This window comes from Schistosoma haematobium, chromosome 4, assembly GCF_000699445.3.
Source record: "Schistosoma haematobium chromosome 4, whole genome shotgun sequence".
NCBI lineage: Eukaryota > Metazoa > Platyhelminthes > Trematoda > Strigeidida > Schistosomatidae > Schistosoma > Schistosoma haematobium.
This window is the reverse complement of record NC_067199.1, coordinates 3,919,161-3,991,249: the sequence shown is the minus strand read 5'-3', so window position 1 is coordinate 3,991,249 and position 72,089 is coordinate 3,919,161. Positions and strand designations below refer to the sequence as shown.

Here is a 72,089-nt window from a genome sequence, read left to right as displayed (position 1 = left end):
AATCTGAGCAAAAGGATTTGAAGTAATTCCAACGTTTCATGGAGAAAATATAGTTGTCCTCGAGTGGAAGCCTTCCTTTTGGCGAAATTCTCCCATTTTCGAACAACGAGAAGCGTATTACGTTTCGCCTGACAATCTGGTCTAAGCTTTTCCAAAGGAAAATATAATCAAACATCAAAATTCTTGAATATAAATTAGTACATGGTTCTCTGATTTACTGTATACTGAATAAGTCATCCAATCAACGTTAACAATGTTTAAAGTAGGAATTTACATTAGTGTGTAAGAAACATGTGGCATGAAACGATAAGTGTTAAGATAACAAATTGTATGTATGCGTAAATGAGAAGATGTTTCATTCAACTATATATTGTCTTCGGTCACTGCTGAGGAGTCCCACAATAGGACGAAACGGCCATCCAGTGTTTCCAGGTTTTCCATGGTGGTCTAGCTTCAACTGACTCATGATCTTAACCATTGAAAAAACATATAAGTTTTATATATGATATGAATAAAAAATGTCACAGCATGCATGAGATGAAGATAAATAAACAAGATAAAGGAATGAATTCAAAGAGGAAGAATTGAAAGTTTGTGTTATTTTAATTGTTCCCATCACTTATGAGAAGAGGTTTTGTGGAGATTTTAGTCATTTCAATAGTTGAAATCATGAGTTAATTGAAACTAGACAACCATGGAAAACCTGAAAGCACTAGACGGCCGTTTCGTTCTAGTATGGGACTCCTCAGCAGTGCGCATCCACGATCCCGCTCCCTGCGAGATTTGAACTCAGGACCTATAAGCCTCGCGCGCAACCGCTCAACCAATGTAATCAGATAAGATAACTGATTTGAACCGTTGAATGTAATATATGTTAATTAGTTAATACGATATAGATAGAATGGAATAAGGTGCTCAAGTTTACTTATTTATTACTAATCGCTATGGTACAGTAAGTTGTATTCCGTCTCTCATATTAATACTGTTTGGATTAGCCCATATATGTAGGGCTTCGGCTGTTAGTCTTTCTTTGTAAGAATTAAAGCATTTTTCGAAGGATTCTTGTACCATTGAAATCAACTGTATATAATAATAATAATGATAATAATAATAATAATAATGAACGAACTGATGTCAAGTGAATAATCGTTAAAGTTCAAGGAACACCGAATAGATAATTTGTTTTAGTTTAGAACTCTTGAGCAATGTATACCAATTGTTTCATTAGATATTGAAGTCAGGAGATTCGGCTTTCAAGGAAGACTATATATATACATTCGCAGTTTTAGTCAGTTTTTAAAGTAACAGAAGACAAAATCTTTGTGAGTATGGAAATAAAAAGAATTTTAAATCCAACTTTTAAAATTTTCATATGTCAATTAACGAAAATCATTTGAATGGTTGAATTCATGAGTCAGTTAAAGCTAGAACAATATAGAAACCTGGAAGCACTGGACGGTCGTTTCGTCTTAGTACGGAAATCTTCAGCAGTGCGCATACACTATCCCGCCTTGTGAGATTCAAACCCAGGACCCATCGGTCTTGGGCTCGAACGCTAACCTCTAAACCACAAAGCTGGCATCCAACCGTGGTAATGTCTGACTTCAACTAATCGACGAAAATCATTTTACTGAACTCAACAAACTTTGGTTAATACGAATGATCATAGGAAAAAATTTCATCCAATATACAACTAATTATCAATTTTTCATTGATAATTTTTGATAGATTAATTGACATTTTTAACTGTTTTTGTACTGGGAAAATTTAGACAAATACTGTTCCTTAGTTTTAATCATAAACTGATTTTAGTTAAACATCTAATATAAACCTAGAGGCATGGGATCAATATTCGGTCCTAGTACGGAACTCGACTACTACATTTTTATTTAAGAATAATTTCTTATTATTTAAATCAAGTACCTGAATCTAGAATATTCTATAATGCAAATGACTTACTTACTTACTTACGCCTGTTACTCCTCGTGAAGGAGCATAGGCTGCTCACCAGCACACTCCATCCAACACTGTCCCTGGCAATCCTCTCCAGCTCCTTCCAGTTGTTATTCATCCTTTTCATATCTGATTCTATTTCCCGACGTAATGTGTTCTTTGGTCTTCCACTTTTCCGCTTCCCCTCAGGGCTTGCCTAGTGATGCAGTTTGATGATTTCCATAATGTATGTCCTATTCATTTCCATTGTCTCTTCTTAATTTTCTCTTCAGCCGAAACCTGGTTTGTGCTCTCTCACAGTAGGCTGTTGCTGATGATATCCAACCAATGAATGTTGAGTATCCGGCGTAGATAACTATTTACAAACATTTGTACCTTCTTGATAATGGTTGTATTAGTTCTCTGAGTTTTAGCTCCGTACAGTAGAACTAACTGTCTTGACGTTCGTAATGAAGATTATGACTTTGATATTGGTTGAAAGTTGTTTTCAGTTTCATATGTCCTTCAATTGTAGGAATGCAGCCCTTGCTTTGCCAATCCTCGACTTTACGTCTGCATCTGAACCTCCTTGTTCATCGATGATGCTTCCCAGGTACGTAAAGGATTACACATTTTCCAGAGTTTCGCCATCAAGTATAATTGGGTTGATGTTCTCCAAGTTGTGTTTGATGACATTGGCATTACCCTTTTTTATGTTAAGGGCTACTTATGCAGAGGCTGTTGCTTCACTTTTCCATGATGGGCTAGCTTCAATTGACTCATGAATTCAACTATTACATTATATTTAAGTGATTATATATATGATGATGATGATTTCGTACTTAGTAATCTGTTCGTTAAGGATGACAACTTCATTTTGTTTTCTCTCTCCTTAGCGCGCGCGCGCTCTTTCTCTCCAGTGAAATAGATACATGTATTTTTACATGATTATTAGTAAGACATGTTTCTAAGAGAATTACAAAATAAACTGATAATAATATTAATAACAATGTTATGCAAGTTATGTCTATTACTTCACTTCATATTTATCTATATTAGTAAGTAGACAAATGACATTTTCATACAATGACATTTATACATAACACTTTAACATTGAATCAGATTAGAAACAAACAATCAAAAGACGAAAAAAAATGTATTCTGTTCATCTTATCCATTCTTTTTGTTCTTTCTAGATATATGAAATACATTTGTTGTAACTTACTTTATTACAAGCTTATAAATGACTCATATATGTATATATATACTGAAGTAAAAAGTTAGATTAGTTCCTATGGTCTTCTTAAAAATGAATCTCAAGAATTGGAGAAAAAATTTTTGCCTCAGAAACTCAAGTTAACACCTATTGGGACGAAGGAGGTGGGGGTGGGGTGGGGAAGTAGGATTTCCTTCTTCTTCAACTTCATTTTATTTAACTTTATAATTTAAAAAAGAATCTAATTGATATAAGTATTTATTGAAGATGATGAACTATTCTTAAGAATGTTTACAATTTGTCATATTCAGTGTTTTATAAGGATACTTATATATGTTGAAGCTTTTAGACATTTTTATAATGGTTATAAGAGAAAGTATTGAGTAGTGTAGTAGTGTAGTCAACTGTTTAATATTTACTATTTAGACTAATAAAATTATATTAGAAGGGGTATTATAGTAATTTCAATCGTTGAGATGATGGGTGGATAAGTACTACTGAGGAGTCCCATACTAGGACGAAACAACTGTCCAGTGCTACAAGGTTTTTCATGCTGATCTAGCTTCAATTGACTCATGAATTTAATTACTGAAATTAATAAAATTGTACAAAATTTCATAGAGATATAATTTTAATTTTAGAATTCAAAGATGAACATATATTATGTCTTATTTAATACTAATTAGCTTGTTGTATATGAACCATAGTGTTGATATTCATACTGAAACTCGAATACAGTAATCACTATTTCCAATGTCATTGAATGATCCACTAAGATATTGAGTCCAGGTATCCAACAAGTAGTATAATGAGTATGATATTAGTTCTATTTGTAAGGGTTCACTTTTCTCATTTATTAATATCTAGGACTAACTTTGAGTGGCATTTTAAAACATAAGCTTGCCCCAGTTAAAGAGATAGTCCATCGTGAAATATCATGGAAATAGTCATATTCAGTATAAATCTCAACCCTTCTTGTAAAATAATAACAACAAAATCGTCAAAATTTTCATAGTTGAGATCATGAATTAATGGAAGCTAGAACACCATGGAAAACACGGAAAACATGACCAAATCGCCCTATTGTGGAACTCCTCAGCAGTGCGTATTTACGATACCACCTCGCGAGATTCAAACCCAGCACCTGTCAGTCTCACGAACGAGCACTAAATCTCTAGACCATTGAGCCGGCCGGTATCCAATAGTTTTGATGTCTAGAGAGAATTCAGTAAGGATGATTTTTTCTTCTTGATGAAATCATTTACTTATGCTGTACATTTGTATTTATAGTTATTGTGGAAAAATATATGAGTCTATAGAATGATAGAAAAGATTAGATCATAAATTGATTCGAGATTCTTATTACCAAATGAAGCTATACAATAATTAATGGGTAAGAGAAGAATATAAGGATGAAAATAATATACGAGTCAGTGTAGTTCTATAAGGGTAAAAGGAAAGAAGTTACAAGTTCCGTACATAAATATCTAATCGACTGTAATCATTCTATTGATTCACAGGTTAATTTTAAGGTTGTGTATACGATTTGTCCATTTCCTCGTATCCAACTCGTAAAAATAGATGAAACGCTTAACATCTATGAACTCAAGCTAGAACTAGGGGTACAAAAGAACTACGTTCTATCGTTATCGTTAACTTATATCGTTACACTTATATCTCATGTTCTCATTAGTTTATTCATAATTACTCATGATATCACTTCATTTATTTCACATATCTATCACCTCGAATCGCCTAAAGTTATTGTAACAAAAACACTTTACAGGTTGAAATCATGAGTCAATTGAACCTAGACCACCATGGGAAACGTGGAAGCACTGGACGGCTGTTTCGTCCTAGTGTGGGACTCCTCATCGGTGCGCACCCACGATCCCGCACCCCACGGGATTCGAACCCGGGACCTACTGGTTTCGCGCGCGAGCACTTAACCACTAAACCACTGAGCCGGGATACAACGGTGTTAATGTCTAATACTAGGACAAAACGGCCGTCCAGTGCTTCCAGGTTTTTCATGGTGGTCTAGCTTCGATTGACTCATGAATTCAACTATTAAAATTATCTTTATTTTTATTCAGTGGTACAATTGGTTATTTTAATTATCTGAAAAGCGCATTAAATTTTAATATATATATATATATATGTATATCAGTGAACTGAGAATTATTGTTTGAACTATATTTAATTAGACTAAGGCAAATAAAGATCCTAATTATACTTACTTACTTACGCCTGTTACTCCTAATGGAGAATAGGCCGCCAATCAGCATTCTCTAGCCCACTCTGTCCTGGGCCTTCTTTTCTAATTCCATTCAATTCTTGTTCATTTTTCTCATGTCTATCTCCATTTCCCGGCGTAATGTGTTCTTTGGTCTTCCTCTTTTCCTTTGACCTTCAGGATTCCATGTGAGGGCTAGTCTTGTGATCTAGATATAAATTAAAGTATGCAATTTATGAAATATTTGAAAGTCGACTAACAAAACTGAATGGTTTTGATAGAGTTTTGTTCTTTTAGCTGGATGGTCTTGATCATGGAGCTTTTATTTATTCTTCTGAACGACATCATCAGCATAAGCTTCAGGTAGAAGTTTACCTTATCTACTACATCAAAATCATCCACATGAACTACAAATCTTCTACATCCTCTCAAAAACTCAGTGGCTATTACATTTCATCATATATATTTTAATTGATGTTAAACTGGATATGAACTAATTATATGAACTGATCAAGTTTCAAATCAACATACATCTTTATGGTTTATGTCAAAGGTTGAATTAGACTGCAACATATTGGACAGTATTTTGTGAAGTTTGTGTATTTCAATAAAAAAAACTATTCTTTTATAGAACACTATTGGTAGTAATGTAAAACAAATAGGTGAAAGTTATGGTAGATTGTTAGGCTAAAGAATACCATATACAAATTGATAGGACAGTGGAAGAATCCTTTGATTGTTTGCTCATTGAAGATAATGAAATAGACACTGAAGAATATTTGTTGAGTGAAAGGGATTCATTACATACCGACATAATCTTTGACCATTTATTTAATTAAGCCAATGATCAGAGTAGAATGAAGTCGTTGAAACTGATTTTAAATTGTATGTACTAAGCTTAACTTTGTGCTTAATTTTAACTTGACGTACAAAAATGTAGCCTCTAATTGTTCCAATACTCTAGTCATGAATGATACTTAGAAATAAGATGATGAGTGTGTTTATTTATTTATTTATTTGAACATATAAATATTGGTACAAAGAGGAACCGAATGAATATGAGCTTACACAACTCATATGATTTGTGTGTGGGCTGTGATACTGCTCGGGTGTTCAGACAGACGCACGTTGTTTTCTTAGTGGGCCTCACTAGGAACCTTCGAGTAAAACCTCTGATTCACAAGATAATGGAGCGACGTCATATGTAGTCCCATGTTAGCCGGTGACCAACAATAGGTTCATACGCTTTTTATTCTTTTAGAATACTGGAGCCCATGAGCACCATTAGTTTGAAATCAGAATTTTTCAACTCCCCCAGGTGAACTCTATGTTCACCAACCCGGTTAAAGTGTCGGACATTCGCTTTTCATCTTCTCAATTTCGTAAACAACACTCGTTTTGCGAGAACGCAGTGAGTAGAACTTCCCTGGTAGTGGCAAGGCCAATGTGAGAGGATTTGGAGAGGGGGAGTTGACTCTCTCCACCATTGATCGTACGATGGCATTTTGGGACTGATTATTTATGTGTTTAATTTGAAGTGCTTTTACAGAAGTCTAAGTAAAATAAATTTTGTTTTGATTGTAAAGTGATAGCAAAATTTTCCATCTTTAGTTAATTTATAAAATGATATCACCTTCTTCAAGCTAGTGTCTAACTTGATTTATAGATAATTGTTTTAGACTTAAAGATGTCACAAGTATTTAGAGTTGGACAAAACCGTAACCATTAAGACCTTCTATAATCGAAACATGCCAACCCAGTGAAATCAGAAGTCAGAAGCAAAGAGGTTTAAAGATATATTTGATAAGTTATCGATATATCCAGAACTGACTGGTCTAGGTTGGCTAGCAGTTGTAAGAAAACTTGAGAACAACCTACCGATTCGTGATCTGATGCGGATGCATGAACAAGCGCCTTTAGCTACATGAGTCCATTAAAACAAATTCGGTCAACATCATTTGTCCAAGACTTACAGAGCTATTGATTTTGAGGATTTATGTACCGCTACAAATTAAATCGACAATCAATAAAAGTTATCATGTACTAATTATTAAAGTACAAAATCATACAGATTGATTATTAATTTCAATTAAGTTATGATCATGAACTGATATATTGAAAGAAGCAAAAGAAAAATAAGTAGATTGTAATTATAAAAGGCATTAAAACACATACTTATCCTCAGAGAGGGGTTTTGTGGAGATTGTAGTAATTTAATGGTTGATTTCATGAATTAATTGGAGATAGATCACCATAAAAAACACAGAAGCACTGGACAACCACTTCGTTCTGTCGTGGAACTTCTCAGCAGTGCACATCCACAATCCCGCCTCCCGTCCAGGACTTATCAGTTTCGCGCGTGAATGCCTAACCTCTAGACCACTGAGCCAGCCTGTATCCAACAGTGTTAATGTTTAAATTCAACTAATCCACGAAATCGCATTACCATTCATTACTGTTTTGAGTGAGTTACTATCTCACAACAGACCTGGTAGAACTCCATTGGACACTGCTTGTCATTAGTACTCCAGGAAATACCTCTTGGAGACCGTCACTCGTGAGCGTATGATGATTATTATCAGAGATGAAACAGCCGTCTAGTGCTTCTAGATTTTCCATGGTAGTCTGGCTTCAATTGAAACACGAATTCAATTATTAAAATATACTTATCTATTTAAGATTATTAATTCTAAGGACTTTATTTTTTTTGAAAGTACAGATAATGTTTTTAACCTTTAAAATATTATCAGAGAAGAAATTTTATGGATATTATAGTAATTTAATAGTTGAATTCGTGAGTCAATTAAAGTTAGACTACCATAGTCCAGTGCTTAAGCACTCGCGCATGAAACTGATAAGTCCTAGGTACGAATCTCGCAAGGCAGGATAGTGAATACACATTGATGAGAAGTTCTATACTAAGATGAATTGGCTGTCCATTACTTCTATATTTTCTGTGATGATCTAGCTTCAAGTAACTCATGAATTCAACTTTAAAATATTATGACAAATAGTAGTTCATGAATGTGATTATTTAACTTTGAATTTTTCAATTTACATAAAAATAAGAATCATATCAACAATAAGAAAATTTCACCGGTTAAAATCATGAGTCAATTGAAGCTAGACCATCATGGAAAACCTGGAAGTACTGGATGGCCGTTTCGTCCTAGAATGGGACTCCTCAGCAGTGCGCATCCACGGCCGTTCAGTGCTTCCAGGTTTTCCATGATGGTCTAGCTTCAATTGACTCATGATTTCAATCAGTGAAATTTCTAAAATCTCCACAAGAAACCCCTTCTGATAATAATCATCTGCTCACTAGTGACTGACTTGAAGAGATACTCCTGGAGTTCTAGTGTGAAGCTGTTACCAGTGGAGTTCAACCACGTCTGTTGTGAGATATCAACTCACTGAAGACAATGGTGTATGGTGGCATAACTTCGTGGATTGGTTGAAGATAGACATTAACACCATTGGATGCCGGCCGGCTCAGTGATCTAGTTGGTTAAGCGCTTAGTGCGAGACTGATAAGTTCTGAGTACGAATCTCACAAGGTAGGACAGTGGATACACATCGATGAGGAGTCCTATACTAAGATGAATTAGCCATCCATTACTTCTATATTTTCTGTGATGATTTAGCTTGACAATTAACTCATGAATTCAACTATTATAGATCATAGTTCATGGATCGGATTATGTAACTTTGAATTTAAATAAAAATTATCATCATATCAACAATAACAAAATTGACATGTTAACTAATATTGAACATGAAAACCGTTACTTTCTAATAATCAATATAAGAAATGTTGAATCTTTTTTTGGTTTTGTTTGTTTGCTTTATTTTTGTAATCAATGAGAAGATTTTATATTTGGTCATTGAAAATGCAAACGTTTTGAGTGAAAAAGTGGTATGTATGTGTATGTTGTCATGTCAACATTTTGTGTGGGGGAGGGGGAGGAGGGGGAGGGGTATATATGTAATGATGGCTTTTTAACAACTGTGATCATGTTGTTAAATTCATTTAGCTAAATTTTCTTCCGTAAAATAGTTTACATTATTATTATTATTCATTGATATTGTACAAATTTAAATAAGACAATTGAACTTCTACCATAAGAATGATTGGTATGGGGTAGTTAGAAAACATAAAACATGACTAATACATGGAAACATAATTCAAATGATCAATGAATTAGTTTCTGAGATAAACAAACTGTAAATTATATATTTATATTGATTTCTGAATGGATTTGTGAAGGCACGGATCGGCAAAGTAAGAGCAGGATATCGATAATTGAATAACATCTGGAACTCAAATGAATTGGCAACCAACACCAAAGTCAGAATTTTCAATACAAATGTTAACACAGTTCTATTGTATGAGATAGAAACCTGGAGAACTACGAAAGTAATCATTCAGAAAATACAAGTGTTTATTAACAGTTGTATACACATAATACTTCGGATCCGTTGACCAGACACTATCAGCATTAACGTAGTGTAGGAGAGAACAAACCAAATTTGAGCGGAGGAAGAGATGAGGAAGAAGTGCTGGAAGTGGATAGGACACCTATTGAGTAATGCATCCAAATGTGTCACAAGGAAAGCCCTCACTTGAAGTTCTCTAGTCTGAAGGAGAAGAGGAAGACCGAAGAACCCATTACTCCAAGAAATGGAGACAGACATGAGAAGAATGAACAACAGTTGGAAAGGAGTAGAAAGGAAGGCCGAGGACGTAGTTTGTTGGAGAATACTTGTCAGTAGCCTATGCTCCATTTGGAGTACCAGGCGTAAGTAAGTAAGTGATGGATGGTAATATGCATTGAGATGAATGAACATGATTCATGAACTGCTAACATCTAACTGGCGATCACTCAATATTTATATTGACGATCGATCAAGAAATAGGAAACGGAAATTTGTACCATAAACTATAGTATTACATAAAGCCATCAATAATAATAATAATAATAATAATAATAATAATATTTCAGAGTCGATTAGTTGAAGTTAGACATTAACACCGTTGGACGCCGGCTCAGTGGTCTAGTGGTTAAGTGCTCGGGCGCGGAACCAGCAGGTCCTGGGTTCGAATCTCACAGGGGGCGTGGTCGTGGATGCGCGCTGCTGAGGAGTCCCATAATAGGACGAAACGGCCGACCAGTGCTTCCAGGTTTTCCGTGGTGGTCTAGCTTCAACTGACTCATGATCTTAACCATTGAAATTGTAACATTATATGTTTTGAAAATTTATATTAATCAGAAGGTAAGTTTCACACAAATTGTCACTCGTCAGTACGGTGTGCCTGTGACATTGAGAGAGAGGTAATGGTTCTTCTATGATTTGAATCAGTAACATTTAGTTTCACAACTTGATAATCAACCACTGAATTATTAGGGCTTTAAGATTGAGATGTATATAAATACAAGTACATATAAACCAACCATCTAATAATTTTCTACAATCACAATGAGCTTTATCATCAGTAAGTACACAGCGCCCTTCGCTAGCGACGTCGTTGGATTGATGTCATTGTAGTGTCTTTGCCGTTTGATTGATGCTGAGATGAACTAAATTGACTATTTAGAGGAAGTAAAAGCCGTAACAAGGTTTTTTTAAGTGAATTTGTGCAAAAATCATTATTATAACCCAAAAATATATAATGAAGCATGCACCTGGTTTCGTGCTGGACTGCATGTACCCTGACTTAATGGTATTTATCCTAGGTTTCAGCCGTTATTATTTTCTTGATCGGGGTACCTAGCCTGTCATATTCACTGATAGTGTTCTTGTGACTTTCGAGTTGCCTGATAGAACAGTGCATGATGCTATTCTTTTATGCTGCTAGGTTCAAAGAGAATTGTATACTATATGTATGCAAATCCGACCCATTATTACTCATTATTATCATTAAGTTACTAGGTATGTTTCAGTACGAATTTTTCCTCTTCTAAATTAAGAACTTTCGAATAGAAGCTTTTTAGGTGTGGAAAATAATGATTTAAAAAACAATAGATTCCTCAGTATTACTCATTGTGGTACATATCAACATATATACTACATACTACTCTATATACATATCCCCATTTGAACAGAGATTCGAAACAGAAAAGACAAATGATTTCATGTTTTAAAGATATTCATTATACTACTGAAATATAAAATGATACAAACATTTAAACAATTCAAAAAAAAGAAACAAATGTGAACGTATTGTCTGATTCTCACTTTCTTTCATTAGAAACGAAGGCAATAATAATTATTATAGATAATTTGGTCAGTGAAAATTTTGTTTTTGTTTGCTTATTGAAACATGGGATAAACGTTTACTGTTTTATTTTGTTTGTTTTTTTTTAAAGAAAAAAGGGTTTTAATAAAGGGATAATTAGCCATATAATTATTGGAGTTATATATATATATATATATATATATATATATATATATATATATATATATATATGATTGAAAGCACGAACCGATTGATGTTAGACTACCATTGAAAACCTGGAAGCACTGGAAGGCCAACTCGTCCTATTGTGGGACTCCTCAGCAGTGCGCATCCACGATCCCGGCATCCAATGATGTTAATGTTTAACCTCAACCAATCCACCAAATTGCGCAACCGTCTTCCATTGTACTGGGGTAGACACCTGTCTCTACCCGACACGGATTAGCTCCACTGGTTACGGCGTCTCACCAGAACTCCGAGCTCAATGGTCCAGTAGGTTAAGCGTTCGCACGCGAGACCGAAGGCCCTGGATTCGAATCCCGCTAGCGAGATCGTGGATGCGCACTGCTGAGGCGTGTAGTGTCAGTTATGCCAAGCCCATATACCTTATTCTAGCTTCCGGACATCCCATTTCATTCATTCTACTCGAGCCATACTTTGACCTTGTTATTTATTCGCTTATCAATCTAGACTGTTTTTATATGAGCGTATATGTGTGTGCCCTTCTTATCCTATTAATCACATGTCTGTAGCTTTATTTTGTCTGACTATAAATATTGAGTAACGCTTGACTAAAATGGAGTTGGCTTCCCAGCCATCCTCCCTACGTGTCATTGTGCTCTGCTCTGTTTCATATACGAAATATATGTATTCTCAAGTCAATTCTCGTTATTCGACTTATTTAATTCCGTTATTGGATAACGCGATTTAAGTCGACGATGATATACGAGAAAAGACGATAACAAACATCCATACAATCTAAAATGGAGTCAGAACCACGGGCCACAAAAGTGGATCACGTCGGGCTCACCAATTATGTGGTGGTCGGTATTCTATATATCCCTTAAACTTCGTATACAATTCGTCTTGATAACCGTCCGATTTAACCTCAACGGTATATTATTCAGAAGGCGAATACGAAGCGTTGATTACGTTTATTTCGAGACCACACACACAGATGTCCAAAATTACAGATTCATTAAACGAGCATTAAGAGTTGTGTCGAACGGCAAACAGGCAAGCGAGCGACTGAGCGAATGTAAGTAATCGAGTACAATCAAGCGAGCGAGAAAGCAGAGTCAGCCATATGAATAACATGGACATATATATAGCATGTGAAATTAATGAGTAATCGAATCAAATAAGCGGTTAGTAGTGAGACTAGCAGAGTGACATAAATGCGTAGGCCGTAAGCAATATTCAAGCATGCGTATTTCATACAAGCACAAAATAATAATAAGGGTACAATAAATTGTTATAGTGCGGATGGCTTTGTCCGCTAAATAAGTTAGCAAAAGGGCTTAACTGAGTTAAATGAGAATAAACCCATTTGCACGTGAGTCGCTATAGGCGTCCCACAGTAGGAAGAAACGGCCGTCCAGTGCTTCCAGGTTTTCAATGGTGGTCTAACATCAATCGGTTCATGATCTCAATCAAAACGTAATAACCTCCACAACCCCTGTACTGATATATATATATATATATATATATATATATATATATATATATGTAGGTGTTTGACTAATTATAATTTCAAGTAAAATAAACGTTGTTAAAATTAGAAGTTATTATTTTTTCTAGATATTGTTTTAAAACAGTAAAATGATTCTAAGCAAAGATCGATAGTGGCTAGTAGTGAAATCTAGTTTACTGAGCCTTTCATCCTATTTTCGGACTCATCAGCCAGATGTACTTACATCTCAGAGTTGATGTCCACACTGGGACTCCAACTGAGTACCGTTTGTTTCAAACGCTATCACATTATCCACCTAGTTACTCAGTCGTGATAGTCACTTGTTTGTGAAATTGGATGAAGTTTAAATTCACTTTGTATTGTTCACTTGAATCTTCCCATTGATGTTTAGCACAGCAATTGATCAGTCTATTAATGTGATTTGGTAAACAAAAATTATATACGACTTTTAATTTCTTTAAAATTTCATTGAGATTTTTCTAACTTAAATAGTGTTTGCAAAGATGGATTTCGTCTGGAGATGTGGGTACATCCAGCTGACGAGTCTCAAATAGGATGAAACGCAAGTCCTGGATTCCACTGCTAGTCACTATCCATCTTTGTATATAATACCTGTGACTTAAGGCTGTATCGAGACAATCTGCCACAGGATACACATATGTCAATAAGTGACTGATCAATAGAAGTCTTAAACATTAATGGGAAGATTCAAACAAACAATACCAAGTCAATTTAATACTGTTTATTTTGCAATAAACAATATTTTGAATGTGTCAATTGTCAATCTTTTGATAAATTTAAACAAACTTAGTTGAATATGATAACAAAAATATGTACTAATCAATCATTGGGTAGATAACAAATAGTGTTACATTCACTATTTAATTAACTCACAATACGATACATTACTAACGGTGCTTGAACTTTTAGAACCCTATAGTCATAAATTAGAAGATAGAAGAATCAGAAGTGTTAATTAGGTAAGAATCAAAATTGTACAGAATATCACGGGTATTTATAGATATTGACGTTAGCTATGACATCATTATAATTCAGTCAATCCTTAAGGAGGTATGTTATGCTACCATCTAATTGTAGCATGTCATTGTGATATTCTAGAAAGTTCTAACAGATGTTCATTGGATGGAAACGTTTCGTCTCTTTTTAGGGTTTCTAGAGGCTTTATTGTGTTTCTTCAAAACTTTCCCAACAAATATATATGAGAAATATTCTATATTCAGTAAATAGAAGAGATTGATTTGGGTTCTCTTTATTCATTGGTAGTATTTTAGACTAAGAAAAAACATTTACCATCGATTGTTACCAATTACTCAATCATCAAAACTACTCAAATTGGGCAAATTACATTTTATCTGGGAAAAGCTTAGTTCTTTTAACTTCTCTTCATGATGAACAAATCCATAACTTGACTAAATATACTTCTTAACTATGAGTAAGCTTAAATTTATATTCTTATTTTATAGATAGTGAAAGTTAAAATGGATGAATCATTTTTGATTTTATCGTATATATCAAAAAGAGAACGATTATGTAATGTAGATTAACTTGGAGAAATCGTAGTTTACATCACTCACAGAACTTAGTTACACAAGTAATGAGCCCCTAAATGCGCTGGTATGGTCAAGAGTGGGGAAAGTCCGCTCTCCCTCTCGAAATGCTCGAACATGACCACGACTATACAACCACTGCCAGAGAAGTCTTACTCACTACCTTCTCGCAACACGGGTGTTGTTCACAAAATTGAGAGGACGAAAAGCGGATATCCGGCGCTTCAACCGGGTTGGTGGACATGGAGAGTCCATCTAGGGGAGTTGGAAAACCCTGACTCCAAACCAACGCTGTACATGGGCTCCAGTATCCTGAAGGAACAAATGGCGTATGAACCACTTGTTGGTCACCGACTACCATAGGACTGCATCTCCTTACGATGCTCCACTGCTTTGTGCATCAGACCTTCGTGTCTAAGGCTTCGAGTGTGGTCCCCTAAGAAAACCACCTACTCCGGTTCGGGCACCCGGACAGCATCACAGCCCTCACACATATCAAATGAGATCTGTGTGGCGCATATGCATTTGGTGCCTCCTTGTACCAATATCTATGTGTTAAAATAAATAAATAAATAACACAATTAGTGAAAACCTAGAAAGAATGAAAAACTATTTCTCTCTAGTATATCACTTCTTAGACGTGTGCACCTACGGTCCTACATTTTAACAAAGACAATAGGTACAATCCAATTTCTTAGTTATATATCATTAACTCTTACCTCTAAAACATTTTTAGTCATACCTTATCCTCTCATTATGAAAAACTCGTAGTCGGAAATTTATTCCTCTCAATATATATATATATATATATATATATATATATATATATATGTATATATGGTTTTGATAGTTGAATTCAGTGGAGTTCAACCTCGTCTGTTGTGAGATAGTAACTCACTAAATACAACGGTGGATGTGTCACTCCATTTCGTGGATTAGCTAAAGTTAGACATCAACACCATTGGATGCAGGCCGGCCCAGTTGTCTAGAGATCAAGCGTTTGTGAGCGAGATTGATAGGTTCTGGGTCCGAATCCCGTTGGGCAGGATTGTGGATATGCACTGTTAAAGAGTTCCACAATAGAACGAAACGGCCTTCCACTGCTTCCAGGTTTTCCATGGTGATGTAGTTTCAAATGACTCATGATCTCAACTATCAAATTACTATAATATCACAAAAACCCCTTCTGATGCTATTCTAAATTAGTAAACAAAGTATTCTATCCATATATTTCTCAAGTCTGTTCAAGATATAGACTTGTCCGTTTCGCAAAACATTTAAATTCAGTATTATAGTTCCGTACTATTGAGTTACGGAATGAGATCCACTTGAAAACTTCTAAATGTAAATTCTATTTACGACTCATCTTTCTCTTAGGTTTTCATTAGTATTTTTGAGTATCCATAATATACAATTGCTTAGTTACCATCGTACCTCATTATATCTGTGAGATTGTGATTAAAGATTTATTGTTTTCATAGTTTATATCACAAAATGATTTTAGCTAGATCATCATTGAAAACCTGGAAGCAATGTATAGCCGTTTCATCTTAATATTGAATACTTCAGCAGTATACACCTACGACCCTGTATTTAGAAATCAGACTCAAAACCTGTGGTCTCGCTCATAATAACTTAATTTCTATGATGGTCCAGCTAAAATCGGTTGATGATTTAAAATGTGAAAAGTCTATAAGCTCCAGAAATCCCCCCCTCAAATAATTCCCTGAAATTGTCTGAAAGCATAGACATTTTATTTTTCAAAATTAGACTTGTTTTTATAGATGAGCTGTTTTCTATAGATGAACTGTAGGCAATCGGTTATTGTCTGTCAGGCAATCTGTATTTAATTGATAATCTTACATAAAGACTCAAATAAGTTTTGTATTTGGATGTAGGTAGTAACACTTGCCTTCTATTGAAAATAAACGATTGATCTTCTGTTGTGTTTAGAAGATTTAACACTTAGTATTGTTGATTATTATGTGAACACCAAATTTTACTGATCAAGTAATCCAACTAATTCAAGTGAATGCATATTGAAATATAATTTAATGTTAAGTGATAAGAGGAAATCGGTGAGACTATGATTCCATGGACTAACCATACAGATATAGGATAACATGTCTTGGATTTTGGCGCAAAATTCACTCATTTGTCTAAATAGCACTTTTGGCATTTTCAGCTGGTGTTAGTTTGTGATAGAAAACCACCAATCTAATTTTTAACCTTAACTAATCATCAACTCTAAATCGTAATCCTTATTCTTTAAACTACTTTCATAAACCTCATTTAGCCCTAATAAGTAAGTAGACACTCTCAAAGTCACTTTAACGTCGCTCAAAGGTCGTTCGTAAATAAAAGTCCCACCGGAAAATCTTTAGTTATTTCAACTTTTAGACACATTATTGGTTGTTATTCACTAATATCCTAATGGTCAAATAGGCTGACTTTCATCCAGTAGGTTGTAGGTTCAAATTTTACCTTGTATATTCCAATTTAACTATGTTATATAATTTGTTTGTAGAATTGTGGTCAACTTTGTTATTAGTACTGCTCTAATAATAGATGTAATCCTAAAATTGTAGATTTGTCATGATGTAATTGCCTAATCTATAAGATCTTAGGTGGAGGTCACATGATTATCTACACTGACTCACCGTAACGTAATAGTCAGCAACATGGAGAATATATTTAGTTTGGAAATAGAACAATATATTTAATCTGAATAAAAATGATATTACATAAGAATGACCGCGCCTGCACGGGCGAGCAATGCCATCCGATGAATTCAATCTCGAATAAATGTTACCGCGTTCACCATTAGCGTTACACGTTCAGGTTTTAGGGTTGCGTTTAGGGTCCAATAACACTAAAAGTTCTCATATACATATTTCTTGGATGTAAACTTTGCACAACGGTCTAATTTTAGTATACATCAATGGCAGTTATAGTATAAACACCAGAATAAAGTTCATTTGGTATTATTCACATGAATCTTCCCATTGATGTTTAGCATTGCAATTGATCAGTTTCTTATTGGCATATGTGCATACTGTGTGTATTGCCTTGATATAGCCTAAATTCACAAGGACTCAGTAGTTAACTGAATAACATGATAGTGTTGGAAGCGAAAGTTACTGGGTTCGAGTCCCAAGGTAAACATCAACTCTGAGATACCAGTACATCCATCTGACTAGTCCAAAATAGGATGAAACATGCATCAAACTAAATTCGACTACTAGCCATTATTCATCTTTGCTTATACACGTTAATAATGACAAATACATTAATACTTCTTTGATCACTTATTGTCTATTTTCTTATTTTAGATTAGTATTCTGTATTCATTGAGTTCATGTGATGAGTATCCAGTGTTTTATTTATTATCTAATGGAATTACTTGTATTATCTCAAATGTACAGAATGATTTTAATAACATTCTACATTATTATACATATGAATCATTTATTTTCATTGGATACTTTCAATTCCAAAGAGACTAGTAACTTAAAAAAACCAATCATTATTGAAGCACCAAATGATCATATTACTAATGAGAATATACTAGAATTTACATGTAAAGCTGAAGCTAATCCAAAACCTTTAATTATCTGGTATAATGCAAGTACAAATCAACCACTTGAAGATAAATTACAAACGAGTAGTTATCAAACAAGTATACATGTGAATAAACACTTAGGTAAATTAATGATCTCTAATCCAATACCAGGAAAATCTTATTCTGTTTACTGTAATGCATCTAATTCAATTGGTTGGGTAATAAGTGATCCACCTGTGATTGGAGCAGTTGTCTATTTAAATTTTGAATTTCATTTAAATCCATCGAATACTGAAGCTGATGAAGGAACTAATGTAACACTTGAATGTCTACCTCCAAAAGGTTTTCCAAAACCTCAAATTTTATGGATCAAAGATAATAAAACTATGATCAATGAAGATAAAATACAAAATTCTCATGGTTTAGAGTTTTCAAATGTTAAAATTATGCCAAATGGTAATTTAAGAATACATTCAGCTAGTATTAAAGATACAGGAAATTATGCTTGTATTGCATTGAATCCAATTGGACAAAGACTATCTCAATCAGCTTATTTACATATCAAATCATTGAATCATAAATATACAACTCCAAAACATATTCGAATAAGACAAGGTCAACAAGTCAAGTTAATTTGTCCAATTCATAAAAATCAATCAATAAAATGGAGTCGTAAATCAAAACAACCTCTTATTATATCTGAAAGAATTCAACAAATGAAAGAAGATTTAATCATTCATCGTGTACTACATTCGGATTCGGATATTTATATGTGTACTACATTGAATGGTGAAATAGGTGAAATACATCTGACTGTTGAAACACCACCAATATTCTTAAAATCACCTGTTGATTTACTCTTAAATATTGGTGATAAAGCTAAATTTATATGTATAGCTAATGGTAATCCTAAACCTGGTATTTATTGGGAATTACCAGATAAAACTCCAATTTTTCCAACAGATCATACTTCATTACAATCTACATCATCATTAAATAGATATATTGTTCATACTAATGGTACATTAGAAATTAATTCAGTAACATTAAAAGATGCTGGTAAATATTATTGTATTGCACATTCATCTATTGATATGGTACAAACAAGTGCTATGCTAAGAATAAAACGTAAAAAAAAGAATTCAACAACCGCCACCACCACAACCACCACCACTATCACAACAACTACACCATCACCACCACCGATGCCAACAACAAATTTAAATCAAACTGTTACTATGTTAAACATTCAAAATCAAATGCCTATGAATAAAAATGTATCAAAATCAATAAAATATATATTACCATATATTGGATTACCCCCATCGAATCAAACAAAATTAATTGGAGAATCTGTACTTATTGATTGTGAATTACCAAAATTAGTTAAAATTATTTCTCCTAATGAATATTCAAATTCAAATGATCATCATCATCATCATCATAATAATAATAATAAGGAATACTTTGATATTCAAAGTACTGAAACTTGGCAAATTACATGGAAACGATCATTGATATCACACAATGATACACAACAACAACACCACCAACAAACAAGTAAAGAAATCATTGATGGAATAGATCATCGATATAAAATATTTCCAAGTGGTAGTTTACAAATTAATAATTTACAATTAAATGATACTGGTCTATATACATGTCTATTAATAGATCATCGTAATATCAGTTATCAAATGACAATGCTATTAAATGTATTATTATATAAAATCAATAAAACAATTATTGATTATTTACAAGAATATCCAATAACATCACCAAATCATTTATATATTATTAATAAAACAGAACAAACAATCACATTAACATGGAAACCACCATTGATTTATTATAATAAATATAATTATGATCAATCAATATTATCGATTAATTATTGGATTGAAATATATACACCTAAAAAATTATATGATGGTTGGTTAATCATTGAACGTAATTGGCCAATAAATATTATTACATTAAATGGTTTACAATATAATATACCATATTATATCATTATACGTGCTAGATTAGGTAATGGTCGTATAGGATGGGCAAGTTATCCATACGGACCATTAATCATTCATAAAAATCAATATATTACAAAATCAATAGAAATTAAAAATATTCAATTAACTGTATTATCGCCTAAATCAATACATATTAGTTGGAATCTATATGAATATGCCTATATCTTATCACAAATTCATGGTTATATTATATATTATCGTCATGTAGAACATATGAAATGTTTACATGGCAACTATTTACATAATGTTCATTTAATGAAACATTATTGTAGTTTAAATCCTATCAATTATCATACATCTATCAATAATAATGAAATGTATCATCAATTAGAATTGATGAAACAAATTTATCAAGAAGAATATGAACAAAATAATACAGATTCTATTACATCATTACCTGGTGTTATATCAACTATAACAATAGAAGAACATTATAAGATGAATAATAATGAATTCAAACAACCTATTCATCATAAAGTAACAACATTATTAAATAAATTAAAACCATTTCATTGTTATGAAATAGGTATTAAAGCATTTTCTAATAAATTTATAATGAATCATTTAGAAACTACTGATATATTTACACATACAGCATTAACTTATGAAACTAGTCCATTATCACCACCTAGAAACATAATTATCAATTGGTTATTAGATAACAACAATAATAAGATAGAAGTGAATTGGTTACCACCACCTATCTCTGATTGGAATGGTATTATACTTGGTTATATTATATATATACATAATGAATTATTAAATTTATATCAAACTATGAATGTTAGTTCAAACCATAGAAACTTATTAATTCATTTAAAGAAATTACCAAAATTATTTCATATTCAATTAGCTGCTTATACATGTATTGGTATTGGGATTAAAAGTGAATCAATCAAAATTGATCTTGATCAAAAAATTAATTTACAAAAAAACGATCATGAATTATCGATTATTAAAACTATTGAAGATCTCAAATTATCATCATCATCTTCTATATTCACAAATGATTCAATAAACGATCATAAATTAATTCATCAATCATGGTTTATTAGTGTAATGATGAGTAGTTTATTAGCATGGTGTATTCTATTCAGTGTATGTCTTATATGTTGGTTACATCGTAATAAATTTTGTAAAAAACAATTGACATATCAATTATCACAATCTACTAATGTAGATCATAAACATTGTAAACCAAATACAAATAATATCAATGATCAATCTATGATACAAACGAATGGTTATTCAAATCATCATCATCATATAAGTAATAGATCTATAACTATCAGTAGTAGTTCAGGTGAACAAACATTTGACATAAAAACCCAACCTCAAATTTCTTATTTATCCATGAGACAATCATCAGGGAATAATTCAAATGATAGTTCAAAGAGTTATGGTTTACCATATACAGAATATTCCGATGAATCACATATGAGATCTTCATCTAAGACAATGGATCATTTTCGTACAGGGAATAACATGATCGGAAGTCCTATAAACAATAATAATTCTATTAAACCACAATTATTTCAAACAGTTACTAGACAATTTACTTCAAATTCACCATATTTTACTAATGATATACATGATCCTATCAAAACAAATTCATTACATTTTACATCTCCATCACAAACTAGTTCTGAACCATTTGATTCAGCTATTTATTTAGAACAAATATCAAATAAACAACAACATTTGAATGATTCATCTGGTTCTATATTAACACCGCCAACATTAATCACTACTATCAATGGTGATCAAATAAATGATTGTATAAATGAACAAATTTATTCACCTATTGTAACACCATATGCAACTGCATCTATTATACCAAATGAAAATTGTGATATTGGATTACAATCACCAAAACAACAAATTCATTCAAATAATCCTAACCATACGAATCATCATCAGCAGCAGCACCATCATCATCATCATCAGCAGCAGCATCATCATCATCAACAACAACAACAGCATCATAATCATCTTATCAATGATAATACTTCACAAAATATGTATATAACATGTATGGATTTAGCTAATTGTCAAAAAGCTACTAATATACCAAGTTCCTTATAACTACTAATTATCTACGTACAGTCAATTTAATGCTAATTAAATAAGATTGATAATGTTTATCATATGAAAACTATTATTGTTATTAAACTTATTCTAAGTAATATAATGTAATTACTTAATATTCTCATGTTTATATATAAATATATACATATACATATAGAAGCAAGTTGAATGATAAAATTTGTTTAAACCGATTAAATTTTCTAAATTGGGTGCAAATAAAATATACTTAGTTGCATCCCTTGAATGCCCTGGTAGAGTCGAGGGTGGGGGAGAGGTCAGCTCTTGCTTTTCAAATCCTTAATACATGGCCATGCGTATACAACCGCTGATAGGAAAGTTCTACTGACTGGCTTCTTGCCACACGAGTGTTGTTTACGAAATTGAGACGATGGAAAGCGAATGTAAAGCACTTTAATCGGATTTGTGGGATCTATCTAGGGGAATCGGGAAACCAGTGATGCACATGGGCTCCAGAATCCTGAGTGAACAAATGGCATGTGAACTAATCATTGATGACCGGCTACCATGGGATTGCATCTGCTGACCTCACTCCACTGCCTTCTGGATCACACCTTTAGGTCAAAGGCTCCGGGTGTGGCCCACTAAAAAAATTACACACTTCAGACTGGGGACCCGAGCAGTATCACAACCCACACACAAATCAAGTGAGTTGTGTGCGCGCATATGTATTTGGTGCCCCCTTGTACCAATATTTATGTGTTCAAATAAAGTAACAAATATAAAATAAATCGGCTTAGCTGGACTGGTCATAACATGTAAAATAAACGTTTACTAGTGTAGTGAACAAGAACACAAACGGGGACAACCATTGTTCTTTCATTTCCACATCAGTCATTCTTTGTTCTCGTTTTTTCTTTGATCTTCTTAAACTTCTGCCGCCAGGGCTTTAACTTACGACTAATTATGCATACTACTTATATCTATCAATATCAATAGCACACAACACACTAGTTGTATAATTGAGTATATATATTCAGAAATTAAAGTCGTTGTTTGTGTGCGAAAAATAATTAACCAATTTGTTGTGATTTGCGTATGCGTATCAGATAACTGAAATTGTAAAACAATCAATGTAACTACGAGTTTTGATAATCTATCAGTCAGTTAAAAAACAATCAACGATGTTGTTTTATCCATATGAATTCGGGAATTCCCTATTAGTAAAACTTATTCGTTTACACATTAGATAGTTGAAATGAAACTTCCAGATCACTATTGTTGGTATACTATCATGTCTTTTCCAAGCATTCTCGCTGAAAAACATCTGGCGAGACTATAATTTATGGACGAATCAATCAGGTATAAGATAACAGGTCTCCATTTGGGTAAATAGAGTTTTGGAATTATAGCTGATGTCAGTTCGTGGTGATAAACCTGAAATTGAACACCTAACCTTAATCATCAACTGTAAATCATAATTCTAATTCCTCACACTAATTTATAACCCTCATTTGGTCCTAGTTATTAGGTGGACACTCTCAAAGTCATTTTAGCGTCGTTCAAATAACGTCTATAAATCATCGTCTCACCAAAAAGTTTGCCCTCATCATATCCACCTAATCTTATTTTCAAACTAGAGTTAATTCTACGTATAGATTGTATAATATAGAACATTTATTATTTAGTGACAAAATAAGTTTCTATCTAATTCAGGAGATGGATGTAACTGCAGATTTATCATTGATTAATTTGTGTGTCTATTGTTCGTTTAGTAGTGGTGAGAAAAGCAATTTTAAGAATATATAGTCTAAGAATAGTCTTAGAACTAAATGATAGTAGCCTATTTGATCAACAAGTCAGCATTAAACGATGAGATACACCAGACCGAATGAACATAAATAAACGATGAATAGTGTATTATCCATTAAGTGCTAAGTAATCGCACTTGTAAATAATTTATTCCCTTCCAGGCCCAGATAACATTGTAGATCCCCTTCCATTTTATTATAGTAATTGTTTGTTTCGTTTGTTTAATCTCGCTGACATTGGAACTCGCACGATGGACTACAGTGCAAATAAAGTCATTAATAATAATAATAATAATAATAATAATAATAATAAGTCATGCATGGAGGACAGCTGACAAACTCATTCCAAGTAAGGACCGGAGTCAGGCAAGGCTGTTTACTCTCCCCTTCCTCTTTCTTCTGGTGGTTGGCTGGACTATAAAGACTTGGACATCTGAGGGAAAGCAGGGAATACAATGGACTGCTCGGAATCAGTTAGAAGATTCTGACTTTGCAGATGACCTAGCCCTCCTATCCCATACACATGAACAAATGCAGATGAAAACAACTTGTATTGCAACAGCCTCTGCATCAGTAGGCCTCAACATACAAAAACAAAAAATTAAGATCCTCAAATACAACACGGAGAACATCAACTCAATCACACTTGATGAAGAAACTCTGGAAGATGTAGAATCTTTCATATACCAGGGAAGCATCGTCGATGAACAAGGAGGTTCAGATGCAGATATAAAGGCGAGGATTGGCAAAGCAAGAGTCGCACTCCTACAAGTGAAGAACATATGCAACTCAAAAAAATTATCAACCAATATCAAAGTCACGATCTTCAATATGAACATCAAGACGGTCCTACTATACAGAGCTGAAACGTGAAGATCTAATACAACCATCATCAAGAAGGTACAATTACTTACAAAAATTTGTCTACGCAAGATACTCAACATCCATTGGCCGGATATCATCAGCAACAGATTACTGTGAAAGGGATCAGAACAACTTCCATCTGAAAAGAAAATCAGGAATAAATGATGGAAGTGAATAGGTAATACATTACGGGAATTACCAATCTGCATCGCGAGACAAGCCCTAACATGGAATCCTGAAGGGAAGCGGAAAAGTGGGAGGCCAAAAAACACATTACGTCGAGAAATAGAAGCAGATATGAAAAGGATGAATAACAAATGGGAAGAGCTGGAAAGGATTGCTTGGGGCAGGGTTGGATGGCGAGTGCTCGTGGGCGGCCTCTGCTCTTCCACGATTAGTATCAGGCGTAAGTAAGTATTTGTTTGTTGATCTCATCCGTAATCTCGTAATCTAAAGTATAAAGTGAATGAATGTGTTGGCTATTGCACACAATCTGTAACTTCGAAAACTCTTCAATTCGAAAAAAATGTTCATTTTGATGAGATTGTGTGTAATTCATTCATAGCCTTCGTGAGATTAATTTCTTGATAACGAAAACAATCAAAATTTTCTCAATTCTCTGACTGATTATGAAGGTCTACCAGTTCAATTCACATCATTTAAATGATCTATTAAAGTCACACAGCATCAAAAGGATTTACACAGTTATTTGTATCACAGGATATCAGACATATGTTATCAAAGGAAACTTAAATACTAGTTATGAAAAGATGTTCATATATTGATAATTTATTAAACAGGTAGGTAAAAGAGATTGAATCCTTACTAGACAGAGAACAATAAACAAAATTCATTATCATCCCTATTGATTGAAAAGTTACTACGTTGCTGAACTGATATATCTTTTCTTTTTCCTGAAGCAGATGACTAAAGTAGATTTGATGGTGAGACTATCATTAATGAACGAGTCAATCAGATTAAGGATAACAGTTCTTGGATTTTGGCGTGAAATTCATTCACCCATTCGGACAAACAGTGTCTTAGCATTTTAGCTGATGTCAGTTCGTGAGGAAAAACCGTAAACCTAATTCCAAATTCTAACCGTTAACTGTGAATCATAATCCTTATTCTTTTAACTGCTTTATAATCATCATTTAGCCTTATAAAGTAGGTAGAAACGTTGGCGTCGCTCAAAGGTCGTTCATAAATTGTAATCTCATCGATTTGATCTGTATGCTATAAATCTTTTTTTTACAAAACAATAACACAATAAATGTATTGTATTTAGCTGTTGTCTCTTCAAATACATTTATTTTATTTTATTTATATACACATATAAACATTGGTACAAAAAGGTACCAAACAAATATGCGCCACATAAATCATCCCATTTTTGTAAGGGCTGGGGTACTGCCCGGGTGCCCAAACTGAAGCTGGTGGTTTTCTTAGGGGGCAATACCCGGAACCTTCAACGTAAAAGTGTGATCCACAAGGTAGTGGAGCAACGTCACAAGATGCAGTCTCATGGTAGCCGGTGACCAACAGTAGGTTTTTATGTCATTTGTTTCCTTAGGCTACTGTAGCCCATGTACAGCATAGGTTTGGAATCAGGGTTTTCCAAATCCCATAGATGGATCCTCCGTATCCACCGATCCGGATAATGCACTGGACATTCACTTTCCATTCTCTCAAGTTCGTAAACAGCACCCGTGTGGCGAGAAGGCAGTGAGTAGGACTTCCGTGGTAGTGGTTGTATGTACGTGACCAAACTCATAAGTCGTCTTTATTTAGAAAATACTGTCATTCCCAAAAGTCTACGTCTTAGAGGAGAATACAGTTTTCAAGGTATGATTGTGTTCCACATATTCAACTACAAACATGAAGTTAATGAAACAAGTGCATTCAAAATAATTAATCGATATAATAATCAAAATGTTTAAATTCAACTTTTATGTTGCCAACTTATTATTTTCAGAAAGGGTTTTTTGTGGAGATTTTAGAAATTTCACTGATTGAAATCATGAGTTAGATGAAGCTAGATCACAATGGAAAAACTGGGAGCACGGGACGGGACTAATCAGCAGTGCGCATCTACGAGCCCCCACCCCGCGAGACTCGAACCCAGGACCTATCAGTCTTGCGCCAGGCACCTAACCAACTAAACCACTGAGCCGGCATCCAACATTGTTAATGTCTAACTTCAACAAATCCACGAAGTTGCGCCACCGTACACCATTGTCTTCAGTGAGTTAATATCTCACAACAAACCTGGTTGAACTACACTGGTAACGGCTTCTCACTAGAACTCCAGGAGTATCTCTTGAAGTCAGTCACTACTGAGCAGATGATTATTATCAGAAGGTGTTTCTTGTGAAGATCTTAGAAATTTCACTTATTAAAATCATGAAGTTAGACAATAACACCGTTGGACACCCACTCAGTGATCTAGTTGGTTAAGCGCCTGGCGCGAGACCGATAGGTCCCGGGTTCGAATCTCGCGGGGTGCGGGTTCGTGGATGCGCACTGCTGAGGAGTCCCATACTAGGACGAAACGGCCGTCCAGTGCTTCCAGGTTTTCCATGATGGTCTAGTTTCAACTGACTCATGGTTTCAATCAAGGAACTTATTATTTGTATTGTTCTTATTATTCATATTACGTAATCTAGTATTACAATCTTTCGATTACTTTATCATGTTCATTCCTTGTTCATATATCCTCACAAAACGACTGTTCTAACATAATAAAAAACTTTCATACATATACAATTGTACAGCTTGATAATAAATTCGTTGAAAAGTGATCCATTCACTAAACTTTATGTTTTTAAAAGAATGACTAATTCCTTATCAATTACCTTGGTAACAGAAATAAAACTGAATAATTCATTTTAATTTTCTCAGTCTTCATATAATTTTGATTACAAATTAGTGAGTTCACCATTGGATACAGTCTTGTTGGTCTACACGTGAGAAGGGAGGTTCTGCATTCGATTTCCAATTACTGACTCGTGGATGCGCATTCCTGGGGAACCCCATACTAGGACGGAATGGCTGTCCTGTGTTTCCAGGTTATTAATGGTTGTCTAACATTGATCGGTTGATGAGTTCAATAAAATTTGTATTTTAATTTCCTGAGTAAAACCAAGGAGAATCGAGCAAAATTTAATTCATTCATCATATCCCCAAATGATGTCGTCTTTACTTTGTTTAAATCTTCTACGCTGAATTGAAAATTTAGTTCATTTTTGATCAGTTTATGCTGAAATACGTTCTTCTACGGATCTCTGATAGAAAATTACTACACGCTTTCCAGTAACTTTTATATTGAGTCATTTTCGATAGTGTGATTAACCTCTGAGTTATATGAATTTAGAATCTGTATAAACCAGTAGATATCACTCTCATGGAGCTATCATTCACTGAAATGAGTCACGTAGTGAAGTAACTACCATTTCACTTTTTTTCATCCATTCCTAATCTGGTGTACACACTTCTGAAACAAGATTAGGAAACATGTTCAAATCATAAATTTCTGTGGCTCAAGTTAGTGACATCAACTGTGTTATCTTCAATATGCTCTGACATACCTTGCCGGACCTATGGATTACATACATATCGTTGTCACCAGGTGTGGAAAATTCTTCAAAGTCAAAGATGAACAAACACAGAAATGGTCAATTGTCCTAACATTGATGGCCCAGGTTTTATAGGTGTCGTATAGTTCAGATTAGCATAAATCAATCCAGATTTCAATATATGTAGATTGTTCTTGTATATCACTCTTTCATTATTACTTAGGAAGCTAACCAGTTGACACAACATTTTGGATTGCTTTCTCTATGGTAGATGAATGTGTTATATAGCATTTTCTAATACCCACCTAACTTCAGATAGAGATATCTGGATCCTATTCTAACTGAATAAAATAAACTATAAGGTAAACATATCTTTGTTCTAATTGCTATGCTCCGCGCATGTGTGAGTGTTATTAGGCTGTCAACGCATAAGTAATAAGTCGAAACGTTAATTTGATATCCAGCTTAATCTTTCACAGACAGTATAACATAATTCGGGCAAAGCAACTATAATTAATGTCAACTGAAATTATCGTATAAAAGGTTAGTTGATGTATAACGTTTAGAATACTACATCTACATTATGGTCATCAATAAGAAATGACATATTGGATCACTATCTAGTTACGAAATCATTAGAAAAGATGTCATTATTATGGCAACCAAATAATCTATTCAACTTTCATTGATATTACAATTAATTACTAGTGAAATACGAGAAAACAAAAGGTAACAAACTCGTATGCTTTTTATTAGTAGAGCAGAATCATCTCGAATTAGAAACTAAAGACTTAATCCTCTTATGTTAAAGAAAGTTCGCGATTGAAATGGACGAACCCTATAGGATTATCAAACTTCTAGCCGCAATCGGTAAACTACATTCATAGTAACTAAGTCAATTCAAGCTTTCATACACAATATACAAGACGGGTAAGTTGACTGTCAATTTAAGGCACTTTCAATGGCTCGGATGATTTTTAAACACAATGGGTTATCAGTACTTCAAATATGAAGTATTTAGTAAAACGTAAATTTTATGATTGACCTATAACATCAGCGAGAAAATCTTATCTATCTTCAACGTTACTGTTACTCAGAAGTGAGGCTATTTCATTGTTTAAAATGGAACACTGGGGGACATCGAAATAGTCAAACTCAAACATACATTCTAAGCTCAATCAACAAAACTTAATCACTATATATATATGATCATAAATAAGTTTCAATTGAAAATGAACAAAACAATACATAGAAACCATGAAAAATTTATTTAACTAATGCCTAAATTCACAATTAATTTATGCTTCTTCATTTTCTTCTTCTTCAAACTCTCCTTCTTCTTCAGCAGTTGCATCTTGGTACTGTTGATATTCACTGACAAGATCGTTCATATTTGATTCTGCCTCTGTAAATTCCATCTCATCCATACCCTCACCTGTGTACCAATGCAAGAAAGCTTTACGTCTGAACATGGCTGTGAATTGTTCACTAACACGTTTGAACAACTCCTGAATAGCTGTACTGTTCCCTATGAAAGTGACTGACATTTTCAGACCTCGTGGTGGAATGTCACACACTGCCGTTTTCACGTTGTTCGGGATCCATTCAACAAAATAGCTTGAGTTCTTGTTCTGCACGTTGAGCATCTGCTCATCAACCTCCTTCATGGACATACGACCTCGAAATATTGCAGCCACTGTGAGATATCGTCCGTGTCGTGGATCGCATGCAGCCATCATGTTCTTCGCATCGAACATCTGTTGAGTCAACTCGGGAACGGTGAGAGAACGATACTGTTGACTGCCGCGACTAGTGAGAGGTGCGAATCCAGGCATGAAGAAGTGGAGACGTGGGAATGGCACCATGTTCACAGCGAGTTTCCTCAAGTCAGCATTCAGCTGACCAGGGAATCTCAGACATGTTGTCACTCCTGACATAGTTGCACTGACCAAGTGGTTCAAGTCTCCATAGGTGGGTGTGGTGAGTTTCAGAGTACGGAAGCATATGTCGTAGAGTGCTTCGTTGTCAATGCAGTATGTTTCGTCGGTGTTCTCAACGAGTTGGTGAACAGAGAGTGTGGCGTTGTATGGTTCGACGACTGTGTCGGAGACCTGAAAAAATGTTTAGTGGTAAGTTGTGTTACCTTAGGTGAAGGGACCACTGAGAATGTGTTCATGATGCGGTCTGGATACTCCTCACGAATCTTCGAGATGAGTAGTGTTCCCATTCCGGAACCTGTTCCACCTCCTAGAGAGTGGGTGAGTTGGAAGCCTTGTAGACAATCACACGATTCAGCCTCCTTGCGTACAACATCGAGAACTGAGTCGACCAACTCTGCACCTTCAGTGTAGTGTCCTTTGGCCCAGTTGTTTCCAGCACCACTCTGTCCAAACACGAAGTTGTCTGGTCTGAACAGTTGTCCGAATGGACCGGCACGCACACTGTCCATCGTACCAGGTTCCAGATCGACGAGAATGGCACGAGGCACATACTTTCCACCGGTTGCTTCATTGTAATATACGTTGATGCGTTCTAGTTGTAGATCGGAATCTCCATGATAAGTGCCAGTTGGGTCGATTCCGTGTTCATCTGAGATCACTTCCCAAAACTGAGAAATGAGTGTAAATATATATTGCTTACCTTTGCACCGATTTGATTTCCACATTGACCAGCTTGAATATGAACAATTTCACGCATATTGAATTATAGAGCAAATGTGAATAAGTTGGTAGTGAGAAACTAACTGGCAATTGAATGAGAACTAGAATGTTACTGGCTTTTATATATGTGCCTTACTATATTTTCATCCATATTGCCATAGTTACGGACTTGACAACGAAACAACTAATTGGAACAATCTATAAGGTTATTTGTTTATGTTGTATTTAAGGTCAAAGGTTTTATTAGGTGAATTCTCTTATGTAAATATCTGAAAATTTTGCTAAGTGAATGGTGAGTTAGTTTCTATCCAATGGTTGATATATTTCTAGTTTTAGTACAAACAAATGAAGTTAATATAGTAACAACAATGAATTTTTTGTTTTCTTTGCTAAAATAATTGCTTATTAATCCTATTCTATGGATTAAAATAAGATTTATTCTGGTGTCGGATGATCAATTATGTCTAAACGTATTGTTTGGATTGATAACAATTTAAGAACTTTCAATTTGTTTAGAGATGGTCTCGTTCGAATTAATTAGATAGGTGGTTCTTGAGTAGTAGAACTAAGGATAGGGAGTGAAGTAGTCGAACGAGTTGACAACTTCACTTATGTTGTAAATCTGATCAGTCTAAATGGGTTGATGTCGGACGAAATCTCAGCACGGATTCGAAAAGCTTGTCTGGCTTTTGCTAACTTACTTCACCTATGGCGAAGGCGAGAAATATGGCCATTAAGAGTAGAAGATACTCGTAAGCTACTAGTTTTTGATCACAGATGCCTTAGAAATATTGCACTTATCTGCTGGGACCATCGGGTAAGTAATAGTGAGGTTAGACTCAAGGTATTGGGGAATGGTGGTAAATCAGTTGATGAGGTTGTGAATCTTCATCGACTGGGATGGTTGGGCCACGTGTCACGTATGCCTGAACACTGATTACCACGTCGTGCAATGCTAACGGGTGTTAGAGATGGTTGGAAGAGAATTAGGGGCGGCCAAACCAAAAAGTGGCATCAGTGCTTGAAGTCTTTGACTTCTAGTCTGAGCCATATTGGTGGATGCAGACTACTTGGTTGGGGTCCACGTGACTATCGTAACCATTGGTTGGAGACTCTTGGTGACATGGCTCAGAATCGGTCACAATGGTGTAGGTGTATACACTCTCTGTCTTTACTTAAACTATGAGATTAAAATCACTTCATATCTTTCTTTCTACGTACCACCATTGAATTAACTACTTCTATGAATCCAGTTTTCATCTTGCTGTGTTACTGAGGTGTGGCAACTTGAACTGATGCATGTGTGTGCCTGGTCCTACGCTGTAGCTCACTGACGAGTGGAGGCAATATAACTAGGTAGTATGAAAATGAAATCTAATAAAAATGTAGCAGAATGACAAGCTTGGATGTAGTCCTACTGATTACGACCATGGTTGAAAGGAGTTCTGATAGGATGACTATTAAATTTTCAATAAATGTTACTACTTTTAATTAGAAAAGTCGGGTTCTGGGTACTTATCTCAATAAGTTCCAATAGATTAGAACTAGTCTGTGTATAGGTTATTCTAAGCTTACTTAATATCTCCATCTAAAACCTCATTTATGCAACTGGTTTATAGTCGAACTATGGTTAGTAGTTTAGATACTAAGGCGTAGATTCATTATCATATGTTGGATTAAGAAAGTTGCTTTTTGGTATTCTTTCGGATTCGTTGTGTTCTTCAAGCTAAGTGGTTTGAATTAAAGATTCTTATTGTCGTTCTGGACTACATAATCACCTAGGAGTAAAATGTATACACTTTCCACAAGTGGCAAATCAAATTGTTGTTGTGACTTATATGAACGGTAGTCTTCGTGGGTTTTTTCAGCCTCATTTTCTTTGTAAACCTATTGACTGTCTTGTTTATCTAACTTTTTAGAGCCTGACCGGTTGACCTTATCCTTATATGTAAGTAAAGATGGATGGTGACTAGCAGTGGAATCCAGGACGCAAGGTTCACCAGCTGGATGTACATACATTCCACAGTTAATGTTCAGTCGAGGACTAGAACCCAGTTCCTTTCGCTTGAAAGGCTATCGCGTCATCCACTTTGCTACTGAGTACCGATAACCTCTAACTTGTGCGACGGGTTGAAGTTGTAATAAATTTTTGTATTGTTAGCTCTCCTTAAGATCAATGGAAAGATCTAAAGAAACATTACAAAAACCTATCCGTATATGTTTATAAATGGAGTCTTATAATGGTATATCAGTCAATTGAAGACCGACTTGAATGCCGTGCCTCTAAGGATTGCCTGGGACTCCTTAAATTTCCTCAATTGACCTTCGACCGGTATGAGCAGCTTAGAGTTTTTATTGATCCTTTTCCCTCCTAGTCCTATCAGTTTAGTCAAGAACACCAATACCAGCTTCCATTATGCGAATAATTTATTTAAAACATACTTGATTTATATACAAGCCAAACAAACCGCATAACACCATAAAATGGGAAATAACATTTGTAAAAGGTAAAGCCAGAAGGTGGCTGTGAACGTGGGAGGCTGTAATTAATCAACGGAGTATAATTTAAGAGCAGTAAATAATATCATAATAGTCTATAAGTCAAATTGAAGCTTATAATAAGAGGAATGTGAATTTACATAATCTAGTTACTAAATAGTTGTACAATAAGAATATGCATATAATATTAGTCCATTAATAGTCCACAGATGTTACCCGTAATTAATTCTTCACTAGGATATAACAAGCTGAAAGAGAAGGAAACATGAGAAAATTGTATGATACAACGAAAAAAACTCGCTGGAAATTATCGTAAGCCAGAACGATCAGTGAAAAGCAAGGAAGGCAAAGTAATCACGAACATTGTAGAACAGCGAAACAGGTAGGTAGAGCACTTTAAGGAACATTTGAATCGACCAGCCGTATGTAAGTAAGTAGGATATAACAAGTACATTGGTAGAATCAGTAATATGTCACATCATTTTTCCGTCAGTTTGTTTTAGTTTGTGCTTCAATGAATGTTGAGTTCATTTTGCCTAATTTAACGCTTTTATTTTGTCGAATATTTTAGTAAAATTCTTTGACCATACATAAGATGAAATATAATGAATATGTTGGCTAATGAAAGACAGCGACTCTGAAGACATCCTCTATTCTACATATCCAATTTCTATTCATCTGTATATACTTCTTCTTGTTTAAGGGATTTCATATCTTTAAGGATTTATTTTTCTAGTTTGATTTTCTCACTCATAACATTGGACACTACCTCACTGGGTGGTGATCAATTTCATTTATGTCAGGTCCTTCTTAGTTCACATCGAATCCTATCGACCAAGTTGCAATGCAGCCACCAGTTAGATGCACTGTGTTGATCAACATCCAGTGATCAAGCATTTGTAAATACATCTCAGTCATACAGGAGGTCATTTGCTGCCCGGATAGCTCATGGGTAACGTCTCCGACTGCGAAGCTGTGTGGCACGGGATCGAACCCGTCAGGGAGAATTGTATATAATAAAACTAAACAATTGTGATAAAGTTCCATAAAATTTGTAATACATACGGGTTGTAAACAAAATTATGAAGATGGAATTTGTTTCATGGTAAAAATAATTGTTTATAGGATCAATAGAAGTGATTTGAATTACTTCATTGATCAATCTTTGTCAGCATACTTGCTTCCTTTGCAAACGTCAATATAATTATTTGAATTTGTGGTTAGTATTGAAATCTAGGACTGATGTTTTACTTTATTAAGAAACTAACAGCTTGATGTACCAGCATAATTCAAAATCATTCTAAAAATTATATAAATATCATATCTATTTGAATAAGTTAGTGTCTATCTAAAGTCAGTAGCTAAAGGTTAGGCAAATAGTTCCTACAGTGATGTAATGAAACAAATGTAAAGTTACCCTGGTCAGGAAAAATGTAACACTGTTTCATTTTAAGTACACAAATCTGTCTTGAGATGTTTGGTGTTTACAATTACGGTAAATCTACGAATATGGCTTGGCGTTTGTTTGATAATCTTGAAAGATTTCAGTATAAGATGGTGGTTGAAGGTGGTCAATATAAAACGCTACACCTAGGTTTCGTGATACTTGACACTTGTCAGCAACACCGTTGAACGCTGGCCGACTCAGATAATAAGCACTCACGCGCGAGATTGATAGGTCCTGGATTCGAATCTCGTGAAGTGGTATCATGGATGCGCAATGCTGAGGAGTCCTATACTAGAACGAAACAGTCGTCCAGCGTTTCCAGGTTTTTCATGTTGTTCTAGCTTCAACTGACTAATGAATTCAACTATTAAATTACTATAATATCCACAAAACCCCTCTCAAGTTTGTTTTTATCCAGCACAGCTTTTAATTTTTTTTTGTTTTTGACGAAATTCGAAGTGTTTTATATTGTTAATTGACAACTTAAAATAAACAAAAAAATCGGCAAATTTTTTTTCAAAAAAATAAATAAATAAATAAACAAATAAATCAATAATCACTAGAAAAGATACAATTTTTGCTAAAAAATATGTAAGTTTATCTTACAGAAACGTATTTAGTTGCTTAATTGATTTATTTACTAAAAGGAACCCAGTAAAATAAAGATAACTGGCATAGGAAATTAACTAAATTATCTGGTCGGTATTCATTCTACAGCGAATTTGGATAACTCTCCTGATCTTTTATATTGTACGAACGTTTCATTTACCTGAATAATTGGTAACTCTGGTTGTTAGAATGAGCATCAGTCTCGTGACTTCCGAAGGAATTCGGATTTCATCATGAGGTGTCATAACTCTTCTAAATGAAGATCTTTTAAGTCACAAGGTAGAGTTTAAGTGGTTTGAATTATTTTTTCTGGTTCGCATTTTTCTAGCGAGTTAGTTTTCTACTGGATGGAGTCACCAACTCCATGCCCAACCCTCCTCCTTTATTCGGGCTTGGGAACGGAATTAGGCCCAGAGGGGCTCCAGGCGGAGTTAGGATGGTACGAAATCTGAAGTGGTGGACGAATTAGTGGTTTTGCTATTGTTTTACGTCAAAGTTGATGTTTTGGGGTTGTAAAAAAATCAATCGAATATTCTGAACTCAAGTCTGATCCATGCTATTACTTATAAGCAAGAAAGAGAGGACGAGTTTTTGTATCATTACACTGGTTGTCTCAATCAGATATATTACCAGAATATCATTTTGGCAGTGCTTTCGGTAAATTAATCGTGAGCTAAACAATAATTAATCATATATTGTTTAATATAGTTATTTCAACAGTATAGAAGAGTAGTTGAATCTATATTTATGAGAATATCTCTAAATGGAACATATAAAGACACCTTTGTTGGTTATTTGATGATACTGTAGTAGTTGGTACTATTTCAAACCTACACAGGTTATTCTAGCCTCTGGACGGATTAGTCTATTCATTCTTCTCAAGCCATATTTTTACCTTATCATTTATTCGCTTATCAACCTTGACTGTTTTTATGTAAGCATATGTGTGTACATTTCTTATCTTACTTATCACATGTCTGCAATTTGTTTTTGTGTGAATACAAATATTGATTCACGCTTAGTTAAATCGAGTTGGCTAATATATTTTCTCCAGTCCGTTTCACTTCGCTCTCTCCTCTTCTCTTCGTTTCTTTGATCTATCTAGATCAATGATTGTATGAAATATACGTATTCGAAAATCCATTCCCGTATTTGACTGATTTAATTCTGTTATTTACCAACTCGATTTAAGTCGATGATTATATATGAGGATTGGCTACCTTTGACCAACTTTGGAAACCTGGAAGCACTGGACGGTCAACTCGTCCTATTGTGGGACTCCTCTGCATCCACGATCCCACTTGCGGGGTTCTAACCTAGAGCCTCCAGTCTCGCACGCGAACGCCTAACCTACTAGACCACTGAGCCGGGATCCAGTGGTGATAGTGTCTAACATCAACCAATTCACGAAATGGCGCGACCATCTTCCGTTGTACTGAGGTAGATATCTGTCTCTACCCGACATGGATTAGCTCCACTGGTCACGGCTTCTCACTAGAACTCCGAGAATTCCCTCACGAAGCTAGTCACCAGTGAGCACATGTTGATTACTAGTATAAGGGTTGTGGAGATTATTAAGTTTTTGATTGAGATCATGAACCAAAGGTGGTCTAACATCAATCGGTTCATGATCTCAATCAAAAACTTAATAATATCCACAACCCCTATACTAGTGATTTCGAATTTAACAATATAAATGTTTTCAAACAAATTCTCACCAATCATCTTGTCTAAAAACTTATATTAAGAAAATTTATTTTAGTCTTCGAGAATATAACTGGATAAGATGGGCTGGAGTTCATATTCTACTTTCATTGTAGCATGATATAGCGTGGTGTTGGTTACTTATATCAATATAAGTAGTATGTAATGGTGGTCAGGCATAGAATGTATTTCAGTAGAAAGTCAATGAGGAAAGAACGGGAACGGAACGCAGTCGGTATGAAAACATATGAACAATGAAATCTGAGACAATCGATTGATGTTTGAGTCAGGAACAAATTTACAATTTACTATATGATTCTCAGATTTTATGGACATGCTCTGTAATTTTGCGCTCATATATATTTGATTGTCCCCACTTGTGTTCTGTTCACTACAATATCATCACGAACTGAAAAACTATTAGTAATCATACTTTTTGTTGGATTGGATTATTAAATAAGAAGTACATACATCTCACGGCATATGCTCCATTCGGAGTAACAGGCGTAAGTAAGTAAGTAAGTACATACATCTCAGCAATAGTACAGTATAGGGACGAGCTTCAATTGAATAAGACCAATTCCCGACCAGTTCTTAGTGAACTAGAAGATAACGTTTGTAAATAGATAATTTCTGGAAACAAAAATAATAACAGAATTCATATATGAAATACCTTTGTATGTATCGTCTACGTCTTATTCTGTCTATGAATTAAAAAAACGTACACAAATTAGTCGCTCGTTGTGTATAAAATCTACTTTCCTGAACCTTTACAAAGAGTAAAATTGATTTTGAAGAGTCTTCAGAGTGTTGTTTTGTTTTAGAATTGATTATTTTACATTAGAACGAGGTGTTAACATGATGGCTTTCGTAACGAACTGACATTAATAATGATACACAAGGGGTTTATAGCAATATGGATGAATGAATTCTACTCAAAAAGATAAATGAGTTTTCGGTTGAGATCATGAACTAATTGATGTTAGACCACCGTTGGAAACCTGGAAGCACTGGACGGCCGTTTCGTCCTAGTATGGGACTCCTCAGCATCCACGATGCCGCACCCCGCGGGATTCGAACCCAGGACCTACTGGCTTCGCGCCTGAGCACTTAACCATTAGACCACTGAGTCCCATACTAGGACGAGACGGCCGTTCAGTGCTTCCAGGTTTCCAACGGTGGTCTAACATCAATTAATTCATGATCTCAACCAAAAACTTAACAATCTCCACAACCCCCATACTGATAAAATGATGAGTTGTTTGATTAGTTCATCTATAAAATATAATATCATCAACTCAAGATTTGTTACAGGATTAGGGTGGTGGTGGGGTTGATTTTCCAGTTATAAACGATCTCCAGTGAACACTAGCTTTTACTGTATGGTGACAAAGTGATTTTTTTTTGTTATTATTTTAATCGTTATGAGGACCATAGAAAGATATTTCAACAACGTTTGAATTCCTCACAAAAATCTATAAGTGGAACTCTCGATTCTGATTGTCTTGTCACAATACCATACATTTACCTAAATTTCCATCTGAATTATTGAACACCAAATACCTATAGAACTTTCATCTAAATACTTTGCTGTCGTGTTATATGAGATTAGTAATTCACTTGATGTTAATTGTTTGTATCTTCACATTGTGTTTTAGGACCACAATTGATCAGTCTCTTGTTAGTATATTGCATATTGTCTTAAGTCAAAAGCTTTGCAAGCAAAGATGGATAATGGCTAGCAATGGAATCCAGGACGCGTCTTTTGTCCTATTTGGGAATCGTCAACTGGATGTACCTGCATATGAGAGTTGATGTTCACTGTCTGGCACTCCAACGCAGTACCGTTCGCTTCAAACGCCATCGCGTTATCCACTTAGCTACTGAGTCTTCACAGCCACTTGCTTGTGCAATCGGGTGAAGTTGAAATTCACTTGGCATCGTTCACTTAGATCTTCCCATTGATGTTTAGGACTATAATTGATCAGTCTGTTATGGGCATATGTGCATACTGTGAATATTGCCTCGATATCATATTAATTCACAAGCATTCTAAGCAAACATGGATAGTGGTTAGCAGTGGAATGTAGGAGGTGCGTTTCTTCCTATTTGGCACTGCACGTGCCTGCATCTCACAGTTGATGTTCACTGTCTTACACTCCAACCTAGTACTGTTCGCTTCAAACACCATCGCGTTATTCATTTAGCTACTGGTTTCAAATTAAAATACTCATCTTAACTCACTAGTATTTGTATATTCCAACTGACTATCTCTATGATATAAGGTTGATTCTATGTTACATAATCTTTCTTGACAGGGTATAGTTACCATAATAATCACCTTAATAAGTACTTCTCTTACCATTTATTTGGTAATCTTTCAACTTTACTAGTGACAAATTTTATAAGTATATAAAACTTGTCAACTCTATACAATTCAAATAATTAGTACTTTCTATAAACTTCAATAGTATAATGAGATAATGAAGTTGAATCTGAAAGTTTTGTTATACTTTTACTTTCAATCATTTTATCAATGGATTGCAATATGAAAACTAATGAAGTACATTTTTAATAAAATTTCAAATCAATATAAAGTGATCATTATGAAGAATGCTAACCAGATCAAGTTTAAGTTTAGAACAAACAAAGGTAGCTTGAATTTTCTAATGATTAAGTCCTCATAATTGATTGATTATTGAGTGGTGATCAATGTCATGTGTGTCAAGTCATTCTTAGTGCAAATCGAATGATATCGACGAAATTGCAATGCGGCCACTAGTCTAGATGATTCGACATTGTATGTACTATGTTGAGACAAGATTGTGGTTGAAGGTAGTCAACAGGAGACCCGGGTCCAGGGTTCCCTATTGACACATGACACACATGACATTGGTCACCATCCAGAGATCAGTCAGTTGTGATTACATTTCAGTCCTACAGAGGTCATTCGCGGCCCGGATAGCCCAGTGTTAACGTCTCTGACTGTGAAGATAGGTGACACGAGATTGAATCCGTTAGGGAGCACCGGTTCCCTCAGGGTTACAGGTATACCTTGCTGACGAGTTCCAAGTAACACGAAACCCGGGTCGTCAGGGTTTCCTGTTGACTACCTCCAACCATCATCTTAATGATTAAGTCCTGTATAAAACTATGAATGTGACCTTAACAACTGTTATGCAGTGTGTTTTCAAAGCTCTCTTAAGGTCAGTCACATGACTTGTTTCTGTCATCGTTTTCTATTGAGGTGCTTGGTTTTCTTTTCCCAGTGTTTGTCGGTGCATTCGATGCTGACTAATCATTAAAATATTTCGGTACATGTTCCATTACCTGGATTGCACTGTTTATTTGCCCATAAACATAGGAATCGCTAAATGCATGCGCATTTGATATAATGATATATCCTATGTTGAGGCCTATGTAGAAATGAAGTCTTTGTTTTACCAATCAAAATCGATTTTTTTGATATGTTTCAAGTTTTCATTCCAAAATTATATGCTTGATTCTTTACGTAAAAGAATTAAGAATGGACTTTTGCATCAGCTTATGACATTCAATATCGATGTTTCAGTTATCAGTTCCTTATCTTCTTCAAACGTATTTGTACTTCAGATTGGTTGAATTTTTAAGAAGAAACATTCTATCAAATGTTTATTGCATTTCAATCTTCACTTTATATTTATTGAACCTTGATTTAATTGGTCATTTTTAGTTTACATATATAAATGACTTGACAAGTACATGTGTGATCATATTGTTCAAAACATATAGATCAAATCTTCCCATTTTCCAAAACCGATCAGAAAACTGATCACAACATCTACATGCGTACTATTCCATACTAGCTACTGCACTAAAATAATTATCGATTTATTACCGTAGAATCTAAAGACTGAATTACTCAAAACAACTGTTCATTCATTTATTTTATAAAGATTTTTAAACTAGTAAAAACGAAAGTTTATTAATTGTTCAATTCATGGGTCAATCTAAACTAGACGACTATTGAAAACCTAGAAGCACTGAACGACCGTTTCGTTCTTGTATGGGAGTTCTCAGCAGTGTACATCCACGATCCCACACGTAGGATTTGAACCCAGAACTCTCGGTCTCACGCTTCATATGATAAGTTAATCAGTAACCCAAAATATATAAATGACAAAAGTAAGTAATTTGAATGTAGTCTAACAGTGGAGTTCAGAACGCTTGATTTGTTCTTTTTGAAATTACTTGGTTACATGTATCTGATTCGCAGAGTTGGACTTCACTTTGGAACTCAGTAACTAAATCTGTTCGAGTTCCCTAATGAACATCAGTTCTGCAATGGACATACAATCAGCCGACGAATCCTAGATATAAAGAAATAAGAATCCTGGCTTCTCCCGCTATCCACTACTCAACTTTGTTTATAAAATGCTTGTGGCTCAACAAAAATATCGAAGCGATTTGCAAAAGATGCATGTATACCAAACACTGCTAATCATTTACAGTTCTGAAAATCATTTGGATGATTCAAATGACGAATATAAATGAAGCAACAATCATTTGTTACTAATCTTATTAACTTACTGTTACTTACTTACTTACTTACTTACTTACTTACTTACTTACTTACTTACTTACTTACTTACGCCTGTTACTCTTCGTGGACGAGCATAGGCCGCCCACCAACACTCTCAATCCAACTCTGTCCTGGGAAATCCTTTTCAGCTCTTTACAGTTGTTATTCATCTTTTTCATATCTGATTCTATTTTCCAAAGTAATGTGTTCTTTGAACCTCCAATTTTCCGCTTCCCTTCAGGACCCCATGTTAGGGCTTGCATCGTGATGTAGTTTGGTGATTTCCTTAATGTATGTCCTATCCATTTCCATCGCCTTTTCCTAATTTCCTCCTCAGCTGGAAGCTGATTTGTTCTCTGCCACAGAATGGTGCTGTTGATTGTATCTGCGTAAATAACTATTTAAAAATACTGCACCTTCTCGAAAATAATTGTGTTAGATCTGCACGTTTCAGCTCCGTACAGTAAGACTGTCTTGACGTTCGCATTGAAGATTCTGACTCTGATATTCGTTCAGAGTTGTTTTGAGTTCCATATGTTCTTCAATTGTAGGAATGCGGCCCTTGCTTTGCTAATTCCTCGCCTGTACGTCTGCATCTGAACCTACTTGTTCATCGATGATGCTTCCCAAGCACGTGAAGGATTCTATATCTTCCAGAGTTCCGCCATCAACTTACTATTAATTGACTTTAAAACAAGTTTCCCTTTCAAATACTAAATATTTGAAAGAGAACATACATTTATATTGTTGTTTATTTTCTACTCCGTTATTGATTTTTTTACTCTCGATCGGTTTGTTATTTTACTTTGACCGACATAATTGTTTTACTTGTAGTTTATTATTGTGAAACGAATTACATTCGTTACATTAGTATATATTACTAATGATTAGAACATAATAGTTAAGACAATGTCAGATCAGTTTCTGTTTTGTTTCATTTCTTTTTTCTATATGTGGTTTATTTAAAAGAGTTGTGACTTGCCGCTACTAATATGTTGTAAGTGTACATACTAATTGAGCGCATTTCTTTACATGTAATGTGTTTTATGTAGATATTTGGCAAGAGAAATATAATGACTACAATGAATAACAGAATGGTAGTAGTATTAGTATTAATAGCAGTAGTAGTAGTAGTAGTAGTAGTAGGAGGAGGAGGAGGAGGAGGTGGAGGAGGAGGAGGAGGAGGAGCAGGAGGAGGAGGAGGAGTATAACTTGTGTTTAGTGATGTTTCAACTTTTCTTAATTTATGAATAGATTTCATGTTTTTCAGATTAAATAATGTTTAACATTTTATAGGTTCCAATGTTTATGTGATGATTTAGTTTTGTTTAGTTAGTGTAATTTTGCTGCTACCATAAAAAGCTATAAATTTGTATTGTGATTATAAACCAGAAATCAGAATCCAAGGTTTCACCCTGTTCGAGACTTCTTAGCTGAATTGATTAGTTTTAGTCCTTAATACTAACAAAGGGAAAATTCAAAACCCTAGAAACTAAAATTTGGACGAAACGGCTATCCAGTGCTTCCAGGTTTTTCATAGTGTTATAGCTTCAATTGACTCATGATCTCAACCACTGAAATTACTATAATATCCATGATAACCCTTCTGAAATGAATCAACATATGCTCATCGGTGACTAGCTTCAAAGAGTATTTCCTGAAGTTCTAGTGAGAAGCAGTGACCAATGTAAATCATCCGGGTCTGTTGTGAAATAGTAACTCACTGAAAACAATAGTGGATGTTTCGCTATATTTTATGGATTAGTTGAAGTTAGACATTAACACGGTTGGATGCCGACCAGCTCAGTGGTCTAGAAGTTAATCAATCTTGCGCGAGACTGATAGATCTTGGGTTTGAATCTCGTTTGGCGGGATCATGAACACGCGCTACTGACGAGTCCCACAATAAGAAGAAACGGCCATCCAGTGCTTCTAGGTTTTCCATAGTTGTCTAGCTTCAATTGACTCATGATCTCAACCACTGGACTCACTATAATATCCAAAAATAACCCTCTGATAAGAATCTATTTGTACAAAGATTGAACTGATAGCTTTGATTATCAGATGAACATTCTGAATGGTTGACTTCTTCCTGATGATTGGCGATGGATATTCTTATATGTAGACGAATTTTAAACGAGAATGAAATGGTGAGTGATTATTTTAAACTCAAGCTTATTTTGTTTCTGTGGGGGGGGGGAGATTATGAAGCAAAACCAGTAAGTCAGGTTTTAACAACGCATACCTCAGGCACAAATGAATGAAGCCTTAAATTGGCTCATTTATCATAAATGTTAATCGAAAGAAAATTAAACATAGAGAGAGAGAGAGAGAGAGAGAGAGAGAGAGAGAGTAGTCTGTAAAAGCCAAATGAATTTAAGAAATGACGAGTATGAAATTATATTGAAATCCTAGATGTAGGTGAAGAACATTATAGTTAATTTTAAGTTAAATACCCTATAGTCTCTAACTATAGTTACACTATTCACGTAGACATTAACTATGTTAGTCCTGTTAAGTGTAAGTTTATCTAAAATATAAATCTATGTAACGTCGTCTCCTAGTCACACCATTCAAATAACAATTCTTATGGAACTGTCCAATAAATAATTTTGTAATTAATTATATATAAATTCACTTTGTGTTGTTTATTTGTATCTTCACATTGTTATTTAGGAATGAAATTGATCAGTCTCTTGTTGGCATATGTGCATCCTGTGCGAACTGCATAGATATAGCCTTAAGTCACAAGCTTTGTAAGCAAAGATGGATAGGGGCTAGTAATGGAATCCAGGACGCGCGTTTTGTCCTATTTGGGACTCGTCAGACGGATGTACATGCCTCTGAGTTATTGTTCATTCTGGGAGTCGAACCCCAGTACCGTTCACTTCAAACACCATTGCTTTATCCACTTAGCTACTGAATCTTGATAGTCACTTACTTGTGAAATAGGGCGGAGTTTGAATTTAATTAATATTGTTTACTTGAACATTCTCATTGATGTTTAGGACTGTAATTGATCAGTCTCTTAGTGGCATACGTGCATACTGTGCTGGATGTACCTGCATAGTCAAATTTGCTCTGTTATTATGTACAGTTTGTCTAGATTATCGTATGATCAATGAAAGAGTGTATAATGTTCACTTCATATTTAAGAAATAATGTACTTGAATGTTTAATTTAACATCTTTTCTTTTGACCTTGAAGATTCCATGTGAAGGCTTGTCTTGTAACGCAATTAGATGCTTTTCTTAACGTGTTTCCTATCCACTTCCAGCGCTTCCTCCTGATTTTTCCTCCGCAGGAATCTGGTTTGTTCTTTCCCACAGTAGGTAATGCTGATAGTGTCTGTCCAACGGATCCGAAGTATTTTGCATATTTCTACGGAAAAACGTCTCTAAACCCATGCCAAACTCTCCTCTTTTTATCTGGGCATAGGACGGGCAGTAGCCACAGGGGGGTGCGCCAGGCGGAGAATCTTTGGAAGATGTAAAAACCTTTACATAACTGGGCAGAATCATTGATGAACACAGTGGATCTGATGCACGAGTCGGCAAAGCAAGAGCAGTATATTTACAATTGAAGAACATCTGAAACTCAAAACAACTGTCTGTCAGCCAACATCAAAATCACAATTCTCAATACAAATGTCAACACAGTTCTACTGTATGGGGTGGATACTTTGACAACTACGAAAACCATCATCCAGAAGACACAATTGCTTATTAACAGTTGTCTATACAAAATACTTCAGATCTGTTGGCCAGACACTATCAGCATAACCCAATGTGGGAGAGAACAAATCAGATTTGAGCAGAGGAAGAAATCAGGAAGAAGTGCTGGGAGTGTATAGGAATGACATTGAGCAAATCACCCAACTGTGTCATAAGGCAAACTCTCATATGGGATCCTCAAGGCCAAAGGAGAACAGGATGATTGAAGAGCACATAACGTCGAGAAATGGAGACAAACATGAGAAGAATGAACATGAATTGGATAGAACTAGAAAGGAATGTTCAGGACAGAGTGTGCTGAAGAATATTGATCGGCGGACTATGCTCGATTGGGTGTAAAAGGCGAAAGTAAGTAAGTAACTGGTTTTCATCTCATTACTTACATACAGTAGGAGCTTTGTGGATTTGTGCTAACTAACCTAATCTCTGTATTCAACAGAAATTCGTAACGATTCTATTTATTCACTGGTCTGATTTTATTTTATTCACTGATTTAGCATCTTTTCTTCACTATTTATTCATACAGAGTGGATTTCATCAACCACACCAGAAGATTAAATTGCTACAACAAATCAACTATCCAATGATAGTTGGTTCTTAATGATATCTCAGTTGATATCATTCTATAAGGAATAAGTTCTAAGGGTGAAACTGATCTTTACAGAACCTCTTAACTAAAATACAATGTATTCTGTTGATTTTCTGTTTCCATTTATTCAATAGAGAAACGTTTCAAGTTTATCTAAGCTAATCTATGTATCCAGATTTTTTTGATCTTTACAGAAAACCCTTGTAACGGAAAGATAACGTTGAAAGTCCCTGAACAGCATTTCGTTGGACAGTACTATCATTTATTTGTTTCTTCTTCCTCTCGTGTATTTTAACCTTTATTCAGATCTCTTTTAACCACACTTTGTGTTCTTCAGTCTTCTTCACCTGACGTTTGATTATGTGATTTTGATTAAATACTTTCCTTTTATTGCCTAATTTTTTCTAGCATGTTACCGGACTACTGACAGTAAGGTTGTATTTAACCAAGCTAAAGTCACGGTGTGGTTCATTGTGTGACTGTTAACCTTTGACTGTCCGCTTGGAAAGATTGCTGAAATCCTTGCAGATAGATATCTAATCCCATCTTGATTCCCAGGTATTGCACTCTTTTATATTAACTGTTTCTTTTGTTGTTTAACATGCTAATTTGTGTTAGAGAAAACCTTGACTGTATAACACAGGCTGTACTGTTTGGGATATTTTGTATTTTTGATATAATTCGTTCTATTTCCTAAACTAAAATCGTTTAAATTAAGCACATAGTTTGTGTTTTGACATAATTGATTACGAGTAACTCAAAAACACTTCGTACTCTATACAAACCAAAATAGTCTGGTTTATTTCAATGGTTAAAATCATGAGTCAGTTGAAGCTAGACTACCATGGAAAACCTGGAAGCACTGGTCTGCCATTTCCTCCTATTGTCAGACTTCTCAGCAGTGCGCATTCACAACATCGTCTAGCGAGATTGAAACCCACAACATATCGGTATCGCACACGAACGCTTAACCTCTACACCACTGGAACGACCGGCGACCAACGGTGTTAATGTCTAACTTCAACTAATCCACGAAATTCAGCGACACATTCACCATTGTCTTCAGTGAGTTACTATCTCACAACAGACCCCGTTCAACTCTAATGGTCAGTAATTCTCACCAGAGCTTCAGGAATTATCTCTTGGAGTCAATCACTAATGAGCATTTGTTGCACCGTCTAAAGAACAAATGACCCCTAATCTAGACAATAATGCATGAACAAATAGAAAATTGCAGATAGAAGTTAAGCATTCGTGAGCGGGACCGATATGTCGTGGTTTTGAATCCTGCGAGGCGGTATCATGGATATGCACTGCTGTGGAGTCCCATACTAGGACGAATGGGCCGTCCAGTGCTTTCAGGTTTTCCATGGTGGTCTAGCTTCAACTGACTCATGATCTTAACCATTGAAATTACTAAAATATCCACAAAATCCATCTGATATTAATCAACATATGCTCACTAGTGACTGGCTTCAAGAGGTATATCCTGGAGTTCTAGTGAGAAGTAGTGACCAGTGGAGTTCGACCAGGTGTGTTGTAAGATAGTAACTCACTGATGACAATGGTGAATGTGTCGCTCAATTTCGTGGATTAGTTGAAGCTATACATTAATACCGTTGGATGCTGGCTCAGTTGTCTAGTGGTTAAGTGCTTGCGCGCGAAATAGTCTGGTTTAATCGAATAAATTTTGGTTCGTCAGTCCTGCATTCAAACTAAATATTGGCATTTCGGTCTTTACAATCCTTATATGTAGATTTACATTTTTATTTGGTTGATTAATTTTATATTCAAATATAGACTCATAATGAAGTGTTAATTAAGAGGGGATAAATAACTCTGCATTCACTTATTATCAAGCACTTCTATTGTTAGTAATTAAGAGAAATGAGAGACAGAGACAGAGAGAAAGAAAGTTAGTTTAAATGAGCAATTATTTTAGTAATGAAGTTTGATCAAACTGATTTCTTGAATAAAAACATTTTTTATAGAGTTAATAATTGTAGTAATGTGAAAAAGTTAATTTGGCGCCTGTAATTGTGGTGTACACCACTTATGTCGATAGATATAAGTATCTGAAGCTTGTGCCGATGATGTCGTTAAGAAGAAGGATGAAAGCTCCACGACCAAACCATCCAGCTCAGAGAACAAAACTCAATCAAAATCATCCACCTTAGCTACAAATCTTCACTAGATATAAGTAGTATATAATACCAATCGAAAGTAGAATACTTTACAGCAGAAAGTTGAGAACATTGAATAGAAAAGAACGTGAAAAGAAAGTCATTAGTATGTAAATCAAGAAAGAATAAAGTTTTAGACAATAGATAGACATCTTCCAAATGAAGTATTGAACGTATAGTATTCACATTTTACCAAGTAACTCTATCATGTTATGTCCAGATGCATATGGTTGTCACCACTTGTGTTCTTATTTTCTACATAATTAACGTATAAAGTGTATTCAGTAAACGCAGATGATAAACGTACGATATTTTTATGTACAATTATAAGACTGAAGCCATTGTTGGTATATTTTGAAACTTACAATAAACTGGAAAATCCACTTAACGAAGATAAGAGTTTACATTGGATGATTTACTTACTACTTATGCCTGTTACTCTCAATAGAGCATAGGCCACCGATCAGCATTCTCCAATACACTTTATGCTGGGCATTCCTTTTTAGTTCTATCCAATTCTTGTTCATTCTTCTCATATCTGTCTCTATTTTTAAGCCTAATTTGTTCTTGAGTCATCCTGTCCTCCTTCGACCTTGAGGATCCCATGTGAGTGTTTGCCTTGTGATACAGTTGTGTGATTTCCTCAATTTGTTTCCTATCCACTTTCAGCGATTCTTCTTGATTTATTCTTCTATTGGGAGACATTGGATTAATTTCTGAGAGAAATTTTATTTCTATAAATATAATGTAAGAAATTTGAGAAATACTTGTACGTTATCTTACTATTAACTGATCTTTTACCAAATTTGAAGCCGAGGAACTTAGATTCACACTCACTGAAAACCTTAAGTTCATTTTTTGTTGTTGTAATTTTTCTGTTTGTATGAAGATAAACTTCACTCTTGTTTGCATTTTCGAACTTGCACTTAACTGCTAACCGAAATGAAGTGGGAATTCTTACTTATCAGTATAGGATTGTGGAGATTATTAAGTTATTGACTGAGATCTTGAACCGATTGGCGTTAAACCACCATTGAAAACCTGGAAGCACTGGACTGCCGTTTCGTCCTATTGTGGGACTCCTCAGCAATGAGCAACCGCATCTCCACAAACCTATACTGATAATTCCTTTATTGAGACGGATTCTATTGTAAATGTAAACGTGAAATTCAAAGAGTTTTAGATCTATTTCTATGTAAGATAATGTGTTAGAACTTGTGAGGAGTCCTAAAACTTAACACGATAGTTATCAGATGTTTACTGTTTGTCAGTAGTTCTCCAATTAGTATTAACTTATTGATAAATGCTATGCTTAAACAGTTTTGAGCAGTTTGACATACTACTTTATAAGTTCAGTTAGTGATATTGAAATTAAATATTAATTTTACCATTACTGAATATAGTATATTATCTTTTCTTTCTAGTATTTATTTGCTTTTCGATAGCTACTCAGTATATGAGAACTAAGTAACTGGAATCTTCTGATGTGACATTGCTTCGAAGCTCGTAGTAACACCATGTTTTCGGCTTGATTTAATACAAATTTTGAAGATAGATGGTGTTGATGAATTTCAATTTTAATTTCTTTATATCGAGTATGGTATATCGTCTGTAGCCTATCGTCCTAAGACTTGACCATAGTTATGTCCTAATTAACACGATTAACCATGAGATAAAGCAAACATAAGCTTAACTTTTCTTGCTTCATTAATTCCCAGACATGGATCTGTATAAAAATAGACAAACTAAACCGTAATACACCGTCTTCTAAATCATCTTTTGTATGATTATTACACGTTTGCATTCAATGTTGGATAAGTAGGTGAAATTTTCATTAAAATCATGGATATTTTTATATTATGTAGATTGTTTTCATATTTATAGAGATCTGACTGACTTTTATGCACAAATACATTGCAAACAAACATCTATATTAATTTCATAGCTGAGTTTATGAGTCAGTTCAAGCTAGACCATCACGAGAAACCTGGAAGCATTGGACGTCCGTTTCGTCCTAGTATGAAACTTCTCAGCGGTGTGCACCCACAATCCTGCCCGCGAGACTTGAACCTAACACTTATCGGTCTCGCGCATGAACACTTAACCTCCAGACCACTGCGACGACCAGCATCCAACGGTGTTATTGTCTAACTTCAACCCCTCTCCGATTATAAACATATATATATATATATATATATATATATATATTTGTTTCTTCGTTTGAATCTTATATGATATAGCGACTAAATATTTCGGATGTGTAAAGTAGTTAGTTTTAATCACTGTAGCTTAAAAGATGATGAAAGGCGAAATTATTCAGTTGATTATCTGGCCGAATTTATTTGAGCTATCACACTGCTCATAAGAAATATTACTTGTTAACGTTCATTTAAGTTTACTTAGTGTTAGCTACTTAAAAATCTCAAGCATTTAATTCTGTTTTTATATATATTGTGTTTCTAAGTAGAGCCATACGAGCTTAGTTGTCGCTCAACTATATCAGATCTCAATGTTTCCGTCTGATTTATAATAGCTTCTTGGCTTGTGTATATGGGGTGAAAAATGTGGCCCCAAGCATTCCTAGTTAATGCAATAAACAACCATACATGTGGGAACAACCAAATGTATTTTAGCACTATTTAACAGAATCTCTTGATAAAATATGAGGACTATACTTCGAATATTTCATTTGTGAATTTTCATAATTTATCCTTCACATTCTGTATGGTTCTTCCAAGTTGAAATTCTTTTCTATTTCTGTTTCTCTTTTGTGTTCAAATTGATCTTCTCAGTCTTCTGTTGTCAGGGTTACCGCTTCTCTTTAGTGTTACAAACTTTTTATAACTGACGACGTAAATAGCGTGCACCACAATAGCATCATTAATATTGCTAGGGATGGTTGGGCACCTCTTTCAGTTGTTGGAGATTATATCACCGATCGACACTAGCGAAGATATATATGTGCTGGGTTATTTGAGCTACAAGTAGCTTCATGTTGAATCGAGCTGTGTACATTACGTGGCCCTTGAGTAAAGCAAACGTCATAATGACTTTATTGTCAGTTCGTAGACTGAGCTATTGTTTACTATGGTTTAAAAATTAGAGATCAGAAAGTATTTATAGTAGTATGGTAAATTTAATACATATTATCATTATGACAGGTGAAAATTTCCTGATAATACCTTGGTATTAGAACTGATTTACAAATCATATTAAATGTAACTTCTTTATCTTTATACATTGAGATGGATGAATGAGTTGATCTTTTAATTTTTGACTCGTAATGTAAAGTCGTGAATACTTAGATACTTATGCCTGTTACCCCCAAGGAAGCATAGGCCGCCGACCAGCATTCTCCAACCCACTCTTTCATGAGCATTCCTTTCTAGTTCTATCCAATTCATGTTCATTCTTTTCATGTTTGTCTACATTTCTCGACGTAATGTGTTCTTCAATCATCCTGTTCTCCTTTTGCCTTGAGGATCCCATATGAGTGTTTGCCCTGTGACACAGTTGGGTGCTTTCCTCAATGTGTTTCGTATGCACTTCCAGCACTTCCTGATTTCTTCCTCTGCTCAAATCTGATTTGTTCTCTTCCATATTAGGTTATGCTGATAGTGTCTGGCCCACAGATCCGAATTATTTTGTATAGACGACTGTTAATAATAATTCCCTTGACTTATCATACACAGGATTCATAAATTAATATGAGCATGTATCTTACACTTTACATATCTACCGATTTATTCAGTTTTGTAGTGGGAATGCGAACCTCCATTTTACATAGAGGTGATTAATCCGACATACTTAAGCTTATCAGTCTAAACGTTTACTAATTCTCATTCAAATTAATAAGAAAATGATTAGCTATTGACCGCCAACAGTTTTGCGAATGATGACGTAGCATTAGGATTCGTTAAAACAAATGTGAATAAAAATATTTTGAGGTAGTTCAACGGACTTCAGTGATAGGCAACATGATCGTTAAACAAAAATAGTCTAAAATTAAAAACAAACATTAGGGCAAGAACAGAAAACTTGACTAACTGATTCATTAATTTATGCATCCTCATGTTCTTCGTTTTAAAATTCCTTTTCTTCTTCAGCAGTTGCAGCTTCAGTTTGCTGATATTCGCACAGGAGATCGTTCATATTTGATTCTGCCTCTGTAAATTCCATCTCATCCATACCCTCACCTGTGTACCAATGCAAGAAAGCTTTACGTCTGAACATGGCTGTGAATTGTTCACTAACACGTTTGAACAACTCCTGAATAGCTGTACTGTTCCCTATGAAAGTGACTGACATTTTCAGACCTCGTGGTGGAATGTCACACACTGCCGTTTTCACGTTGTTCGGGATCCATTCAACAAAATAGCTTGAGTTCTTGTTCTGCACGTTGAGCATCTGCTCATCAACCTCCTTCATGGACATACGACCTCGAAATATTGCAGCCACTGTGAGATATCGTCCGTGTCGTGGATCGCATGCAGCCATCATGTTCTTCGCATCGAACATCTGTTGAGTCAACTCGGGAACGGTGAGAGAACGATACTGTTGACTGCCGCGACTAGTGAGAGGTGCGAATCCAGGCATGAAGAAGTGGAGACGTGGGAATGGCACCATGTTCACAGCGAGTTTCCTCAAGTCAGCATTCAGCTGACCAGGGAATCTCAGACATGTTGTCACTCCTGACATAGTTGCACTGACCAAGTGGTTCAAGTCTCCATAGGTGGGTGTGGTGAGTTTCAGAGTACGGAAGCATATGTCGTAGAGTGCTTCGTTGTCAATGCAGTATGTTTCGTCGGTGTTCTCAACGAGTTGGTGAACAGAGAGTGTGGCGTTGTATGGTTCGACGACTGTGTCGGAGACCTGAAAAAATGTTTAGTGGTAAGTTGTGTTACCTTAGGTGAAGGGACCACTGAGAATGTGTTCATGATGCGGTCTGGATACTCCTCACGAATCTTCGAGATGAGTAGTGTTCCCATTCCGGAACCTGTTCCACCTCCTAGAGAGTGGGTGAGTTGGAAGCCTTGTAGACAATCACACGATTCAGCCTCCTTGCGTACAACATCGAGAACTGAGTCGACCAACTCTGCACCTTCAGTGTAGTGTCCTTTGGCCCAGTTGTTTCCAGCACCACTCTGTCCAAACACGAAGTTGTCTGGTCTGAACAGTTGTCCGAATGGACCGGCACGCACACTGTCCATCGTACCAGGTTCCAGATCGACGAGAATGGCACGAGGCACATACTTTCCACCGGTTGCTTCATTGTAATATACGTTGATGCGTTCTAGTTGTAGATCGGAATCTCCATGATAAGTGCCAGTTGGGTCGATTCCGTGTTCATCTGAGATCACTTCCCAGAACTGAGAAATGAGTGTAAATATATATTGCTTACCTTTGCACCGATTTGATTTCCACATTGACCAGCTTGAATATGAACAATTTCACGCATATTGAATTATAGAGCAAATGTGAATAAGTTGGTAGTGAGAAACTAACTGGCAATTGAATGAGAACTAGAATGTTACTGGCTTTTATATATGTGCCTTACTATATATCCATTTATATCGTCATAGTTACGGTCTGGATATCGACCTAAGTAATTTAAACAGTTGCTATAATTCAAGGTACTTGAGTACTTTTTTTCTTATTTATTCTTTACAATATGGTCTACTTATTTACTTCACGTGATGTATATTGCTCTTTTCCAAATTTAAATTTTTATAGTGAAGAGCTGACCGTGTTCAACATTGCTTTACTGTGGTGATCAGACGAGAACCGGTGTTTTCAACAGGTTATGGTCACTTGCAGAGCAGAACTACATCTATCTTTATATGATATATTATTCAAATAATCGTGTGTGTATATATCACGATTCGTTGTCTAGTTATCTTTTAATGAGGGAAATCTGTTCTTTCATTAATAGAATATGTCATAAACACATAATAAAATCGGTGCACTTTATAGAATATTCAATAATGAAACATTTTGTTTTTACTGATTTACCATTTAAGTAACGTTTTGTTTATATGAAATACACTTACAGTTATATAATATACCCTTATGAGCCAGGGTAATTTTACTTTGGTTCTCAGGAGAACCAGACACCATCCGGACCATCACGTGACAACCCAAACAGTATAGCTCAACCCCGTTTAACAGGGGAGCAAGACACCACTCAGGTTTTGGTGGAGTTTTGTTCTCTGAGCTCAGAGAACAAAACTCCACCAAAATCATCCACCTGAGCTACAAATCTTCTCCACCACCACTCAGGTTTAAATTTTATAAACCGAGTAGTACAGCTCAATCCCGCTTCATAGAAGAACCAGATACCGTATAGGCTTTAAGGCTACAATCTGAATAGTACAGCTCAATCCTGTGGCGAAACCACAGATACCAAGCACCCTGGTGGACCAATATGAAATACATATGAATACTATTTATCTAACAAACTGGTCAACTTTACACTGGACCAAGAGATGAAAAATAATAAATAAGATAAATGATAATAAATTGATATCTTAATCGTTAAGATTATGAATTAATTAAAACTGGACAACCATGGATAACCTAGAAGCACTGGGTGGACGTTTCATCCTAGTATGGGACTCCTCAGAAGTGCACATTCACGACCTCACCTAACAAGATTCAAACTCAGAACTTATCAGTCTCGTGCGCGAACGCTTAACTTTTAGACCACTGAGCTGGGATCCAATTGACTCACAAATTCAAAAATTAAATTACTATGATATCCGCAAAACCTCTCTGATTATAATCATCATATGTTAACTGGTGATTGTCTCCAAAACGTACTTACTGGGTTTTTAATGAGAAGCACTGATCAGTGAAGTTCAACCGGGTGTGTTGTGAGATAGTAACTCACTGAAGACAATGGTGGAAGTGTCATTCAATTTCGTGGATTAGTTTAAGTTAGATATTAATACCATTGGATGCCAGCCGTCTCAGTGATCTAGAGTTTAAGCGTTCGCACGCGAGACCGACAAGTCTTGGGTTTTAAACTGGCTAATCGGGATCGTGAATGTGCACTTCTGAGGAGTCCCATAATAGGACGAGTTAACAGTTCATTACTTCCAGGTCCTTCATGGTAATCTAGTTTCAATCGACTCATGAATTCAATTATTTAATATGAAAACAATTTGCAACTTCATCACTCTGGATGATTAACTGTTACTAGGGTAGATTTAACGTGTGAACAAATTGTTTTTGAAAACATAAAATAGAGTTTGAATTTTCCTATGGCTAATTTTCAAATAAACCTTAATGATATGATGGAAAGAAAAGTCAATTTTCGATTGATTTACTCATTATGAGTTTTGTTCAAGATTACTTCCGTTTTGATTCAATGTAATGAATACTCTTGATGGCGAGACTCTGGGAGATATAGAATCGTTCACATACCTGGGAAGCATCATCGATGAACAAGCAGGTTCAGATGCAAACGTTAAGTCGAGGATTGGCAAAGCAAGGGCCGCTTTCCTACAATTGAAGAACATATGGAACTAAAAACAACTTTCAACCAATATCAAAGTCACAATCTTCATTATGAACGTCAAGGCAGTTCTACTGTACGGAACTGAAACTTGCAGAACTACTACAACCATCATCAAGAAGTTACAAGTATTTATAAATGGTTGTCTACACAAGATACTCAACATCCATTGGCCGGATACCATCAGCAACAGCCTTTTGTAGGATAGAACAAACCAGCTTCCAACCGAAGAAGAAATTAGTAAAAGACGATGGAAATGGATAGGACATACATTAAGCAAATCGTCAAACTGCACCACGGGGCAAGCCCTAACATGGAATCCTGAAAGGAAGCGGAAGAGAGGAAGTTCAAAGAACACATTACGTCGGGAAATAGAAGCAGATATGAAAAAGATGAATAACAAACTGGAAGGAGCTGGAAAGAATTTCCGAGGACAGTGTTGGATGGAGAATGCTGGTGAGCGGCCTATGCTCCTCCACGCGGAGCAACAGGCGTAAGTAAGTAAGTAAGTACTCTTATTGGATAAATTTGATTCTATTTGTTTCTGAAATCATTTAAGTACATGTTACTGAATGAAAAATATATATATATATAATCTATAAAACTTTCTATAAACAATAACCCAATTTGGTTTGATTAAATGAAACGAGAATAATACTGGTTTATATGTTTTGATGATACATCATGGGTTTCTCTTTTTTTTTTTTAAACTCACTTTAACCAACTTAACTGACGCCTAAGATAATGTCTGGTTTTTTTCAGAAGATAAGACAAACCTAGAAGTTGTCTGAAGTTCAAATAGCTTAATGGTATTATGTAACAAGAAAGAAAAAAAATAGGCACTATGGATAATGTTCTAACGCTAATAATACTTATGATTTACTTATATAGAGATTTGTTGATATTATATTGAATTATTGATTTCATTTATTGGTCATTACATATGGTTTATCATCAATATATACGAGAATATTGAATAGCCGCCAAAGGTTTTAGAACTTGATGATCAATATGTAGGGACTTCGGTTATGTTGACGCTCAATGTTTTGTGACTTTGTATATAGTATTAGTGCGTCCTAAACTTGAGTGATTAATACAAGCGGTTAGCCTCTAATTAAGAAAAGACAGTGAGATTTGGGAAAAGGTTCATAGAGCAGTAGCCTAGCTGAATCTCGGAATAGTGAAGCGCTCAAATGATGCTCGACTGAGTGAGCTAAACCTATTCCCGTTGTCATTATTGAAGAACTAGAAGTGAGTTGATTACAGATTTCAAATTACTTAGTGATAAATTCGCAAATGATATGCCCTTATCTGTTTTGTCTTTCAAAACAGAGCATTTACGAGGATACTCCAAAAATGTTTACAAGCCAAGAACAAATTACTTGTCAGCTGAAGCTAGGTCACTGTGGAAAACCTGAAAGCACTGGAAGGCCGTTCCGTCATATTGTGGGACTCCTTACCACAGCGCATCCACGATCATGATTCACGAGATTCAAACCCAGAACCTATCGATCTCACGAGCGAATGCTTAACCTCGAGATCACTGAGCCGACGAATGATCTGAGAAAGATTTACATTACGCTTGATGGAAATTCGAAAATGCAGATTATTTTCAAATAAAGTTTAAAAATCATGATAATGACCTCCATAATTCTTTTGTTAATGCTATAACTTGTAACCTTGTACCTTATTAATATATGACGTAATGATACCGCCAATTAGAGAACAATCATTTATCCACCGGACTAATGATGTAGAAAACTCGTACGAACAGGCTAGAATCTTTTTATCGGTCCTGCTTCCTGCCTAACTATAACTTTTAGAGTCTGAAACACCAATCTCAGCCTCTGCAATATGAATCATTATATTTCAAACATACTGAGTTGATATACAAACCAAACAGTTAATCCTAAATCTATGGTTGTTAGTCTAGAAACAACAACAACAACAACAACAACAACAACAACAACAACATGTTTTCATCATCATTTTCACGCACAAATTTGTCTTACATAGAAACATTCAATTTTAGTTTCTAGAGAAGTTTTAGTCTTTCCCATTGTATAAGATATTTCTTTTAATGTATGATACTATGGTGTGTGCTACTTATATTGATATAAGTAGTATATGACACGAGTCAGGAATGTAATGTCTGGTAGCAGAAGATTGGGAAGATCAAGATTGGAAGAACAGGAGTAGAAAGTAATTAGTATAGAAATGCAAGAACAACGAAGTTCGAGACAATGATTGAACATTTTGCAGTATGCTTTTTCTATTTTACCAAGTAACTCTGTAATGTTGTGTCAAATATAATTCGGTTGTCCTCACCTGTGTTCTTCTTCACTACAATACTACAAGTCAATGAACAAAACTGTATATATGTTTCTTAAGACATATGATTGATCAAAGTACAATTAGTTAAAGAAACATTTATGTTCCTACATGTAGTTGACCTTTTATTCATTTGGTTGATTGACACTAATAATGACATATTGTTCAACATAAACAACAACAACAACAACATCAGACTGAATATAAAACTTTTATATATTTTTAAGGTCATTCAAAGATGAAGAACAATAGCATTGCTTTTTAAAACAAAAAAAAGATCAAACAATTGAAAATTGAATGTTTTGTTTTAAACAAAAATTAACTAACTTACTTCATTTTTAAACTTTATTCTTTCCAAAATAACACGTCAAAATATGTAAAGATGGATAGTATGTATTAGTGGAATTCAGGACGCGCGTTTCGTCCTATTTGAGACTCGTGAACTGGGCGTACCTGCATCTCATATAGGACGAAATGCATGTTCTGGATTCCATTGTTAACTACTATCCATCTTTGCTTATGAAGCTTGTAACTTAAGGCAATGTCGAGGCAGTCAGCACAGCATTCACATGCGCCAATAACAGACTGATCAATTGCAGTCCTAAACATCAACGGGAAGATTCAGGTAAACAATACCAAATGAATTTAAACTTCGCCCCATTGCACAATAAAGTGGCTGTCAGGACTCAGTAGCTAAGTGGATAACGCGGTGGCGTTCAATGCGAACGCTACTGGGTTCAAGTTCCAGAGTGAACATCAACTCTGATATACAGTCACATTCAGCTGATGAGCCTCAGTTAGGACGAAACGTGCATCCTGGATTCCATTGCTTTCTACTATCCATTTTTATATATTTTATATGAATAAACTATGTAACATGTCTGAATGTAAAATACTCTCTTTTAAAAATAAATAATTTTGTAGTTTATTATTTAAATTCATAAGTTATTTAAAGCTAGGCCGTTATGGAAAACCTATAACCATTTCGTTCTAGTGAGAAACAGTGACCAGTGGAGTTCAACCGGGTCTTTTGTGAGGTAGTAACTCACTGAAGACAATGGTAGATGACACTCAATTAGTTGAAGTTAGACATTAACACTGTTGGATCCCGGCCATCTCATTAATCTAGTGGTTAAGCGTTCGCATATGAGACCAGTAGGTTCTGAGTTAGAATCCCGCAGGCGGGATCGTGGATGTTCACTACTGTGAAGTCCCACAATAGAACGAAACGGCCTTTCAGTTCTTTTAAATTTACCATGGTGGTTCAGCTTTAAATGACTCATGAATTCAACCATGAAAATACTATGATCTCCACAATACTCCCTTTCTGATTATTATAATTGTGTCATTATGGTTGAAAATATATTTGCCAAAAATATATATTAATACATATAGAATCATTCATAAGCAAACTAATAGGAACAAATGTATTCAAGCATTTTAGATTCATAATTATGCTGTAACAATATTCCATTCTATTACCTAATTAAGTAGAATAACATATATGTAATTACGTGAAATTTTCTTCATAGTCACAATGTCTTAACTTTGATTGTTTAAAATGTTCTTGTATTTTTTACTTGATATGATGGTTGTTAACTGAGTACCTTCTGAACAATTGTTCACTATCTATTCTTTTGCTTTTGTTTGTTTTTTTAAAACCTTAACTTCCCTGTATAAGTTTTGCTATTTTATTATTTGGCATAGATACATAACTTGAATACAATTGTGTTCTTGGGTCTTTTTTTTCTCTGAACTAAAGTTGGCAAAAAGAAAACAAAGAAAGAAAAAAAATAATAAGAAATGGGAAAAAAAGAAACTAATCATGTAAATGACACAATGAACAACTATGAAAGATATACGAATCATACAAAGAAATAAAATAAAAAAATACAATCTACACATACTACTTACTACATAACACTTTAATAATATAAAGAATTTTATGATTGGCGCCATCAATTCACCGATGAACAACACGCATTACATATATACACATACATGTATATAGATTGTTGAAACTAATTTGATAATAATGGTCACAAATATCATTGATATTATGGTAAAAAAAAAGAAGATATAAAACAAAGGATAACAATTGTTATTAGATTTTATCCTTGATTACAATTCTCAGATGCCAGCTTTTCTTTTTTTTTCTTTTCTTTTTTTCTTTTTTCTTTTTTTCTTTTTTATCATTCTATTTTACTTGTAACTATGTAATTGTAGTTTATTCAATTATAATGAAGGTATCAAGTAGTGTTATGTAGATTAGTCTTTATATAGTTGTAAATTAAAACATTCTTAATATGCATATATACCACAATTTACATGATAATTTGTATATATATATATATATATATATATATATATATATATATATATATATATACATAATATGCATGTTAAATATGTGCTAGTTGGCAGCCTATGGTTTGTTGAGAGGAATAAGCATAAGTAACTAAGTAAGTAATATATACATATCTAGAAAAAAAATGTTATTTTGTTGTTGGGGTGGGATGGGGTTCAATGAATGAAAACAAAAGAATCTTTGTTATTCATTACTGTTTACTTACTTGATGAATAAGGATACATATAACAAAAAAAATCTTCTACATACATTCTTCCATGTAGTTTACAACATGAACGATTTGTTTTATGGGTTAAAGAAACATGAAATGTAACATTTATTAGTATTGTTTCTTTTTATATTTTATACTGATTATGTTTTATTGTATCATTTAATATTTTGTTTTCTATTGTAAGCGTTCGCGCGCTAGAACGATAGGTCCTGGGTTCGAATCTCGTGAGGCAGGATAGTAGATTCGCACTGCTGAGGAGTCCTACAATTGGATAAAACGGTTGTCCAATGCTTCCAAGTTTTTCATAGTAGTCTAGCTTCAACTGACTTATGATCTCAATGATTGAAATTTAATATTTTTGTTAAGTTGTTAGACGAAATGGACAGAATTCGATGGTTTCAATCGAAACAGTATTTGTTGGTATGATGTATCCTCAATAATTGTGAGATTTTTATTATTTTAATATTTGAGATCATGAGTCATTTAAAGCTATATCACCATGGAAAACCTGGAGGTACTGGACGAGCGTTTCGTCCTATTTTGGGACTCCCTATAAGTGCGCATATACGATCCCGCCTAGCGAGATTCGATGAATTGAGATATTAGAGTCACAAATGACTTGATTTATTATTAATATTTGTTAGTTACAGTTTATGGTAAAACTATACTTTTCATGATAACAAAACAATTTCTCTTAGGTTTATTAATACTGATCGATGACTAGGTGTCTCTCAGTAACGTGTACCTGTAATCTTGAGGGAAATGATGCTTCCTGATGGATTCGACCCAAAATACATACTATTGATCACCACCCAGCGCTCAATCAATTTTAAATAGATCTCAGTTCTACAGGAGGTCAATAGCGACCCGGATCGCTCAGTAGTAACGCCTTTTACTGTGAAACTAGGTGAAACGAGACCGAATCCGTCAGGGAGCATCAGTTCCCTCAAGATTACAGGTATACCTTGATGATGACCGCCAAGTAGCATGAAATCTAGGTGCAGGATTTCCTGTTGACTATCTCTAATCAGCATCTTATAAAAGTTATCCGTACCTAAAGCTGACGGTATACATCCTAAAATGAATTAATAATGAGTTTCTTCTCTTTTTTGTTCAAACAAACTAGATCATTTCCTGTCTCGGTCTTACATTGTCATCAGTATGAAAAAAACGATATTATTCTGAATAATAGGATCAGTGTGCTTAACTCAATAGTAAAATAGCATGTTTCTTTTACTTACAAATATCAGATGAATAGTAGCCATAGACCATATTAACTGCTTGTTATGTTCATCGTATACAAATTATAATTCAATTTTCTGATTAGCGTTCTTTTTAGCGAGTTAGTTCTCTATGTGATGGGGTCGCTATCCCCATATCCAACCCTCCTCCTTTATCCGGGCTAGGGACCGGCAGTAACTCTAGAAGAGATACACACGGAGTTTATAATTCAATACTTTCAGTTAATTCAAAATGTAAAGTTGTACAGATTTGAAATCTATAGAGAAGATCTGTAGCTCAAATAAATGTTTCTTTCTTGTTAATGTGAGCATTATTTCTTTTGAAGACTTTGCTTTTACTTACTTATGCCTGTTATTCCCACTGGAGCATAGGCTACTGATCAGCGTCCTAAAACCCACTCTGTCATGGACCTTCCTTTCTAGTTCCATCCAATTGTTGTTCATTCTTCTAATGTATGTCTCCATTTCTCGGCATAATGTGTTCTTTAATCGACTTCTTCTCCTTTGGCCTTGAGAATTTCTTTTGAAGAGAGTTCTTATCATCATTCTGAATAATATAATTAAGACTTACTATGAATAAAAGTAAAAACAATGAAATCATTGTATAAATGTTAATTTGACTCGGTTCTGATGTTCCAGTTGGTGAACTCTCGTCCTGTTTTTATTATTTGTATTTTATTTAATATCAGAAGGAGTTTCGTGGATATTATAGTAATTTCAATGGTTAAGATCATGAGTCAGTTGAAGCTAGACCAGCATGGAAAACCTAAAAGCACTGGACGGCCCATTCGTCCTAGTATGGGACTCCACAGCAGTGCGTATCCATGATACCGCCTCGCAGGATTCAAAACCACGACATATCGGTCCCGCTCACGAATGCTTAACTTCTATGTGCAATTTTCTATTTGTTCATGCATTATTGTCTAGATTAGGGGTCATTTGTTCTTTAGACAGTGCAACAAATGCTCATTAGTGATTGACTCCAAGAGATAATTCCTGAAGCTCTGGTGAGAATTACTGACCATTAGAGTTGAACGGGGTCTGTTGTGAGATAGTAACTCACTGAAGACAATGGTGAATGTGTCGCTGAATTTCGTGGATTAGTTGAAGTTAGACATTAACACCGTTGGTCGCCGGTCGTTCCAGTGGTGTAGAGGTTAAGCGTTCGTGTGCGATACCGATATGTTGTGGGTTTCAATCTCGCTAGACGATGTTGTGAATGCGCACTGCTGAGAAGTCTGACAATAGGAGGAAATGGCAGACCAGTGCTTCCAGGTTTTCCATGGTATTCTAGCTTCAATTAGCTCATGATCCCAACGACTAAAATTTTTATTTAAATTGACCAAACTATCCAGAACAACAATGTAAACTTTTCAATTAAACCATTTAGTTCATAAACTTCAATATCTTTAAAATATACATCTGATCTCATATTGATTCGGTAAATATTGATTTAGATTGTGATCCCTAAACTTAGTTTTGATCATTGTTAGTACAGATCAGAAAAGAAATGTATATTTTTGTGAGGCTAATATCATCATTATTCAGCTACACTTTCAAATAAATGACTGTTGAGCTTTGTAAACAACCAGTTTTACTTTATATTGAGATAAAATAAGTACCTAGTCAAATGCATACATTAATGTTAATGCATTATTGTCTAGATTAGAGATAGTGTAGAGCGTGCTACATATATTAATATAAGTAGTATATGACGCGAGCCAGGAATGTAATGTCTGGCAGCAGAAGATTGGGAAGATCAAGAGTGGAAGAACGGGAGTAGAAAGAAATTAGTATGGAAATGCAAGAACAACGAAGTTCGAGACAATTATTGAACATTTTGCAAATGAAGTATTATAGTATGGTTTTCCTATTCTACCAGGTAACTCTGTAATGTTGTGCTAAATATAATTCGGTTGTCCTCACTTGTGTTCTCCTTCACTACAATAGTTTGTTCCTAAGACAGTGTAAACAAACTTTCACGTTTAAAAACTTGAAAAAAGAAAGAACGAAACTAGATAAATCATGAGTTGATATACATGGCAAATACGTAGAATGTAAGTAGATTGATTGATTGATCGATTGGTTGAATCATCGAACAGTAGATTAGAATCAGAGATTTTTATTTACTTTCCCCTAAATACTGAACACCTTTAAATCTTTTTCTACAATGGAATATATATATTGCTTTCATTACTCTTGTCTTCCAAAACAGTAGAATTTACCAGGATACTCCAAAAATGTTCATAAGATCAGAATAAATTACTTGTCAACTAACTATCGACTTTCCCATCGAATCATGAACAAGTGGAATTCACTAACTCAACACGTGATTGAAACTCCATCTGTCGACTTTTTTAAAATAAAGTATTGGATCAACTGAAAGATCATGATTGCCGGGAATAACACAGGCCGTTAAGCCTCTTTTCCTTTCCAAACTGAGGCTGAAATCTAAAACTGATATTTAGGGTGGAAATTTTAAAGTGATAAATACATGACCCTTTTATTTCATTTTTTAATGAAATTTCGCTAAAGTTTTTGAAACCAGTATTCAGTAGAGGAGTCTAATTTAATTCACATAATTCATTTATATTCCTGAACTTAAATCAATTTTTGTTATTGAGTAATTTGATCTTTCAGTCAGTTTCATAATATATGAAACCATATAAGATTCATTTACCTGAATAAAATCGATTGCTTTATGGTATAGTGAGTAAAAAAACTGTCAAATACGAATTGTTATAAGATGGTGGAGAAGATTTGTAGCTCAGATGGATGATTTTGATGAAGTTTTGTTCTCTGAGCTAGATGGTTCGGTCGTGGAGCTTTAATCATTCTTCTGAACGACATCATCAGCACAAACTTCATAAAAAACGAATTGTTATAAGCAAAGATGGATAGTGGCTATTTGAGACTTGTCAGCTGGATGTACCTGAGTCTTAGAATTGATGTTCTCTCGGGGACTCGATTCCGAGGTGCAAGTACGTCCAGTTGATGAGTCCTGAATAGGACGAAACGCGCATTTTGGATTCCACTACTAGCCGCTATCCGTCTTTGCTTATGATGCTTTTGAATTAAGGCAATATCGAGGCAACCTGCACAGTATGCACATATGCCATTAAGAGACTGATTAATTGAAGTCCTAAATATCAATAGTTAGATTCAAGTAAAACAATGCCAAGTGAATAACTAATTGCTATGGTTTAAACTATTCAACTAATGAAATAATTTCATCTCAATATATAATGTGTTAAAGATAAATGAAGATACGTATTATTAGAATTCTATGAGAATCATGGAAATAGAATGAAACTGATTTCATTATATTTATTGTAAAACATCTTTTATGCTGAACTAGCTAAATTTTTTTTCCATAATCAATCGATTTCAACAGTTACAAAACATCAGAAGGGGTTTTGTAGATATTATAGTAATTTTAAAGGTTGAGATCATGAATCCGGATGTTCCATGGTGGTCTTGCTTCAGTTGATTCATGATCTCAACCATTAAAATTACTATAATATCTACAAAACCCCTTCTGACACTAATCAACATATACTCACTATTGAATGGCTACAAGAGGTATTTCATAGAGTTCTAATGAGAAATAGTGACCATTAGAGTTCAACTGGGTCGTTTGTAAGATATTAACTTACTGATGACACTGGTGGATTAGTTGAAGTTAGACATTAACACCATTGAATGCCGGCCGGCTTAGTGGTGTAGAGGTTAAGCGCTCGCTCGCGAGACTGTTAGATCGTGGGTTTAAATCTAGCAAGTCAGGATCGTAGATGCGCAGTGCTGAAAGGTCCCACAATAGGAGGAAACGGCAGTCCAGTGCTTTTAGGTTTTCCATGGTGGTCTAATTATTAATTAATTTTAAGTGTTTTATAATCTTTAGTAAGTGGTTCTATGCAACTGGAAACAATAGCAATCTTACAATGAAATGATCGTTAAAACAGTGTAAACTTGTTAGCTGATGTGTTGCTATTCCATTATATTCAGATCGATTAAACGCTAACCCAATACACAATTATTTATCTTTTTTTAAAGTAAATCTGTTTTGAAGTGGAACATAAATTTCTTTGTGAAATTTTCCAATGTACCATATGACTATGGAGTTTTTACGTTACTGAAGATTTACTTTACTTATGCCCGTTAACATTCATGGAGAAGCGTAGGCCAACCATCAACATTCTCCATCCAACTCTGTCTTGAACAACATTTTCCGGTTGTTTCCAGTTGATATTCATCCTTTTCATGTCTGCTTCCAATTCTCGATGTAGTATGTCCCTTGGTCTTCCTCCTTTCAGTTTTCCCTCAAAATTGCAAGTTAGGTCTTGCCTAGTGATGCAGTTTGGTGATTTCTAAAATGTATGCTCTTTCCACCTTCAGCGTCTTTTCCTTATTTCCTCTTCAGTTGGAATCTGGTTTGTTTTCTTTCATAGTAGGCTGTCGCTGATGCCATCCGGCCAATGGGCATTGAGTACCTCACATAGACAGGTATTTATAAATACTTGTACCATTTTGATGATATTTTTGGTAGCTCTCGAAGTTTCAGCTTCGTGTAGTAAAACCGTCTTGGCATTTGTATTGAAGATTGTGGCTTTGATATTGGTTGACATTTGTTTTGAGTTCCTTATGTTCTTCAATTGTAAGACATCTATAGGTAGGTCTGTGGGTGTCACTTCGATGTGTGGTGAATTTAATGGAGTTGGTCTATTCAAGAGTTTCTAGAAGTATTCTACATATCTGTTCCTCTGTTCCTGAATCCCCGTGAATGTCTATCCTTCTTCGTCCTTGACCGGTCTTTCGGGTATACTATATTTTCCTCATCAGCTTCTTAATCTTGTAACATAGTTGTTTCATGTTTCCTTCCCTTGTATCTTTTTCCGCCGTCGTAGCTCTTCCATATATTTCTGCTTGTCGGCTCTAATGATCTTCTTCACCTACTCGTTTGCTTCTGTGTATTCAGCTTGTGCCTTGGCTTTCTCTGTTCTTGTTCGGTTGTTGTTAATTGCTGCCTTGTTCTTCCTTTCTTGAATGTTGTCCAGGGTTACCACAGAGATCCACTTTTTATGATGATTCCTGTCGTAGCTCATAACTTCCCAACACGCTGAGGTTAAGGCTACTTTGATCCCCTTGGAATTGTCCTCAATAGTAGTTTCTTCCTCCTTGAGTAGAACTTGTAGGGTTTTCAATCTGATGTTGAGAGATATCTTGAATTCGTTGGGTTTGTCGGCATGCCAAAGAATGTCTGTATTGAAACTTCGTAATGCCGTTCCACTGGTTGTAAATTGCTTCTTTAGCTTCAGTTTTATCTTGGCAACCACTAGCTAGCTACGTCAGCTCCACCCCTGGTTTTCACGTCTTCAGAGCAACTCCATGAGTGTGTGGAGCATTTTTCTCCTCGTGACCGGAGTACACCTCTCCCTTAACTATTCTTCATTATCCAGCTTGTGTCTAATGGATTTTACGATTTCTGAGTGCTGCCAGATTTTATCTCCTCATTATCATTACTATTTAACTGGTCCTTCCAGTTTTCCACACTGTCCGGACGTTCCGTGTACCTATATTAATTGTTACTCTGGTTGTTAAAAGGGGCATCAGCCTCATTACTTCTGAAGAATCTTGTTTCTCACCATGAGGCGTCATAATTCTTCCTTGAACTCGAAGGGCAGAGTTTAAATGATGTAATTTTTCAATCTGTTTGGTGTTTTTTTTACCAAGATTTTTTTCTGCGGGATGGAATCGCTGAAACCCATACTCAATCCTCTTACTTGACTCGGGCTTGAGACCGGCAGTCTCGTTAGTAAAGATCAAGCAGTAATTATTTCAACTTAACAAACCACCAAACACATTTATTGAACTAGTTCACTTTCGAATGATACTTCACCTAGCAGTTACAGGATTTTCAAAAGGGTTTATCTTGACTTTTTACTTATATTATCATAGTTTATCCTTCATTATTTTCAATAAACATCTTATGTGAATTCTTTCTATCCAAAGTAAAGATAAGAGTTTGTTTAGATTAAAATTTGAAATGAATGGAATATATACAATCAAATATCTGTCATTTAAGAAAGAAAGTTGGTGAAAATATCTATGATAAAAATATAGTTCAATAAAGTTCAATTGAAACTTGTCTACTATTTTATAAGCAAAAATGCATAGTGGCTAACAGTGGAATTCAGTTTGATGAGCGTTTCATCCTAGTTGGGCACTCTTCAGCTGGATGTACTTACATCTGAGAGTTGATGTTCACTCTAGGATTGGAACCCAGTACTGTTCTCTCCAAACTTTATCACGTTATCAACTTAGCTACTGACTCCTGATAGCCACTTACTTGTGCAATAGGATGAAGTTTAATTCACTTGGTATTGTTTTACTTGAATCTTCCCATTGATAATTTAGGACTGAAATTGATCAGTCTCTGAGATGCAGGTACTTGTAAATTAAAGCAATATTGAAGCAATCCGCACAGGATGCACATATGCCAATAAGAGACTAATCAATTGCAGTCCTAAACATCAATGGATAGATTCAGGTAAAACAATACCAAGTGAATGGTTTACTATTTGTTTATAATTTGCTTATTAGTATATTTAAAGCATACATACCCAGTGGAGAAGATTTGTAGCTCAGACAGATGATTTTAATGGATTAAATTATCCAATTAAGAGAAAAGAACTTCATCAATACAGATCCATCGTACCCGGTTAAACTATGGATTATAGAAATACAGTAGAATAAATGAAATTTGTTTTATATTTTTGTATCATATGACTAATACCTTCCCCTCTTTATTTATTTATTATTTGAACACATAAATATTGGTACAAGAGGGCACCAAATATATATGCGCCACACAAAAGTCATTTTATTTGTGTGTGGGCTGTGATACTGCCTGGGTGCCCAAACCGAAGCAGGTGGTTCTCTTAGAGGGCCACACCCTGAGCCTTTGACCTAAGAGTCTGACCCACAAGGCAGTGGAGCATCATGAAGAGATGCAGTTCCATGGTAGCCGGTCATCAACGATTGGTTCATACGCCATTTTTTTCCCGCAGGATACTAGAGCCCATGTGCACCATTGGTTTGGGATCCGGTTAAAGCGCCAGACATTCGCTTTTTTTCCTCTCATTTTCGTAAACAACACCCCCGCCACGAGAAGGCAGTGAGTAGGACTTTACTGGCAGGGGCTATAAACGCGTGGCCGTGTGAGAGCATTTCTAGAGGGAGGGCAGGCCAACCTCACTCTTGGCCATACCAGAGCATTTGGGGGCAAACAGTGTTTCATTTAATGCTATATGATGATATAAACATTGCTTATATTTTTTAAACTCAAAAACTGATAAATTTTAAACATTAATACACCTTATGTAATAAATGTTCAATTTATCATGTAACTGATCTTATTTTATAAAAGATAGAATTAGGTTTTTAATATCAGGTTTTTTGTGGATATTATAGTAATTTCAATAGTTGAGATCATGAGTCAATTGAAGCTAGACAATCATGGAAAACCTGAATGAACTGGACTGCCAACTCATTCTATTGCGGGACTCCTCAACGCTGCATATCTACGATCTCGCCTCGCAAGATTCGAACCTAGGACCTATCAGTCTCGTACGCCAGCGCATAACCTCTAGACCACTGAACCGGCCTGTATCCAACGGTGTTAATACCTCAAGTCAACTAATCCACGAAATGGAGTAACACATCCACCATTGTCTTCAGTGAGTTACAATTTCACAACAGACCTAGTTGAATTCCACTTGTCACAACTTCTCAATAGAACTCTAGGAAATACCTCTTGAAGCCAGTCACTATTTGATCAAACTATCGAAATATGTAAAAAAAAAGTGTAAATTAGGAGAAAATTATCTGGTTTTTGGGATTCTTTAGAACATTGTTACAGTGATAGTTTCACCGTAACTATATTCTCCATATCATTAGATATTTAGTGTTAGTAATACTTCATTAAATTGTATTAGTTCGATAAATGATCTTTGTTTATGACTTGAAAAAATTTCTTCTTACTGTGCTTCAAAAGCGATGATTTCATTTTAAAGAGAAAAATATTGAGGATGCGCACTGCTGAAGAGTCTCATATTATGACAAAACGGCCGTCCAGTGCTTCCAAGTTTTCTATGGTGATCTTACTATTAAATGAGAACTTTTTGATTATTGACTGATAAACAATATTTGTATATAAATTCACTTGGTGTCGTGACGCCTGATTTCAATCAGTGAAATATTATTCTCTTTCAAACTACCTTTTCCCAATTTATACTATAAGAATCATAAATACTACCTGCATTCCAGAGATGATCTTCACTCATACACTCTAACCCAGTATCGTTCACTTCAAATGTCATCGCGTTATCCATTTAGCTACTGAGTCATGATAGCCACCTGCTTGTGCAATGGGGTGAAGTTTAAATTCACTTGGTGTTGTTTTACTTGTATCTTCTCATTGTAATTTAGGACTGCAGTTAATCAGTCTCTTATTGGCATATGTGCATGCTATGCGGATTGCCTCGATATAGCCTCGAGTCACAAGCTTTCTAAGCAAAGATGGATAATCGCTAGCAGTGGAATCCAGTTTGATGAGCATTTCGTCCTATTTTGGATTGGTCAGCTAGATGTGCCTGCATCTGAGTGTTGATTTTCACTCTGAAACTCGAAGCCAGTATCGTCGTTTCAAACGCCATCACGTTATCGACTTATCTACCGACTCCTGATAGCCATTTGCTTGTGCATAATATGATTTGACAATTTTTCCTTGATTTATTTATCTGAACATATAAATATTGGTACAAAGGAGCACCGAATACATATATGTCACACAGGTCTTTTGATTTGTGTGTGGGTTGTGATACTGTTCGGGTTCCCAGGCAGAAGCAGGTGGTTTAATTAAGGGACCGCACCCGGAGCCTTAGACCTAAAGGTTTAGTCCACAAAGTAGTGGAGCAACGTAAGGAGATGCAGTCCCATGGTAGCCGGTGACCATACGCTTTCTGTTCCCTCATGATCCTGGAACTCGTGTACACCATTGATTTGGAATCAGGGTTTTCCTTAGGTGGACTCTCTGTGTCCTCAAACTTAGTTAAAGCGCCGTACATTCGCTTTTCGTCGTCTCAATTTCGTAAACAACACCTATGTGTGGTGATAAGACAGAGTGTAGGACTTCCCTATCAATGGTTGTATGCACATGATAATGTGAGAGCATTTCGAGAGGGAGAGCTGACTCTCCCCACTCTCAGCCGTACCAGGGCCTTTTGAAGGTATATACAAAAAAAAATTCGAACATTTCACTTTTACCTGAAATTTATACTGATGATATCATTCAGGAGAATGCTGAAAACTCTACAACCAAACCATCTAGTTCAAAGAACAAAACTCTATTAAAATCATTCATCTGAACAATAAAATCTTCTCCATTATCTCATCATGAAAATAATCCATGTTACATAGATACAAAGATATAAATATTTATATATTAACATTATTTAGTTTAATCAGTGATTTTTTTTTCATGTTTTCCGACAGTTATATATTTGACAAGATAAATGTTTTATAGATTGTAATATATACTGTAGAAATAGAAAGTTACCTTTAATCTTAATTAGGAATATATTTCTTCTACCATTATTATTATTATTACT

At 35.0% G+C, this 72,089-nt stretch overlaps 4 protein-coding genes across 4 annotated transcripts; 1 reads left to right on the top strand and 3 right to left on the bottom strand.

Moving 5' to 3' along the window:
- Window positions 1-18,342: 18,342 nt before the first annotated feature.
- MS3_00007225 (uncharacterized protein) lies at window positions 18,343-22,557 on the top strand (the record flags this gene model as incomplete). Its single annotated transcript, XM_035730977.1, has 1 exon — window positions 18,343-22,557. The coding sequence occupies one exon, from the start codon at window positions 18,343-18,345 to the stop codon at window positions 22,555-22,557; it is 4,215 nt and encodes a 1,404-aa protein (XP_035588700.1).
- A 7,009-nt stretch (window positions 22,558-29,566) lies between these two features.
- TUB2_2 (Tubulin beta chain (Beta tubulin)) lies at window positions 29,567-31,619 on the bottom strand. The gene is made up of 4 exons (XM_051215478.1): window positions 31,565-31,619; window positions 31,409-31,529; window positions 30,912-31,376; window positions 29,567-30,879 (listed from the first exon to the last, which is right to left on the bottom strand). Exons 2-4 carry the CDS (start codon window positions 31,463-31,465, stop codon window positions 30,067-30,069), a joined length of 1,335 nt encoding a protein of 444 aa, XP_051065989.1. The 5' UTR covers window positions 31,466-31,529; window positions 31,565-31,619; the 3' UTR covers window positions 29,567-30,066.
- Window positions 31,620-52,837: 21,218 nt separating this feature from the next.
- Window positions 52,838-53,350, bottom strand: TUBB2B_1 (Tubulin beta-2B chain; the record flags this gene model as incomplete). The annotated part of the gene is made up of 1 exon (XM_051219285.1): window positions 52,838-53,350. One exon carries the CDS (start codon window positions 53,348-53,350, stop codon window positions 52,838-52,840), a length of 513 nt encoding a protein of 170 aa, XP_051065988.1.
- A 152-nt stretch (window positions 53,351-53,502) lies between these two features.
- Window positions 53,503-54,180, bottom strand: TUBB2B_2 (Tubulin beta-2B chain; the record flags this gene model as incomplete). Its single annotated transcript, XM_051219286.1, has 1 exon — window positions 53,503-54,180. One exon carries the CDS (start codon window positions 54,178-54,180, stop codon window positions 53,503-53,505), a length of 678 nt encoding a protein of 225 aa, XP_051065987.1.
- Window positions 54,181-72,089: the final 17,909 nt, after the last annotated feature.

What these genes read in the sequence shown, in the direction of transcription:
- TUB2_2 (XM_051215478.1), bottom strand. Translation starts at nt 31,465, where the DNA reads ATGCGTGAAATTGTTCATATTCAAGCTGGTCAATGTGGAAATCAAATC. An exon ending in GAAATCAAATCGGTGCAAAG is followed by an intron (nt 31,377 to 31,408) that starts GTAAGCAATATA and finishes CTCATTTCTCAG; the next exon opens with TTTTGGGAAGTGATCTCAGA. An exon ending in CAGTGGTCCCTTCACCTAAG is followed by an intron (nt 30,880 to 30,911) that starts GTAACACAACTT and finishes ACATTTTTTCAG; the next exon opens with GTCTCCGACACAGTCGTCGA.